Source organism: Siphateles boraxobius, unplaced genomic scaffold, assembly GCF_051911475.1.
Source record: "Siphateles boraxobius isolate OS27281-9 unplaced genomic scaffold, OSU_SipBor_1 66, whole genome shotgun sequence".
Classification (NCBI taxonomy): Eukaryota; Metazoa; Chordata; class Actinopteri; order Cypriniformes; family Leuciscidae; genus Siphateles; species Siphateles boraxobius.
Window position 1 is genome coordinate 11694901 of NW_027509193.1, and position 64964 is coordinate 11759864.

Here is a 64964-nt window from a genome sequence, read left to right on the forward strand (position 1 = left end):
GAAAATGAACACAAAAGAAAACATGAACAATCCTGTCTAAAATTATAAAATGAAGGTTTCTGTTTGTGACTGCAGTTCAAGGTACGTGCTGCAATAATCATGCCTTGAATGGTTGATGGTATGTCATATTTGTTTTTCTCAAAATGTCCAATTCTATCCACAAAACTTTCCAGAAGTCATGGTTTAAGGGGTTATTTAAAAAAAAAAAATCTTCCAGTGTGCATGCCCCCGGACCCCACCACGCGCGGCGTTGTGCCAGTGCGCAATCTTCTGAGCTCCGCCCTCACGTCCTCCATGCCACAATAACCACTCTTGGGTACTTCAGCCAGGCATGAGGCAGCAGCGATGATGGAAAAGCCGACTGAGTGGAGCAGGGCAGAAGGCAGCAGCAGAGGTGGAACAGCCGCTGAGCGGAGCAGGGTAGTAGGGAGCAGCAGAGGTGGAACACCCACTGGGTGTACCAGAGCAAGAGGCAGCAGCCGAGATTGAACAGCAGCTGGGTGGAGCAGGGCAGGAGGCAGCAGCAGAGGTGGAACAGCCACTGGGTGGAGCATGGCAGGAAGCAGCAGCAGAGGTGGAACAGCCACTGGGTGGAGCAGTGTAGGAGGTAGTTGCAGAAGTGGAACAGCCACTGGGTGTGGCAGGGCAGAAGGCAGCAACAGAGGTGGAACAGCCGCTAGGTGGAGCTAGGCAGGAGGCAGCCGCAGATGTGGAACAGCCGCTGGGTGGAGCAGGGCAGGAGGCAGCAGCAGAGGTGGAACAGCCACTGGGTGGAGCAGGGCAGGAGGCAGCAGACGAGGTGGAACAGCCACTGGGAGGATCAGGGCAGGGAGTAGCGGCAGAGGTGGAACAGCCACTGGGAGGATCAGGGCAGGGAGTAGCGGCAAAGGTGGAACAGCCACTGGGAGGATCAGGGCAGGGAGTAGCAGCAAAGGTGGAACAGTCGCTGGGTGGAACAGGGCAGGAGGCAGCAGCAGAGGTGGAATAGCCACTGGGTGGGGCAGCATAGGTGGAACAGTCGCTAGGTGGAGCAGGGCACGAGGCTGCAGCAAAGGTAAAACAGCCGCTGGGTGAACGTGGTGGAGGGGCAAAGACAGGAGCAAACCTACTGTAAAAGTGGTTAAACTCGTTAGCCAAAGAGATATCTCCTTGAGTCACCCTTCCGTTCTCCTTATAGCCAGTAATCACTCTCATTCCCTTCCACACTTCCCTTGTGCTGCAGTTTTTTCTCCAGCTTTTCCTTGTAGCCTTTTTTAGCTTAACTTATAGCTTTCTTCAAGTCATGTTGGGCATCTCTGATCCTTTCCCTGTCCCCAGCTTTGAAAGCCTCCCTCTTCTGATTCAGAAGGTGCTTTATGCTGCTCGTAATCCAGGGCATATTATTTGGGAAACATCGAACTTCTCTGACCGAGGCCACCACATCCATGCAAAAGTTGATGTAATCAGGCACACATTCAACCGCCCCATCAATATTGTTGTCTGACCTGTGAGTGTCCATAAGTGTGTTCCAGTCGGTAGACTGGAAGCAGTCCCTCAGAGCTTGGCTGGTCCCCTGGGACCACCTCATGTAGGATCTGGTGGTTGCAGGCAGTCTCATTACACAAGGTCTGTAGGGCGACCTGAGATGGATCAAGTTGTGGTCTGACTTGCTGAGCGGGGGCAGAGCGCATACACTATAAGCATTTTCCACATTGATGTAGCAGAGATCCAGAATGCTGCTGTTCCTCGTGTGACAGTTGACATACTGTGTAAAGCCGCCCACAAATGAGCTAATGTCAACATGATTGTAATCTCCCGAAATGGCAATCAGCGTATCTGAGTGTTGTGACTGTATTCTTGCAACTGTGCCCTGAATGACGTCACACGCTACTGAGGGGTCTGCGCGCGGTGGAATGTAAACAGTGATGGCGACGATGTGAGAAAACTCCCACGGCACATAGTAGGTTTGGGGGGGGCGTGCACCTGAGACCCGCAGTGACGGATTAATTGACAGCTGCTGTCAGAGTCTGAGGGGGCTTTCACACTGGCAGTTTAGTTCGGAACGGGGCACGGTTTGCATGAAAAATCGCTAATGTGAACGCTGTCATGTGGACCCAGGTGCGCACTGGGGAACCGAACCCAAGACTACCTGGAGGAGGTTCGCGTGTATGTGAAAGCAACACGGACCCGGGTGCGCACTTGTTCAGGAATAAAAGTATCCTGCGCATGCGTTTTAGCCGATTATGATGTATTTAGTTAAATATAACACATGTAAGGGATGATAGTGTTGATGATTTACCTTGGATATGAGCAAGAGTGATCCTGCAGTGTATTCGCGCATAGTGCATGCAATCAGGGCAACAAATTAATGGAAATCCACTATCTCCTTTTGCAAGCAGCGGAAAGACACCTTAAGCGACACACACGCACACACACAAACGCACACGCACACACACACAAAGTAAACCTGTGTTGTTTACTCAGCTATGCATAATAGCACCAAATTAAGAAAAAACACAACATATTGACCCGCGTAGTGTTTCCTGTCATGCGCCGTGCACGTTTGCGATGACGCAAGATGCACACAAACGTTGTTGAAGGGAAATACCCAAGGTATAGCTAAGAAATATGACAGGATTAGAGTGTTAAGTCCAGTTAATTTATTAATTCATTCTGATCGTTTTCAGTACTCGCAATTCCAATTCTCGACTCGCTCGTTACGGTGGTTTTGACGAAACAAGATGGTTTTTGTACTGCCAAGGGTGTGGTAGCTCGTACCAAGGGCGTGGAGAGCTGCCACCACTTACGTCACCTGCCAACCCAAACATCCAATAGGAATGTAGCCACCGTTCCACCTGAAGAGGGCAGCACTCAGACGTTTTTACACCATATATTGTAGAATTAAAATACTTTATACCCAAATGTCAAAAAAGTTACTCGAATCAATGAACAGCACTAATAAAGCCCCATTCTTACAGATCATTAACTAAAAAAAGTTGGTTTAGAGTTAAGTTACCCTTTTGAACCGACGAAAGGCCGTTGAAATGGTCTATTATTTCCAGTAAGTAATACTCCAAAGAGGCTTAATGGGCTTGTATTTTAGGCGACTACTGTTAAAACGGAATCTATATTTGTGTTGGATTTTAAATCACCCTGTAGTCCAGCAGGCGTTCCTCTTCTCATGTCGAAGGAGGGATTGGTACAGGAGCATCTGTGAAGGTCTGAGAAGTGCAGTAAATTGCGCCCCCTGGTGGTCATTTTATAATCTAGCAGTCTAGTGTAATAAAAGCAGCTGATTGATTTTAGTAGCTGAATCATCTAATGCTCATGTAAAATGTATACAACAATGCTTATCTCATCAGTAATTATTAATTCAATATTTAGCTACTTTATAGATTATTCATAGGTTGTTTCCTTTCTTGGAGACCATGCAGGCTTGGTTGCCAGATTTATAAAAAAAAATCTATATCTTGTGGAAGTTGGAACTAACTGGTTGGTATAAATGTTTATAAGCTTTAGTTTTAAGAAATGAGCAACAAAGAGAAAATTATGTTTTTTTATAACACCCAATTATCACACATTTATACCTGATATAGGCGACTACAATCCCATTTCCAGATAAGTTGGTACATTTTGTAAAATAAAAGTGATACGTTTACAGAACATCCCAGTTGAATGGGTTTGAAACAGTCTACAATAAGCAGGTGGACTGGTAATAGGTGAGGGTATCATGTTTGAGTATAAAACTGAATTTTCCTCAAAAAAGTATCATTTAAGGTCATATAAGGTTTCTGACCGACAGCAGGAAGGGTTTGGGGGGCCCAAATTTTTTTTTTTCCCATGTCACACAATATAAGGTAAATTCGGCCCTGCTCTCAACAACAAAATAAACACAACAAAAATGACAGCGGTGAAAAAAAAAGTGTTAGGCCTATAGCATCTGATCCTAGTGATGTTGATATGTTTGCTCAAGCTCTGCAATTCTGCAGCATCATGTCGACAGACAAGGTAATTAAAATTACACTTATGATAGTTTGATTATAAAGTATATTTGAGTCTATAGATCTGGCTATGAGACTGTATTTTAAATTAATCCCTTTGCATCATGAGACATTGACAATACAGTAAAAAACAGCTCTTTCAGAATTATCCTGAATATTGTATTACAGTTTTTTTCGATTGCTAAACGACAGTGAGCACAACTGGAGCTACATGTGCAAAACTCTAACTACAGTCTGCACTACCAACAGTCACCTGAGCTAAACAGTTCACATCACCTGAAAAACTCATTCCAAGCAATACAACTCTTAACACATGCTCAAAACAGGCTCAGTGCAGCCAAACACTATACACAACCCTCACTGAGATAACACACACTGTCACTCAGAACACACTGAGAGTAAAAACACTAGCATCAAACACCAATACAGAAAATACAAACTTTTCATCTTTACAGTTTGAACAATTTCAGTGACTTCAAAGTAATATTTTCTTCAAAGAAAAGAGTGACATTCTTTCACATGATTTATTTACAATTTTAGAACATAATTGTAACGAGTTCCAGGTTCAGTATTGTGGGGATGGAAGAAGACAGGGGTCGGTGTGACTGGGTCTTGTACACTTTTATTCAAACAATTAAACAGGAAGAGAAAGTTGCGCGGAAGCGCCTTCACCATAGGAAATACTATAGCACTCAAGAAATGAAAAAGTCCTTCAGCAAGGTTTCAGTAAGGATGGCTGGCGCGAAACAGACGTTCCGAAGCTTTGCGAGATCCCGAAGCAAAGATGATTCGAAACACTGATCCGAAGCGTGATTCAAAACACCCACGTCACGTGACAACGGCTAAATGAAGCGTCTAAGGCCGTTTCTCAATATGCGTTCTTGTCTGTACTTGTGTTCTTGTGGACTTGTGAAACGTCATCAGTCGCTGCCCAAGTACTGTCTCAATACACAAGTTTGCATTTTGGCAAGAACGGTTAAAAATCCCGGAAGTGTTCTTGACACGCCCATTTTACCGAGGATGCATCGGTTGGTAACTTGTGTGAACTTGACGGCAGAAATATCCCAGCATTCATTTCGGCATTCGAGGAAGGAGCGGGGAGCAGAAAGGCAGAACAACAGTAAGTCGTTTTTCTACAATTTCGTATGCTATTTCATCACTAAATTCACTTCCGAGAGCATTTGATGCGAGAAATCTACTGTGTTGATTTCAAATATTGCCATTTTTACGAAAATTTATGGCGAATCGAAAATATGCTCAAACATTTTCGGTAGTGAAGAATCTCCTTACGCGCACGCGGGTGTAGCTAGCGAGCCAACCGGCCAGTCATGCTAAAAACCTGGCTGTTATCATCAATGATTCTTGTTATGTTTGGGTACTGATGACGGCGCTGTGTGGGGGTATTGCGCAATACCAGCAAGAACACATCGCCTCAAACTGTCAGCAGCGTTCTGTGTGCTCGTCACCTTGTAAGTTCATACTTCCAAGAACAACTAGCAAGAGCGTTCTCCCCAAGAACACAAGTCCGTTCTTTGCATTCTTGGTTTTGAGAAACGGCCTAAGTGTTTCATCAGGTGGAGTGCTCCTCCGAATCAGGGTTTCATTGATTGGTCGGTTCGGGAACAAATCACACAATCACACAGTATAAAAGTTTTGTCAACGCATTTTCATATCGTGGGTTTTTGTGAGAGGAGTTTGGTTTTGAGATAGCGGATTTTTGGTGATATAGTGACATTAATAGTGCGATTTGTTTAGTTATATTTAGGATTTAATTTACATTTACACATTGACACAAAGAGTACATATAGTGACACATTAATAGATGCATTGATAGAAATATATATATATATATATATATATATATAGATTAATAGATAGATACATATATTACAGATACATATAGATTATTAGATAGATAGGCTACATATAAAATAGATAGATAGATAGATAGATAGATAGATAGATAGATAGATAGATAGATAGATAGATAGATAGATAGATAGATAGATAGATAGATAGATAGATAGATAGAAATGGAGGCTCCACAGAAGAGATGCCGTACATCTGTGGTGTGGGAGCATTTCCATTTGGAAACCCCAAATAAAGTGAGATGTGTGTATTGTGATCGGCAGCTAGCCTACTGCAACAATACATCATCCATGATGCGCCATTTGAGGAGCATTCATCCTGCCATTCTGCAGGGTGCAGAGGATGGTAGTGTTCCCCCTGTACCAAGGCCTGCTACTGACACTGCTGGGCCATCTAAGCAAGGTATGCATTGTTTGAAATATAGGCTAATTATAAGTGAAATATAATAACTAAGTGTTGGGCCATTGTTTAGGAAGGCCATGGACTAAGACATGCCTAACATCCCAATCACAACTGCCAATCACTTTAAAAACAAATGTTGTCAATATAATATTATACTTTGTGAATATACATTGTATATGTCTACATATGAGTACCCAATCTACAGCCAAGACATCATTTTGTTTTTTTGTAATTGTTGTATTTCTATAATGCACTTTATCTTTCTCTGCACACTGAGCATAAATATTCATAACATAACTTTGTTTAGGAAGGTTTCCAAATGAACCAGTAGACTACTTTCACGGTAGGCTACTATTTTTCCAATATATTTGTCTGAAAGTATGTTTTATCTTCTCTTTTAAAAGGCAGACAGAGGGAATTGGATGAGGCTCTTCTGAACATGGTGGTGAAGGATCTGCAGCCCTTCACCATCGTGGAGGATGAGGGTTTCAGGGCCTTTGTGAACAAGCTTGATCCAAGCTATGTCCTCCCATCCCGGAAGGTGCTTAAAACAATGGTCAGCGAAAGGTACAACACAACCAAGGAGAAGACAATGGAGGACCTACAAAAGGCGGAATTTGTTAGCCTTACGGCTGACATGTGGTCTTCCATTAATATGGATGGATATCTTGGTGTAACATGCCATTACATAACACCAGAGGCAACAATGGCAACTGTTTTACTGGGTGTAAGGAGGTTTTACCAAACCCACACAGCCCAGCATCTCATGGAGGCTAAAGCCTTGCTAATGGCTGAGTGGGGAATAACCTCCAAAGTTCACTGCATGGTGACTGACAATGCATCCAACATGATCCTAAGTGCCCAGCTACTCAACCATCGCCATGTCCCATGTTTTGCTCATAATTTGAATTTGATAGTGAAAAAGGCCCTGGATCAAACCCCAGTCATCAATGAAATTCGCCAGAAAGCCAGAAAGATAGTGGGGTTGTTCAGATCCAGCTGCAAAGCAAAGGACAAGCTTGTGGAGATGCAGAGCTTGATGGGCAGACCAAGTCTGAAAATGATACAGGAGGTTGAAACGAGATGGAACAGCACATTCGACATGCTACAATGCTTGTATGAGCAACGTGAGCCAGTGGGTGCTGCACTTGCCAATTTAAACAGTGATACTGCTCCCCTGACAAGTCTTGAGTATGACATTATTCAACAGTCATTGACACTTCTTCAACCATTTAAACTAGCAACAACAGAGATGTCAGAGGAACAGAGAGTGTCTGCTTCAAAGCTCATACCATTGTATAGGATGTTGCAGCACAAGCTTGCACAGAAAAAAGGAAATGCAACGCAGGAATCAACTGTACAATTAGGTAGGACACTATGACCATACGTGTAATTGGCCATAACTCTCATATTGTTGTCATTATTTTAATTAATATGGTTCTCTTACGAGAGGTTCTCTCGTATTGCGTAAGTTTAGCTTACGCAACGGGAAAGATTCATCTTCTCGAGATACTGAAGCCAAAAAATTATCCTTAATTTTGTATTCCTTGTCAACGCAGTGCAGCAGCTAGCAGACCTAGAGCAGGCCATCTCGCGTGCTCATTGGCTGCCCTGCGGGCAACTGCTGCAGCCTACCAGTGAGCCCGGCGTGACGTCACGCCCAATGAAGGGCGCCCGCGCCTTCATAGCGTCACAGCCCGCCAGAATGGGCGTGGCTTAGCGTATAACACTAGGGGCTGTAGGCTGAATTCCCTGATATTCGTCTCTTCAGCGAGCTCTTCGCATCGCTGGACCTGAGAGAAGCCACCGCCGCCGTCGAACAGCGGACAGCCAGCTTAGGAGAGCGCTGAGGAAGCCGGCCGTCTTCGCCATCTTCAGCCATCCGTGCGAGCTACGCTATCCGGCGACGTATCCTTTACCTTGCTAAAACCTATTCTAAAACCTATTCTAAAAGAGCAGCGAGTGTCTTTTTTAAGACGCCTCGCACTTTCCGGCTGTGAACGCTTCCGCTGTCGACCCTGCGGGCTCGACTCGAAGCCTTCAACACCCCCCGCCTCTCCTCACCGACGCGCGGCTGCCGCTCACGAGCCTCACTGCCGTCGCATCTGAGAATGAGGCCGAGGGACACGTACGAGCACGCGGCTAGCTCTCTTTACGTTACAAGAGAGCTACCCCGCCCTCGTGTCCCCGTTCGCGCGTCATGCAGAGCCCTCTCGAGCTCTCTGCATGACCCGGACGGGCATCATCTGTGTTACATGTAGGTCCCGTGCCCACTACTCGTGCGCCCGCCCTCGTACAAACACTGTTCCAGTTCTGCTCCCGAGCACGCGGCTAACTCTCTTTACGTTACAAGAGAGCTACCCCGCCCTCGCGTCCCCGTTCGCGCGTCATGCAGAGCCCTCTCGAGCTCTCTGCATGACCCGGACGGGCTTGCGCGCCGCCGTCGAAATTTCTCGCCATGTCAGTCCCCTTAGATAAGGCTACTGCAGTGGTGTATTTGGCAGCCAACGAGCCGGTAATGCAACCCGCTCGCCTGCACACATCCGCCGTTCTCGCGGCGACCCAGAGAAATCTCAAGTGAGTATAATGTCAGATTAAGAATGTAAGCTACGTGCCCGCTCACGAGCGCTCACGCTTACTAACAGACACATCGCCTCCGAAAAGACGTGCTTGTTTAAGTTTATTCCCTGTCAGTCCCCTTCAAACAGGCTACTGCAGTGGTTCAATTAGCAGCCAACGAGCCGGTCTGTTGACCCTCTCGCCTGCACACAAACGCCGTTTTCACGGCGACCCAGAAAAATCTCAAAATGAGTAAAATGTCTGGTCCGGCTCATGCCGTCGGTGTTGTAAGTGTAATGAAAGTGCCCACGCCCCAGTGTTCACCACTACACATAAGCACTCCGAACCTCGCAGAGCACACTCTCATGAAGCGCAGAAAAGCTGCTCGAGTGTTGAATGTAAGAAATGTGTCCACAAGTCTGTGCCCACTATCTGCCCGCTCTGTTACACGATCAAGAAAGCAGGTTATGAATGTAAGTCTCGTGCCCGCCAGAGTGCGTTCACGCTTGCTAACACAAACCTCCCCCCGGGCTCCGCCTGCGCGTTTAAGCGTTATCACAAAACGCAAGGCATTAATAAAACGTTCCCCATCCATTATGATCGGGGCGTCAAATACACTTGTAAGTCTAGTGCCCGCGCTCACGCTTACAGGAAGCTTTTCCACCCGGAGCGCTGCTCGCGCGTCAAAGAGTGAAAAAAGAATGTTCCCCATCCCTTATGATTGGGACATCTCACATAAATCAGCCGGTCTCGGCTTTCAGCGAGCAGCCATTGCCCAGGACCGAGAGCGCGCGCGCCGCGCTTTCGGCTCCGGGTCAGTTTCACAAAAGAAAGCAGGTTATGGATGTAAGTCTCGTGCCCGCCAGAGTGCGTTCACGCTTGCTAACACAAACCTCCCCCCGGGCTCAGCCCGCGCGTTTTAAGTGTTATCACAAAACGCAGGGCATTAATAAAACGCTCCCCATCCATTATGATCGGGGCGTCAAATACACTTGTAAGTCTCGTGCCCGCGCACACGCGCTCACGCTTACAGGAAGCTTTTCAGCCCGGAGCGCTGCTCGCGCCGTCAAAAAGTGAAAAAAAAAAAAAGAATGTTCCCCATCCCTTATGATTGGGACATCTCATATAAATCAGACGGTCTCGGCTTTCAGCGAGCAGCCATTGCCCAGAACCGAGAGCACGCGCGCCGCGCTTTCGGCTCCGGGTCAGTTTCACAAAAGAAAGCAGGTTATGAATGTAAGTCTCGTGCCCGCCTGAGTGCGTTCACGCTTGCTAACACTAACCTCCCCCCGGGCTGCGCCTGCGCGTTTAAGTGTTATCACAAAACGCAGGGCATTAATAAAACGCTCCCCATCCATTATGATCGGGGCATCAAATACACTTGTAAGTCTCGTGCCCGCGCACACGCGCTCACGCTTACAGGAAGCTTTCCCGCCCGGAGCGCTGCTCGCGCGTCAAAAAATGACAAAAGACTGTTCCCCATCCCTTATGATTGGGACATCTCACATAAATCAGCCGGTTTCGGCTTTTCAGCGAGCAGCCATTGCCCAGAACCGAGAGCGCGCGCACCGCGCTTTCGGCTCCGGTTCAGTTTCACAAGCCCGCAAATGGCGATTTCCCCCCTAGCGGCTCACATAGCTGCGTGGGAAACTATCCCAGGGATTTCAGAATGGGTGTTGAGCACAATAAAGCAGGCCTATACACTTCAATTCATTCGCCGTCCCCCGCGCTTTCAAGCCCGGACCGCGACGATTGTGAATGCGTAAGTAGCACACCTACTTCACGCAGAAATAGCAAAGCTGCTGTGCAAAGGGGCTATAGAAAAGGTACCGCCTTCTCTGAGCGAGTCAGGCTTTTACAGCCGATATTTTCTCGTACCCAAGAAGGACGGAGCCTTCAGACCTATCCTAGATCTGAGATATTTGAACTAAGTGCTTGCGAAAAGACCGTTCAAAATGCTTACGACCAGGAAAATCCTCACGCACGTTCGCCCGAGGGACTGGTTTATTTCTCTAGATCTGAAGGATGCCTATTTTCAGATTCAGATAGTACCCCGTCACAGGCAATTTTTGAGATTCGCCTTCGACGGTCAGGTATATCATTACACCGTCCTGCCGTTCGGCCTGTCCCTGGCACCCTGTACATTTACGAAGTGCATGGACGCGGCGCTCGCCCCCCTGAGAAGTCAGGGGCTGCGAATAATGAACTATCTGGACGATTGGCTGATATTGGCACAGTCAGAGACAGAACTGCTATCTCACAGAACAGTGCTTCTCAGTCATCTGGAAAGCTTGGGTCTCACGATCAACTGGACCAAGAGCTCATTACTGCCCAGCCAGTCAATTTCCTTTTAGGAATAGCACTGGACTCGGGTGACCATGATGGCTCGTTTATCGACACAGCGCGCGCGCCGTGTTCGCCACCTAGCCGCATCTTTCCAGAAGGGCAGCTTTCTCCCTTTGAAAACATTTCAAAGGATGTTGGGCTGTATGGCATCAGCTGCAGCGGTGCTCCAGCTGGGCCTACTGCGCATGCGCCCGCTCCAACGCTGGTTGAATGCTCGCGTGTCCCGCCGGGTGTCTGGCGGCCAGAAAATCAGAGTGACTCAGGCCTGCATAGCAGCTCTGCAGCCCTGGTTAGTGGCCGACTGGTACCAGCAGGGAGTAATGATGGGAACCATCTCTTATCGTAAAGTCATCTCGTCAGACGCGTCCAACTCGGGTTGGGGCGCACTGTTCGAGGGCAGACCGGCCTTTGGCCAGTGGTCAGACCAGGAGAAGGGTTTTCACATAAACTGTCTGGAAATGATAGCGGTCGAGAACGCGCTGAAGTGCTTCCTCCCGTTCATACAGGACCAGCATGTTCTTGTCCGCTCGGACAACATGTCTGTGGTATCCTATGTAAACCGTCAGGGCAGTGTCAGATCCAGAAATCTCTGCAATCTGACGGAACGCCTCCTTATTTGGTCTCCGATGCACCTGCGCTCGCTGAGGGCGGCGCATGTGCCTGGCCATTTGAACGACGGCCCAGACAAACTGTCCAGGGACAACGTTCCCCCAGGGGAATGATCCCTGCACCCCAAACGGTCCAGAAACTGTGGCGCCTATTCGGCAGAGCGGAAGTCGACCTATTTGTGTCAAAAGACAACGCTCCATGCCCGACGGTCTGTTCGAAGGATGAGGATGCGCTGGCCCAGGTTTGGCCCAGCCTCCCGCTATATGCTTTCCCTCCGGTCTATCTGTTGCCACAGGTGATCAAGAGAATCAGGGAAACGAGCCACTCGGTGCTCCTCATAGCCCCGCGTTGGGAGAATCAGATTTGGTTCCCGGAACTAGCAGGGCTGTCACATACAGCTCCTTGGCCGAATCCGGTGAGGGCAGATCTCCTCTCTCAGGCTCGCGGCACGATCTGGCATCCCAATCCAGAGCGCTGGTCTCTGCATTTATGGTTGATCAACGGGTACTCGTTGCCCTGCCAGAAGGAGTGATGAACACGATCACGCAGTCTAGAGCCCCTTCCACGAGAAGGCTCTACGCGTCTAAATGGTCGGTGTTCTCTGGATGGTGCACCGACAGAGATCTGGAACCGTGGACATGCGGGGTGGCGCATCTGCTCACCTTCCTACAAGAGCTGTTGGATAAGGGAAGTTCCCCATCCACGCTCAATGTATACGTGGCGGCCGTGGCAGCGTTCGCAGAATCGACGCACGGCCAGTCATTGGTAAGACACGAGTTGGCCATCCGCTTCCTTAGAGGAGCTAGAAGGATGAATCCGCCGCGCCCCCCGTCGGTTCCCATGTGGGATCTTTCATTGGTCCTCGAGGCCCTGAAAGCTTTTCCATTTGAACCACTAGACACCGTGGGGTTGAAATATCTATCACTGAGAACCGTGTTTCTGACTGCACTGTCGTCAGTAAAACGTGTAGGGGACCTGCATGTGCTGTCTGTCAGCGCGTCGTGTCTTGAGTTCGGACCGAATGACTCTAAAGTCATCCTCAGACCTAGACATGGCTATGTCCCTAAAGTGATGGGCACTCCATTCAGAGCGCAAGTTATTTCGTTGTCAGCTCTCCCAGCATCTGACAGCGAAGGTGATGTGAATCTCCTCTGCCCTGTCAGAGCGCTGAGGTTTTACATTACGCGCTCCGCCTCCTTCAGGCGTTCGGAACAGCTTTTTGTTTCGTTGGTGGGCGCACCAAGGGTCTCGCCTCCTCGAAACAGAGCCTGTCCAGATGGATAGTAGACGCTATAGCGGCCGCTTACGCGTCAAAAGGTCTGCAATGCCCTCTGGGCATCAGGGCTCATTCCACGAGAGGCGTGGCCTCTTCGTGGGCATGGTCCAGTGGAATTTCTATCCATGACATATGTGTAGCGGCGGGCTGGAGCTCCCCGTCTACCTTTGTCAGGTTTTATAACCTAGAAGTTCCTGCCTTGCAGGCTAAACTGTTGTCAGTCTGAAGGAGAGGTGTATTCTGCCCAGATCTCCTGCTCAGATCACTCTCACATGACTCAGCTCTCCTGGTTGAGCTGCACTAAGTAGGGTATGTGTCATGTGCCTATACAGACCGGCGCGCTGCTCTGTATTCCCTATGTGTGCTTATGTACAAGTGATGGCCCGCGTGGCTGGCCACCTTATTTTTTCCACTTATGGGGTTCCCCTGAAAGCTCGGGGTCTCATGTGGATGCTTGGCGCGCACGGCGTTGACAAAGTGTTCCCGTAGCGTAAGCTAAACTTACGCAATACGAGAGAACCTCTCGTAAGAGAACGATACTCTGTTACTAACGTAACCTCGGTTCTCTCTAGAGAGGGAACGAGTATTGCGTAACCGGCCGTGCTCGCGCCACGAGCGACTTCGCTTCAGTCGACGAAAACCAGGGAATTCAGCATACAGCCCCTAGTGTTATACGCTAAGCCACGCCCATTCTGGCGGGCTGTGACGCTATGAAGGCGCGGGCGCCCTTCATTGGGTGTGACGTCACGCCGGGCTCACTGGTAGGCTGCAGCAGTTGCCCGCAGGGCAGCCAATGAGCACGTGAGATGGCCTGCTCTAGGTCTGCTAGCTGCTGCACTGCGTTGACAAGGAATACAAAATTAAGGATAATTTTTTGGCTTCAGTATCTCGAGAAGATGAATCTTTCCCGTAGCGTAAGCTAAACTTACGCAATACTCGTTCCCTCTCTAGAGAGAACCGAGGTTACGTTAGTAACCGAGTATCGTTTTCTCTTGTGTTGGCTCATAGGCTCACATCTACAAGAAGGTCTGCACTCCAGATGTGGAGGGTACGAGACTTTTAGAGCCTTGGCACTGGCTACACTGCTGGACCCAAGGTTTAAAAATGTGGCTTTTGGAAATCCTGCCAAAGCCCTGGATGCTGAAAAGCACATCACACTGGAGTGTGCTTCACTGATGCGTTCAAACACAACTCCTGGTGAGTTTCAGTCTATGTTATCTTATGTAATGTGATTCATGAAATTTATACTTCATATGTGTTGTCAGTTTATGATTTGTTACTAATTGCCGTTTTCTTTTAATTCAGAACCACAAATGTCAACATCAGGCCCATCATCATCAACACCAGTTGAAACACAAGACAGTTTATGGGAACATTTTGACAATCGTATCCGTGAGACCCAGATGATACACAATCCTACAGCTGATGCCACAGTGGAAGTGAAAAAATACCTCAGCGATGCGTTTTTGCCCAGAACTCATGATCCTCTAACTTACTGGAAAGAGAAAGCAGTAATCTTTCCTCATTTGTATGTCCTAGCTAAAAAATCTCTTTGTATGCCAGCAACAAGTGTCCCTTGTGAGAGAATTTTTTCAAAGGCTGGAGAAATTATCTGTAAAAAAAGAAGTAGGCTGAGTCCTTCAACAGCAGAGAAATTAATATTTTTGAATAAAAATCTATAAGAAAGGGAGACATTGTGGCTTGATTTATTAATATTAATTTTTCATGACCAAAATCACATTATGCAATGTGAAGAGACTACAGGTTACAAGCTTCATATATTACAAAAATACAATAATAATAAAAAAAAAACCAACACATTTTTTTATTAGCTCTTTGTAAAGGTTGTTTCAGATCAACACCCGTGGAGACGGGTTTCGGATTGATTCGAAGCCTCGAAACAAAATGGCACATTTGCTTCGACTGTTTCATTGCTTCACGAAGCCTCGATCTGCCCATCACTAGGTTTCAGTAAGTCCACGTTTTTAGCAAGTCCGTTTGTGCACAAGATCCCAGTCCTTCTCTCTCTCGAACTCTCGCACCTGACTGGCTTTTATCCGGTCTCCCCACGCCAATCACTGCAATCAGAAACAGGTGTTCGTCATTTTGCACTTGACCCACTTACTTACCGCTCGGCTCCGCCCCCCTGCTCTCCTGCTGCAGACCTCGCTGAACCACGCCCCCACTACAATGCTGCCGTGCAAAGGCAAAAGACCGTAACTTCGTTTTAGGTCGAAAATGAGTTATTGATATTTTTGGCAAATTCAAGACCCCCTTTATCATGTGGATAAGTATCTTGCGTCAATTCTGTTGTTTTTTCTAAAAATGATGGGTTGTCTTAACAGTAAATTCCAAAAAGCAAAGGAGAAACCAAGGCAGAAGACCGTAACACCGCTGTTTGGCTTTGTTTTGGAATGCTCAAATTGAGTTACGGCACTCTGCCTTTGTATCGCCGCGCGTCAATATGAAGTTACTGTGCCGGCCAGGAGTTACGGTATTCTGCCTTTGTTTTACTGTCCATTAAAGTTTGCCGCGTTTAAGTTACGGTGTAGCCTGTGTTACTGTCATACTGTCATTGAAGCACTTCTGACACACACAATACCTGAATAAAACAGTAGGTAAAACAATATTGTTGAGTGGTTGTTTTATTATAGCGTAAGGATGGCCCATTACTCTCGAGGGAAAATGATGGTTGAGATGGCTTTGAAACGCAGACATCATTGTGAAGGTAAGAAATTGTGAAACACAAAATGTGCATTAGACAAACTTAAGATCGCGATTTACTTAATTTAACTAGCTAACAGCAGCCTAGCATAAGGCTAAAGTTAGTCAGTTATGAATAGGCTACCAAACTGCTCCATATAAGCACTGTAAACAAGCAGAGACTAAATAACTTACCAGCAATAAGTAATTTAACCGTATATAATCTCAAATAAATGTTTTTTTTTCATAATGGTAATTCACTCAGAGCCAGCTAGCCTGTCGTGACACGTACTGTCAAGTTAGACAACAGAGTTGCACGACACGAGTGCGAGTCGAATGCAGTTAACGTTAGTGTATGATCACACATAAAAACAGTATAGAAACAGCTCGCAAATCCATATCCTACCTTTTCTTGTAACATGATAAAATCCATGGCAATGAACATCATCAGAGATGTTTAATCCACAAGCATTCTGAGCATTATTCCATAGCTGGCGTTCACATCAATCCACAAGTCAGGCGATTAACATTCAATTAGATGTAAATAAGGCAATTCCTTTTACGTTGCAATAAATAATAATTGGTTGCAAAACTGTATCCACCCGCATGTACGGGCTATAGCTTTTTTGTCTGGTAGTCAGTTACGTCAGAAAAACAATATTCAAATCACTCCACGCATTTGAGATTAATCCACCAGTCAGCGAGCCAAACTTAACCCTTGATTAACCATTTGCACTAACTTGTAGGCCTATGCCTGATACTTTGTTAAAGTAGACATTGATTAATCAAAAATCCTATTGGTAAAAACAAATGTTTGCTGGACCTACGTGTATTGAATATAAAATATAATTTCCTATTCAAATTTCCCTCCATGCCTTATTATTATTTTATTATTATCCTTATTGTTATTATTATTTTTAGTATTATTAAATTTGCTCTATTCCTTTCAGTTCCTTGTGGTGATATTCCTTGTGGTCCGGATGCACCACAAACAAAAAAAATGATCGTTCTGGACAGTGGTAGGCATTTTCATAACATTGACATTAATTAATCAAATATTCTTCAAATATTTCATGTTCATGTTCCATATTTTTCCATGCATGTCTCCATTGTAAATTTGTTCTGTTCATTTCAGTTACTTATGGCGATATTGATTGTGATCCAGCACCCAAATCAAAAACATGGACAGTTCTTGATAGTTGTTTGGATATTAGTTTCCCAGAGTTTGGTTCTGATGAGCTGTTCTGCAGCACACCTGACACCAAGCTTGATGCTCTTATGGAGTTTCCCCTAGTCATGTCTAATTAATTAATAATGCCATCAGGATGCAACCAAATCAGATGATAGCAATAATGGCTAAGAGTAATTGTAAATCATCCAAAATTATCAATCAATCAATCGTTTTATTTCTAAAGCACATTTTAAAACAAAAAAAGTTGATCAAAGTGCTTTACAGAACCAACCTTACATAACATATACACAAACAAACCATAAAACACAATACTGGTGTTACTATAAAGATTTTGTTAATGGTGATCAGCAACCAAAAATTGATAATGTGTAAGTTACTGCCCTTTGCCTTGGCATGACTTCTCACGTTTTGCAGACAATACAAAGGCAGAGTACAGTAACTTCAAAATTGGGGTCAAAGGTCAAGTTTGAGATCAATATTTTTTTATGTAGATAATTTTCATTACTAAAACATTAAATTGCCAGATTTTCAGATTCCTACCTATAATTCATTTGGCTGGACAACTAAAAAACTTTAAAGTCATTTTTCTCAGTTCCACTCTCTAGCGACTTAAGGTCTTTTGCCTTTGTAGGGCAGAATAATTATTTAAGGTAAATGAAAATTAGCAGTTTGCTTCAATAGTCTGTAGTAATTTACGGAACTACAGTAATGAGAAAAAAAAAGGTAGAAACTAAAAGTACATACTTTAATTCGAACAAATAACAAACAAGACACTGCTTAGCCTTTCAGCTGAAATTGCAATCAGCAGTGTTTGAAAGACACAAGACTGAAATCTATTCTGTTTTGAATGTGTGGTAAACAGTTTTGACAGCAGTGAGTTAGCATTTGAACAAAGTGCTGTAAATCCACAGTGTTGTGCAGGTTGTGGTTAAAGTCATGGGATAAGTGTGTAGAGTTTTGAAACTTGTGTTCAAGCAATGAAAAACGAACTAGAGTTTGGTCCACATGAACTGCTGCTGTGCAGACTTTAGTTAGAGTTTTGCACATGTAGCTCCAGTTGTGCTCACTGTCGTTTAGCAATCGAAAAAAACTGTAATTTGACACTTAATGGAATATAATTTTATAGGCATCACTTTGGATTCTTGCGAACCCGGCCCGAGTCCTTCACATAAAAGTCAGTCTAGGCTTTCATAGACAATATAGGAAGTCGGGGAAGTTTTTATTTTATTTTATTTTTTTAAGTTTTGTTACAAGCTGTTCACACAATAAAAAAACAATTAATACATGACAATTCTTACATTTAGCCCCTTATAAATATCAGTTCTGACCCAAAGTGAAGAAAATAATTAAATCTGCATTATAATTGCAGGCATTATGTACGTCTCATATTAAGGCAAATGCCATAAACCGCACCCTCATTATTCAAGCACTGAGGGCACATGTTTGCCGAACTTCATTAGTGCACAATCTTTTTATGTAACAACACAATAAGTGTAGCTTTCCAACAATAATACATTTTTTAAAGGTAAAGAATAAATGACAATATCTCTTTATGAGAGTTTCTGAGAACTTGTACAGCACAATTGTCCTCTTAACTAAAGAACCCTGAGAATCATTCAAACAATTTCTCTGAAGAGAGAGCATATGAAAGGAATAATGGAGAATGTGAGAGAAATGGAAAATAAAAGCAGGTTAGGTGAGCTTCTGAATCCAATGGAATTGAATCCAGGCTGGTTGCTGCCCATGTACTTGTTGATCCAATCCTGGTACCGAGACACTCGGGCGTACACACCGGGATATTTTGGATCAGCACATCCTACACCAAAACTCACAATGCCAGACTGAATCCACCGGGAGCCGTTCCTACTGACCAATGGACCTCCAGAATCTCCCTGCATTGATAAACACTTAAAATTTATACATCTGAAAATATACAGTTATATAGTCACTATGAAATCAAAATTGACACTTTTTTTATTATTATATAATAGGCTTTTGCAGTATTTATTATAAATTATTTATTGGTGCACTTCATTATTTTTTTTATTCATGTGCCCTCATCCTCTTCTGGGGTCGAATAAAAAAAAAATGAAGTGTTCATCAGAGCGATCACAAGACCTTAAGCTTTGTCACACTTGAAATTAGAATGTAATTTTTTTTTATATAAGGTAAGTTTATATATAAGGTATGCATACGTATGTGTGTGTGTGTGTATATATATATATATTTAAAATAAAAATCAAATAGTTATATTGCTGACCACATACAGATATGAAGTGGTTAGATTTGCAGTGCATTTAAAGTGTAGAACTTCTGCCAAATCTGACACTTCAACATAAATATAAAATGTCTAGGTAACGTATGTGACTCGGTTCCCTGAGATGGGAACGAGACGCTGCGTCGATGATGCTATGGGGACGTGTCTCAGCTGAACCCGTTGTCTGAGGCACGTGTGAAACTAAGCTATTGACAGACACAGTGCGATGATGTCACAAGGTGTGCACGTGAACAGATTCATATTGTCTAAAGAAAGACACGCAGGCGTCCCAGAAGTATGGCGGCCTGACACAGCATCTCGTTCCCTTCTCAGGGAATACAGGCTTACATACATAACGTAGATTTCCTTTCGAAGGAAACTGTCACAGAGCTACCCTCAGTTCTTTGTGACCCCTTGTTAGCCCTTCCACAAAACACATGAACTCATACTTGGTTTTTAAAGGACTTTTTATTTACCTTAGTGTACCAGCGACATGGGAGATGGATTAACCACACAAATATATCTACAACTATACTGTTGTGTCTCAGACTGGCCATCTGAGCACTAACCCAGGAGACATTTAAAGTTTGCTACTGACTGTGATTGTCACCTGGCTCAGCATACATGGTGGTGGTCATCTTGATTTGGGTAAAAGACTGGAATGGATTTTCCTCATGCTTTTTATCCCTGTGCTGTGTTGCATCATGGGAAGTGGGAGATACCAAGTATGGTGGGAAAGGAAGGGGAATTGGTTGATGTTAATGTGTATTTTCTCTAATTATTGCTGAAGTTTACTTATTGAAGTTTGTACTGTTATTGAAATTTGTGTGGTGAAGGAAATGGAGTTACTTGATCACATAATATTTTTACTTGATATTTATTACATGTTCATGGTCTTTATTACGTCCCCATATGATTATTGCTGAGAAATGGTTGTACCCAGGTGTATAAATTCTCACATAATGAAGTGATCAGGAGAGCTAAGACTGGTGGTAGTGAATTCTGTATCAACTGAGTACTCTGATTGAAGTATTAGACCTGATGCAAGGTTATTGTTTTTGGTATATTGAAGTTGTTGTTTTTTCTTTCCTTTTGTTAATTTTTAATGCTGTGGCACCTGTGAGCACCTTGCACTTTACTGGCTTGGGAGAACGTAAATAAATATAAAAATGTGTTATTTTGAAGAACTCTGGATGTTTCGGTGACAGGAACTCAATGCTGATCGAAGTTGCTTACAGATGGTTGTATATTAGGCCGGGGCAATGACAAGGAGCATAACCTTACTTAACCTCCAGTTCCTGGAGAAGGCAATAGAAGATAGTATAATGAGCACTTATTTATTTCACTCCAATTGTTTGCCCAGCTCAACTTCTATATATTTTTTTCGTTCTCCCAGCCACCAGTGTTAGAGCAGTAGGAAAGGCCCTGAGGTTATGGGTTACTCTTTCGCCATAATTTTATGCGTTCGGCCGTCTGTCGGAAGCTAGTTATTTATTTAGCTAGTTTATAAAGTTTTAAATATCTATATTTTTCTTACACAAACACATCGCTTCGCAGATAAAATATCAACACCCATTCACTGCCATTATAAAGCTTAGAAGAGCCAGGATATTTTTAATAGCCTATAACTCTTATTGTATTCGTCTGAAAGAAGAAAGTCATTTACACCTAGGGGGGATGGCTTGAGGGGGAGTAGATCATGGGGTAATTTTCATTTTTTGTTAAACTATCCCTTTAAGGCTATCTAGTGGAAATAGTCATGAAATGTCATGTTATATTATTATTTTTTTCCACAAGAGGTCAGCAGAGACACCCAATGGATTATATAATGATGTTATAACTGGTCTTTGCATCCACTGCAGTTTTTTTAATGTAAGCAGAGAATGTGAAGAATGCGCTTATTTGTGTTATTGTTTAAATTCAGTAATATAGAGGTGGATAAAATAATATATACCAAAATTATGCAAAAATTACATTAAAAAGAATATCAGAATGAAATGATAAAAGTTTCCTGCACAAAATGGGTCATTTTGACCCATGAACGAAGGATTTGTAACTCACACACAAGATCAAAATAACTTCCCCTTTCTCTTTTCAACTACAACTCTTCTCTGATGGGCGGGACAAACCGTCACTCATATGAAATCACAGCAATAGACATAGCGAGCCAGTCAATTACCGGTGGACAAAATCAAGTCCTGCTCTACATTTTTTACTATTTGAGAAGCCATTTTTACTCGGATATGTGTCACAATAGGGAAGAAAAGATGATCACTACTTCTGTTTCATTCCAACTTTAAGCTGACAAAGGGTATGCAAAGTATGCAAAGGGTGTGAGCTCCTTTATGAAAACAAAGGATACAAGCATATTCAGTGGTTAAATTGTGTGTGTCAGTGACTGAGAGATAAGAGACAGATGTGAGACTGGCATATTTTGAGTTTTGATGTTTGGACTGAATCATTGGGCTAATTTTGTTACTCAGATCTGGCAACCCTGATAGGTTGGTAATACAGTTCAGAGCAGGGGACCCCAAAAAATGTTAGATGTTCATATTTTAGTAAATTAAATAAGATTCAAATGAATGACTGATGTCTTACCTGACATGAATCTTTCCCTCCCTGATTTAGCAATCCAGCACAAATCATATTGCTTGTGATGCCACCTCCATAAGCATTGTCACAGTCACTGTTGCTCACAATTGGTATCATCACCTCCTGCAGTATGTCAGGAATCTGGGTGCCTGTGACAGATCAGAGGGACCATTTTAATGGCCAGTTGTTGAGCTTTACAGTATTTGCAAATAAATATTTACTCACCTCCATCTTGTAACATGCCCCATCCAGTGACCCAGCTCTCTGTACCTGCAGCAAATACACTACCAGTAGCAGCCAGACAGACTGGTCTGATATAATCAGAGATCGTCACAGAAGAGGAGAGCTGCAGCAGTGCTATATCGTTGTCATCGCTAGGATTGTTATAGTTAGGATGGTTAATGAATTGACTCGCTGTCCTGTGTTCCACTTCCTCATAAGTGTTTGAGCCCGATTGGCTCTGAAGTCCTAGGTAGATCTCAATGGTACCCATAGGGGAGCTGTGAATGGCGATAATTCAGTTTTAAGTCCACTTTTATCAATTCATAATTTTGTTTTGAGTTGTATTGTATTTAAGCTTCACATTCATACCTTTGGAAGCAGTGAGCTGCAGACAAAACCCAGTCTTTATTGATTAGACTCCCGCCACAAAAATGGCCTCCAAAGTTAACACTTTGAATGCTGACTTGCCACGGCCAAGACCCTGCCGATGCATCCTGTCCTCCAACAATCTTGTTGTTGAGGGGAGCTTGACCACATACTGATTGTAGGAAAGAAAGTGTGGAAATTCCCAAATAAAATTCCCAAAAGCATACAAAATATGTGGAACAAGAGTGTTGTGGTCATTAAGACTATGACAACTTACCATCTAACTGGCAGAGAGAACCTATGTGGGAGACAGATACCAGATATTTAGATAAACACTTAGAATGCTGATGTTACCTGCATGAAGCCTCACTCTTTCACCTTTTACATAGGCCTAAATGTGCTGACACATACCATTGGCATAAATCAAGATAATACTTTCACATGAATTATAGCAATGTTGTTGAAATCAGTGTTGGGTGTAACGCATTACAGGTAACCAGATTACTTTTTTTCAAGTAACTAGTAAAGTAACACATTATTTTTAAATTTACAACAAAATAATTACTTTTTCAAATAAGTAACAGGTCACTTTGTTTTCCCATTTGTGGACTGACATATCTCCTGTCCCCATGTTGGGAGAAATTGTGAGTAAGGGGCAGAGGTGTTGTGTGTGGTGTGTGAACATGATGGTTATTGTAGTTCTAGGTTATTGTAGATGGTTATTGTAGCTCTTCCTGCAATAGTTAAACATGTTAAATTACACAAATATATGTATTTAATCTTACATTATTAACCAATGCCATTGCTGATGACCTTCGATGATTGAATTCAACCATACTAATAATCAAAAACGACTTTAGATAAACATCACATTTGTGTATTTTTATTTTAAGAGCTTTAAGTTTCCTGTACTGAACAGGCATGAATTTGCTTTTCCTTCAGCCTGTGGGTTATTCATTTCACTTTTGGTGTGAAAGGGCCTTTACATTTACCAAAAATAAAACTTTTTTTTGTTATTAAAAAAGAAACAAGCCTGCCCAGCACAGGTTAGAAAATGTAACACAAAAGTATGAAGTATGAATAGTGTGAATACTGTATCCTGTTAAAGGGATAGTTCAACCAAAAAATAAACCAACCAAACAGTTGATGGGCTCCATTTACTTTATGGAGAAAATAAATATTATGGAGGTCAATGGAGCCCATCAACTGTTTGCTTACCGCCATTCTTCAAAATATCTTTGTGGTGGGCAGTGAGGGGCAGAGAGCCATGGGAACGCAGCGAGGCCGTCACCTGGACGCCACACTCACAAGTCTCACGGAGGAGCTCCGGAAGGATAAAAATGGCTACAGTGCAAGATGAGAGAGGACCAGGCCTGGACTATTTATGTTGTGTTTTATAATGTTTATATTCAGCAGTCGTCTGTGAGGGGCTGGCGCTTTACTTTTGTGTGTCGTTTGAAATTTCTTGACTAAAGTTTCTTGAACGTTCACTGGTTCCCACTTCCGTCTTCTCTGAGCCTTAACTTTGTGACAATCTTCTTTTGTGCTCAGCAGAAGAAAGAAATTCATAAAGGTTTGGAACAACTTGAGGGTGAGTAAATTATAACAGAATTCTCATTTTTGGGTGACCTATCCTTGTAACAGCTAGTAGGGCTAGAAACAGGTCTTTTTTATTTATTTACCCTAACATACTGTACTTGCACACATCTATTTTAGTTATTAACACACTGATTTTTGTAATGATGCTTGTATTTGTAATTGTGTTATGGTTTAGGTATGTCAAGTACACTCCAAAAAATGATGTGTTGGCTTTACTGAACTTTTTTATGTAAACAGGTTCCACTGGTTCCACATAACTGGGTTTCGTTAAACAAACATAATTTGTTCATGTAACTTCAACATCATGGAAGTCATTTTAAGCGATCCAATTAAACTCTGAGCTGAGTGTTAAATGAACACTGAAGCAGTGTTAAAGTTAATGAGATAATTAAGTGAATAATTGAGTGATGATTGAGCATTATTGAAGACACCTGATGTTAACAAGCAGAATCACTGAAGGAGAAAACCGGAATTTCAGGTCACCATTATTGAGATGAGTGTTTGTTTTAGTTGGACTCTTGATCCCCACATTATTAACTTCAGATTATGTTTGGATGCTGTACACGAGTTATAACAGCTATATGATCAAATAGAAAAGGTGATCTGATGATCTTGGTTGTGTTTTAACATAATCATTGTATCACAATCATTTGACCTGAATGACTGAACTCATATAGAACCAAAATTCTGAGTTAAGTTTACCTTATGGATTATAGCAACGGCAGTGCTGCAATAATCCATTAGGTAAACTTAACTCATTAACTTTAACACTGCTTCAGTGTTCATTTAACACTCAGCTCAGAGTTTAATTGGATCGCTTAAAATTACTTCCATGATGTTGAAGTTACATGAACAAATTATGTTTGGTTAACGAAACCCAGTTATGTGGAACCAGTGGAACCCACATTTAACCATGTGAAAAGTTAAGTAAAGCCAACACATCATTTTTTTGAGTGTATGTGTTAGACTGTTGAATGTAAAGTCATTGGATATGACATTGTGTGGTTGAAGGGATTGAAATGATTGGTCAGTGCATATGCATGTGGGCACCAAATTTCCCCTTATGGGACAATTAAGCGTACAGAACTGAACTAAAGTTTCAATATGTAAATGAGTAAAGTGTTTTTGTAACTTTGCTTTTTAACCTTGGACTAATTACGCTTTATCAATTCAACAATCAAGCTACACCCTTAAAAATAAGAAAGGTGGCATTTATATCCATGGAAACTTTACATTACACAAGAGATTCTTTATTGTGGAAAAAATTTCTTTAGGTTATTAAAATGTTCTACACATTCAGATTCTTTAAAAATTTAAAAAAAAAATCTTTTAAGAACTGTTCGCTGAACGTTTTTTGGGGAACCAAAAACATTTCTTATAGGGCATTGCTTCAAAAACCTCATTTGAAACCTTTATTTATTAGAGTGAATGAAAAATACTCTTGATGTAATATGTTTCATTCATTCTCGAATCCGAAGGGCACCCTTGTGTAGAAAGAAACTCATAGATGTAATAACTTATGACGTTCCAGGGAAATCCCTTATATGGACAAAAGCATCCAGCTATAGCTGAATAAAAAGCAGAAATGTTTTGACTGATGACACGTGAAAACAATAAACACACCATTGCGACAATATAAGTTTCAACTTTCAAGCCATCTCGGGGTATTTTCATAACAATAAAGTATATAATGCAGTGCTAATTAACACAGCCTTTATTACCGTAGACAAGAAACTATAAAATATATTTTTTTCTGATTCTGTGATAAAAAAAAATGTTATTAAGACAATAATGGAAAAAAAATATTATAGAGTGAAAATAATTTGTTATTGTTCAGCAGTGTGTTTGATTTCTTAGCCAGATAAGAAAAAATAAAACCTGTCAGGTCAGAAAAAAACTGATAAGCCTATTACATTGACATTTTTGTTTCCCTCACTTCTGAAATGATGGCTATGCCCCTGAAAAACCCAATGTTTTAGATTAATATTTTTAACGTTTTTAAAAGAAGTCTCTTCTGCTCACCAAGGCTGCATTTATTTGATCCAAAATACAGTAAAAACAATATCATGTGAAATATTTTTACAATTTAAAATAACTGTTTTCTATTTGACTTTATTCCAGTGATGTTTAAGCTGAATTTTCAGCATCATTACTCCAGTCTTCAGTTTCACATGACCCTTCAGATATCAGTCTAATATGCTGACTCGCTGCGCAAATAAATATCGTTATTATCAATGTTGAAAACAGTTGTGGCCATTTTTCAGGATTCTTTAACAAATAGAAAGTTCAAAAGAAACGCATTTATCTGAAATAGAAAGCTTTTGTACATAAATGTATTTACTGTCACTTCAATTTAATGCATACTTGCTGAATATAAGTGTTAATTTCTTTCCAAAAACAAAACGTCTTACTGACCACAAACCTTTGAAGAGTAGCGTATAATGATACAAAAGTGTGTTTGTAGTACAGCCATTTCAGGTATCGGGGTGGGAGAGTTACAAAGGACCTTAGCAAGACGAATTCAATTGGCTTGACATTATCAAACCATTTAAACATTATTAAGCTTACACTTATGGACTTTAGTATCTTACCTGCTATGTTGAGAAGTATGGTTCCAACAACAGCGGTGTTAAACATCATACTCTGTTGTGTGTTCTGACTGCTCAACTCTGATGAGATGTAAATCAGGTGCTGTTGTGCAAGTGCTCAGCCCCCACCATGACTCATCTTTTTTCATATGCCTTCATTCTCAGTATTTACAGTACACACTCCAGTCACCTGTCATTGCAGGTGTCTCTATTTTGATTTCCATGATGTCACTTCCAATTTAGGACCAAATAACAGCATACCGGATGAAGTATGTCATAAATTCACAAAGGTCTTCCATTTTCTTTGCTAGTTGATCATTTTTCTCTATTAAACCCAGAGACTCACAAACCAGAGTTTGTGCTGGTATCAATCATAAAGACATACTTATTTATTCACACTACCGTTGAAAAGGTTTCTTCACCCAGGCAGAATTTATTTGATCAAAAATAATATTGTGAAATATTATTACTATTTAAAATAACTGTTTAATATATTTTAAAATTGATTTTTCAGCATTATGAATGTATTTACTGTCACTTTTGATCAATTTAGTATTTACATTTTTTGTATCTGTATGAATATCCTTCTTCTTTGAACACAAAGGAAGATATTTTGAAGAATGTAGGTAACCATACAGTCGATGGGCCCCATTTTTTTCCTACTATGGAGTTCAATGGGCTACATCAACTGTCTGGTTACCTACATTCTTCAAAATATCTTCCTTTGTGTTCAACAGAAGAAAAAAATTCATACTGGTGTTGGAAACTTTTTTCTTCTTTTGGCAACGCTGTAGTCACCAAGTCTAACTAAGGGAAACGTTCTCTTGCAATTTATATACATTTAGGGGCAGGGCATAACATTGTGATGATTCCGGTTTAGGACCCTGCCCTATAACCTGAGAGTGTTACCAATTCCAATCCAATCAGCATTACTATTCAAACAGTGAGACCTCTCCCGCTGACACAGAAGCTACCAAAGTTTCGGTAATCGGCTTATTATATTTATGTAATATTTATGTTACACTTGGTGCTCGTCCTTGATTTATTTCTGAAAAATAAATAATAAACACAGGTTATTTTGGGAACACTCTCTGTTGCGTGTACACCAGACCTCACTCATTCCGGAAAGAGCGCTCTATTACTCAACTAGAATCAATTTTCTTAACAATGTATCAGAAATAATTATAATGTCCCATAGTGCAACCATTTAAGCATGACACTGGACACATTATTATTGACACTGCATGGTTACCTTCTCCAAATCCATCAACATAACACAATACACCTACTCACTCTTACATGACATAGGTGTATAACAAATAACAATAAAGTATCACATTCACATCACACACCTTTTACACAAAAACAGGTGAGTAATGCACAAACTCTATACTCATAACCATGAAAATGACAATTTAGTTTATATATTCACATAAGCATTTATAACTGTATGCACTTTGTCTTATTGCTCTTTTTATCATAATTTTATAAATAAGTTTGATCACAATTTTAACCCAATATCTGTTGCTGTATATTTACATTACATTCTCACTAAATTCTAATTGATAATAGCCATACCATGAAATGATCTTTTTACAGCTAATGGCTGACTAATGATGTCTTGGATGACATTAAGACAAGCGCGCGGGGTGATCATGGTCGGTTCACGTGTGTTTTTAGCTTTGATGTTTTTAACACCACACACAGCTAATTCAGGTTCTTAAATATCGATGGTGCCCTCTATTGGTGAAACCAAGTTTAACAAACATAACACTTTTAAAAATATATAGCAACAGTATTATGACACAGTAGTCTTATTGTTGTCAGAACTTTATCATTAGTGTGGGGGGGGGGGGGGGGGGGGGGGATAAGATAAACAATAAACACTGAGAGCTACATTTAACACGTTACAAAGTAAAATTCTAGCTTCCAGCCAAACGAACATACGCAGTCTATTTGCGCTCCAAGCGCAACTTACGCAACTTGTGACGTCGGAAGCGTAGTGCGTCATGGCGTAGCGTAAATATCAGCAATACACCACATTACTCCCATAAGTTGCGCTTTAGACTTAAGTCGAATCCGTATGTTCGTTTGGCTGGACAATTACATTTGAACTTACACAAACGCATCGCTTCGCTTCAGAAGACCTTTATTAACCCCCCAGAGCTGTGTGGAGCCCTTATATGATGGATAGATGCACTTTTATGGACTTCAAAAAAAAAACGGCCATTCACTGCCATTATTGTCACAGTTTCTGGTGTGTGTTTCCCTGGGTGTCCACTAGAGGTCTCTTCCCCATATCGTCACCCACTCATCATGAACTGCAATTCCCATAATCCTTTGTCTGCACTCATCATCTGATCATTGCACACAGCTGTTTCCCATCACCCTGTTAGTTCTGTGTGTATAAATAACCTGTCTGTTTCTGTGTTCTTTGTGGATTCCTTGTTTCCTGTCGTGTTGCTCTTCCCTGTTCCACTTTTATTTCTGTTTCTATCAAGTTACATTTTCATATAATTTACTAAAATAAATAGATGGTGACTGCTTGCTCATTTGTCGGTTATCTAGTTTTACCGGTTTTAGGACGAACATGAACGTTTCTTGGAAAACATTCCCTTAAGCCATGGGAGATGATGATGATGATGATACTGTCCTGCTAGGGCACTTAGATCTTCAAATCACTTGCTTTTAAATGTGTCACGATGTCGCTACAAATTAAAAGGTGATCGGGCTTTTTCTGTCGCTGGGCCTAAGATTTGGAATGCTCTTCCTTATCATGTGAGGTCTGCTCCTTCATTGGATATTTTTAAATCTACTCTGAAAACACATTTTTATTCTTTAGCTTTTGTAAACTTGTAATTGTTTTTATAGCGTAGTTCTGCTATGCACTATGTACAGCACTTTGGATCAATTTGTATTGTGTTAAATGTGCTTTATAAATAAAGGTTGTTGTTGTTGTTGTTGTTGTTGATGGTGCAAGTGATTTTTTCCCCAAAGTATGTCACCTCCAGGTTACATTAATCAGCCTCAGTAATCGTGTTCATGACACATGTAGTCGGGACATAAGTCGGGACGCGGGTGCCAGATCGTCCCCTTCGCCTGTGTGAGGAGATCTCTCCTCAGTGGGACAGGCCATGGGACTTTGTCCACCATCCGAATCAGGTCTGGAAACCATGTTCTGGACTTCCAGAGGGGGGCCACTAGGAGGACTGGGCATCCCAGTTCCCTGACCCATTTGATGACCTGGGGGATCATGGAAACGGGGGGCAACTCATACAGGGGCGACTGGGCCAGTGATTGGCCAGTGCGTCCCTGCTCTTCGAAAAGAGCACTGCGCAGTGAGTGTTGTCTCTCGAGGCAAAAAGGTCGACCTTGGCCTCGCTGAAAACACTCCATATCAGACGAACTGTCTGAGGGTTTAGAGACCACTTGCCTAGGGGAATGTTGTCTCGAGAAAGCATATCCGCACCCAGATTCTGAATGCCCTGGGTATGCGCTGCTCTCAGAGAGCTCAAGTTGGCTTGCGTCCAAAGAAGGAGGTCTATCGCCATGGAGTACAGGCTGCCTGACCTGAGACCGCCTTGGCAGATGATATATGCCACCACCGACATGTTGTCCGTGCGGACTAAGACGTGGTGTCCTTTGTGGCTCGACAGAAATGCTTTCAGAGCCAAACAAACTGCTTTCATTTCCCGACAGTTGATATGTAAGCTCTGCTCCGTGCTTGACCAGGGGCCGGAGACAGGCTTGCCCTGATGCAGCGCTCCCAAACCCTGGTTGGAAGCGTCTGTGAAAACCACTTTCCTCCTGGAGGCCACACCCATGGTCACGCCCTCGTGGTACCAATTCTGAGCCCGCCAGGGAATCAGAGTTCGTAAACAGCCGTGATTCACCATAATGCGAATGCTCCCCGAGCGCCATGCGCGGGCTGGCACCCGACGTTTGAGCCAGTGCTGAAGTGGCCGCATATGCAGTAAACCCAAACGGAGTACTGACGATGCGGCCGCCATGAAACCAAGAAGTTTCTGTAACTTTTTGAGTGGTGTGCGCGCACGGTTTGAAGGAGGCTGTCAGCTGTTGTATAGAGAGCGTGCGTTCTGGCGTGAGCCGCGCTTTCATAATCGTAGCGTATAACTGTGCCCAGGAAGATCACACTCTCACTGGGGGTTAGTTTGCTCTTTTGATAAGTTGATTTTGAGTCCCAGACATTCCAAATGGCCGAGGATCAAATCTTTGTGTTTCAAAAGTTCGGCTCTCGACTGTGCCAGAACCAACCAGTCATCGAGATAATTCAGCACACGCACACCCTGACATCTCAGGGGAGAAAGCACCGCATCCATGCATTTCGTAAACGCAAAGGGGGCTAGGAACTGCAGAACTGTGTATTGATAAGCCTTCCCCTCGAAGGCGACTCTCAAGAATGGCCTGTGATGGGGGGCTATCTGGATGTGAAAGTACGCGTCTTTCAGATCCACAGTGAAAAACCAATCCTTTTGGCAAATTTGTGCGAGGATTTGTCTGACAGTTAACATTCTGAATGTGAGGCACCTAGTGAGGCAGGACACAACCCGTGTGTTGTGTGCTCGAAACATGATCTTTATGTGCTTTATCTGGGTCACCGTAAAAATGCCGTTTGTGTGTAGGGCTGAGCTTGTGTGTGCCGCCTGAGCTGAATAGGGAGCTGTGAGATATGCACGTTTCTTTGAGGGTGGTCCAGCAAGTGCGAGACTCGCGCCCTCTCTTTTCACCCCTGTTGCTAGGAGGTCTTCGGAGGCCTTGGGTCCAACACAATGCTGGGACGGAGTCCCTGCCACAGAGGAAACGGGTAGCACTTAGCTGGCCGTGAGTCTGGCTGTGAGGATCTGGGCCTATTCGACGCAGAGCTCGAGCAATTAGGCAGGAAGTGTCTCATGGCCTGAGACGACTTCTGAGCTTCGGTGAACCTCTCCGAAAACCCCTTCACCACCGGGCCGAAGAGACCGGAACTGGAGATGGATGGGTGCGTCGAGGAAAACAGTCCTGTTCGCGTCCTTAATGTCGGTGAGGTTGAGCCACAGGTGGTGCTCGAGCACGATGAGGCTAGCCATGATCTTCCCGATAGCCTGTGCTGTAGCCTTGGTAGCATGCAAGGCTAGGTCCGTGGAGTTCCTGAGGTCACAGAAGGCCTCAGTCTCCGAGCCAGCCTTGTCCATCGACTGGAGGAGTTTGGCCTGGTACACCTGCTTGCACAGTCATTGTGTGCAGGGCCGAAGCAGCCTGACCGGAAGCCACAAACGAGCGTCCGGGTGAGTGGCCTTAGCTTTCCCGCTAGCAGCGGTGCTCGGGCAGAGGTGACCGGCCACAGCGTCTTTGAGGGGCGACAAAGACTCATAACCCTTCTCCGCTACGCCGTCCACAGAGGAGAGCATTGCGGACATTAATGAGCTTGTGCGTGTAGAATATGGCGCATGCCACACCTTGGTCAGCTCCTGGTGAACTTCAGGAAAGAATGGAGCAGGCCTGTGACGAGGGGCATTGGTCTGCCTGTGAAAACAAGACCGGTGATGGTGTCCGAGCCGGAGAAAGTGTGGCACGTGGGGTTGTGGCCGATGTGGGATCGCTTACTTTCATGCTCTCAGGCTGCCGCTGGCTGCGACGCTTCTTCGTCCCGGGCCAAAGCAGCGCGGGAAACGGGAGAGCGGGAGGCATGGCGTTGCCATCTTTGGTGAGAGCTAGCCGTGCCCGCAGCACCGAAAGAGGCATGCCCTCGCAGAAAGAGCAGCCGCCAGCAGAGTGCAGATTCCGCATGGGAAGGGCCCAGGCACGACACGCACTCCGAATGCCCATCACCCTCGTGCAGATGGGATCCGCACGTGGCGCATGTCGAACAAGGCATTTGGAACAACGCTCGTTCGGATCCTTCACTGTAAGAAATAACAGATTGACTGATTGACGCACACGTCAGAGGCGCCTGGGAAAAGTGTTTCCCCACTGCGTATAGCTACGCAATACGAAGTGACCGTTCTCGAAAGGGATGCAGTAAATGAGCATGGAATCATGGAACTTGTCGTCATGCCGATGGATCTAACATTAATAATGTTTAAGAGGAAATAATGTTTATGGATGAGTGAATACATTCTTGTTTTTAAACATGATTGAGGTATGAAGCAGGGCGCGATTGCTAATGAGAGACAGATATCAGTGCCACATCCGAGTCCCGCAGATATAAAGGAATTAGGACATTTAATTCTACCGAACTACCCGCAAGTGCAGAATTGCTACTCAAACAGTTCCGTTTATTTGAAGAATTAAAAGTGTGAGGTAACGCAGCGCTGTTTCACTTGGTATACCGTTACACTAGCATACTAAACTGCATTTGAGTGAGTTGAAAGTTATAATGTTATTAGGGCTGCAACTAACGATTATTTTGATAATCGATTAATCGGACGATTATTTTTTCGATTAATCGATTAATCGGATAGAAATTAAATTAGATTTTTTTTTTTATTATAACTAAATAAAACCGTAAATCAGGGTATTTATGTGTAAAAGTGTACTTTAAAAAGTGCAAAAGCCACACATTGAGTTTTACTAATATCAATATTTGCATTGTTTTTAATGATAATTGCTGATGGCAAGTTGACAAACATGATTATTGTTAAAAAAAATGATATCCAACATATTATGTTTCAACACAATTTTTGTTAAAACAAATTTACACAGACATGTTGTTCAGATGTGAATATCTGAACTAAAAAACAAACTAAAAACATCTAAAATATATAATTCATTTAATTTTTATTTAAAATTAATTATATATAAGGAATATAAGGATAAAGAATATAATATATATTATATATATAATATATAAAAGAATATAATATAAGGATAAATTGATTAAATAAATATAGAAAGACTGAAAACAATTGTGTGAATGTACAGCCGCAGTAGATCGCGTTTGAAAAACAATTAAAACTTAGTAGACAAATGCTATAAAAAGAGAACGGAATGGAGGTAACGTTACCCAGCAAGCTAACAGGCTTGAGTAAAGGACAGGAGAAATTATGCATTAGTGCACAAGCATTCGCTGAAAACCACTGAGTACAGTGACTAAAAAACAATATTTTACTGCTGCTGTTATTAACTGCCTTTATATTTAGTGCTTCGCTTTGTAAAGACCGTTTTAATTTAACCTATCTCTGCGGTAGCGCTATTTTAATCCATCACTTACGTTGCGAGCGAACTGATTGCACAACCTGATGCTCGAGACAAAATACAGACATCCCGGAAGTCCCGGGAGTCTCCCGCATATTGATTGCGGCTCCCTGATGCCCGCGAATTAGTTCAAACTCCCGAAATCTAGAGCGCGCAAGCAAGAGTGCGCATGCGAGACAGAAGAGACTGCTCCAAACCGTGTAGCGCGCGCGCTCGGCAGAGCGCCTGAGGGAGAGAGACCTTGCGTGTGTGTGCGTACCAGTAAACGCTCCCCGTGACGTAAGCAGACCAACTAATCGATAATGACATTCGTTGACAACGATTTTCATAATCGATTATAATCGATTTTATCGATTAGTTGTTGCAGCTCTAAATGTTATTCAAGGTGTTATGTTGTTGACTGTATGAGACTAGCAAGATGAACATTAGAATAACATACTGATCATATTCTAACATTTCATCATATTTTATGTACATTTGCTCACCGGTCTAATAAAGTACATGCAAGAGCGACTGTCAAGTCGTGAAGCTCTGTCAAGTCGAAGTTCCCTTTCGAGGGAACTCAACACTGCATCGAGAATCGACTCTTTGGGGACGCTCCCTTAGCGTGCGTCTCTGAAGTATGAATGAAACTATTCCAATCCTGATTGGTGTTGCGTCATGACGTAACATGTGACGGCATAACCGGATGCATAAAAGCGACGCCGGCACACACACACACTAGCTTTTCGCTCTTCAGCAAGCGCTCTATGTTACGACTGTCTGTCTTATTTGGTGTTGTTTGTGTATCCCTCAATATATATATATTACGGCCAGCCAGCAGTTCAGAATGTGTGTGCACCCCTGTCCTCGTTTTATTTCGGATGGGGACACGCATGTTTTATGTGTGAACTGTTTGGGAGCGCAGCACGCCCAGGCAGCTCTCGAGGGAGCTGCCTGCGTACACTGTGAAGCACTACCCATGAGGGTGCTGTGCTCCTGGCTGGCGTGCTTTGATGAGCTCGGTCAGGCTCGCGTTCCTCGCGGTTCTGGTCCCGCGTCTGTTGAGGCGGCGCTGCGACTCAGATCGTGGGGTTCGCAGCGGGATCTTGCAGATGAGAATTAGACTGCTGCGGCACTTTCTCATTCTTCATCTGAAGATCCCGAAGCCCCTGTGAGTGGTGCAGAAGCCCGCGCTGCGGCTTCTTCTGCCCACGACCAGGTCCCGGTGCTTGAGCTCTCTGCTTCCAAGGAGGCCTACATTCGCTACATTACCTACATTCTTCAAAATATCTTCCTTTGTGTTCAACAGAAGAAAAAAATTCATACTGGTGTTCAACGCTGTAGTCAGCAAGTCTAACTAAGGGAAACGTTCTCTTGCAATTTATATACATTTAGGGGCAGGGCATAACATTGTGATGATTCCGGTTTAGGACCCTGCCCTATAACCTGAGAGTGTTACCAATTCCAATCCAATCAGCATTACTATTCAAACAGTGAGACCTCTCCCGCTGACACAGAAGCTACCAAAGTTTCGGTAATCGGCTTATTATATTTATGTAATATTTATGTTACACTTGGTGCTCGTCCTTGATGCAACACATTTATTTCTGAAAAATAAATAATAAACACAGGTTATTTTGGGAACACTCTCTGTTGCGTGTACACCAGACCTCACTCATTCCGGACTGAGCGCTCTATTACTCAACTAGCATCAATTTTCTTAACAATGTATCAGAAATAATTATAATGTCCCATAGTGCAACCATTTAAGCATAACACTGGACACATTATTATTGACACTGCATGGTTACCTTCTCTAAATCCATCAACATAACACAATACACCTACTCACTCTTACATGACATAGGTGTATAACAAATAACAATAAAGTATCACATTCACATCACACACCTTTTACACAAAAACAGGTGAGTAATGCACAAACTCTATACTCATAACCATGAAAATGACAATTTAGTTTATATATTCACATAAGCATTTATAACTGTATGCACTTTGTCTTATTGCTCTTTTTATCATAATTTTATAAATAAGTTTGATCACAATTTTAACCCAATATCTGTTGCTGTATATTTACATTACATTCTCACTAAATTCTAATTGATAATAGCCATACCATGAAATGATCTTTTTACAGCTAATGACAGACTAATGATGTCTTGGATGACATTAAGACAAGCGCGCGGGGTGATCATGGTCGGTTCACGTGTGTTTTTAGCTTTGATGTTTTTAACACCACACACAGCTAATTCAGGTTCTTAAATATCGATGGTGCCCTCTATTGGTGAAACCAAGTTTAACAAACATAACACTTTTAAAAATATATAGCAACAGTATTATGACACAGTAGTCTTATTGTTGTCAGAACTTTATCATTAGTGGGGGGGGGGGGGGGGGATAAGATAAACAATAAACACTGAGAGCTACATTTAACACGTTACAAAGTAAAATTCTAGCTTCCAGCCAAACGAACATACGCAGTCTATTTGCGCTCCAAGCGCAACTTACGCAACTTGTGACGTCGGAAGCGTAGTGCGTCATGGCGTAGCGTAAATATCAGCAATACACCACATTACTCCCATAAGTTGCGCTTTAGACTTAAGTCGAATCCGTATGTTCGTTTGGCTGGACAATTACATTTGAACTTACACAAACGCATCGCTTCGCTTCAGAAGACCTTTATTAACCCCCCAGAGCTGTGTGGAGCCCTTATATGATGGATAGATGCACTTTTATGGACTTCAAAAAAAAAACGGCCATTCACTGCCATTATTGTCACAGTTTCTGGTGTGTGTTTCCCTGGGTGTCCACTAGAGGTCTCTTCCCCATATCGTCACCCACTCATCATGAACTGCAATTCCCATAATCCTTTGTCTGCACTCATCATCTGATCATTGCACACAGCTGTTTCCCATCACCCTGTTAGTTCTGTGTGTATAAATAACCTGTCTGTTTCTGTGTTCTTTGTGGATTCCTTGTTTCCTGTCGTGTTGCTCTTCCCTGTTCCACTTTTATTTCTGTTTCTATCAAGTTACATTTTCATATAATTTACTAAAATAAATAGATGGTGACTGCTTGCTCATTTGTCGGTTATCTAGTTTTACCGGTTTTAGGACGAACATGAACGTTTCTTGGAAAACATTCCCTTAAGCCATGGGAGATGATGATGATGATGATACTGTCCTGCTAGGGCACTTAGATCTTCAAATCACTTGCTTTTAAATGTGTCACGATGTCGCTACAAATTAAAAGGTGATCGGGCTTTTTCTGTCGCTGGGCCTAAGATTTGGAATGCTCTTCCTTATCATGTGAGGTCTGCTCCTTCATTGGATATTTTTAAATCTACTCTGAAAACACATTTTTATTCTTTAGCTTTTGTAAACTTGTAATTGTTTTTATAGCGTAGTTCTGCTATGCACTATGTACAGCACTTTGGATCAATTTGTATTGTGTTAAATGTGCTTTATAAATAAAGGTTGTTGTTGTTGTTGTTGTTGATGGTGCAAGTGATTTTTTCCCCAAAGTATGTCACCTCCAGGTTACATTAATCAGCCTCAGTAATCGTGTTCATGACACATGTAGTCGGGACATAAGTCGGGACGCGGGTGCCAGATCGTCCCCTTCGCCTGTGTGAGGAGATCTCTCCTCAGTGGGACAGGCCATGGGACTTTGTCCACCATCCGAATCAGGTCTGGAAACCATGTTCTGGACTTCCAGAGGGGGGCCACTAGGAGGACTGGGCATCCCAGTTCCCTGACCCATTTGATGACCTGGGGGATCATGGAAACGGGGGGCAACTCATACAGGGGCGACTGGGCCAGTGATTGGCCAGTGCGTCCCTGCTCTTCGAAAAGAGCACTGCGCAGTGAGTGTTGTCTCTCGAGGCAAAAAGGTCGACCTTGGCCTCGCTGAAAACACTCCATATCAGACGAACTGTCTGAGGGTTTAGAGACCACTTGCCTAGGGGAATGTTGTCTCGAGAAAGCATATCCGCACCCAGATTCTGAATGCCCTGGGTATGCGCTGCTCTCAGAGAGCTCAAGTTGGCTTGCGTCCAAAGAAGGAGGTCTATCGCCATGGAGTACAGGCTGCCTGACCTGAGACCGCCTTGGCAGATGATATATGCCACCACCGACATGTTGTCCGTGCGGACTAAGACGTGGTGTCCTTTGTGGCTCGACAGAAATGCTTTCAGAGCCAAACAAACTGCTTTCATTTCCCGACAGTTGATATGTAAGCTCTGCTCCGTGCTTGACCAGGGGCCGGAGACAGGCTTGCCCTGATGCAGCGCTCCCAAACCCTGGTTGGAAGCGTCTGTGAAAACCACTTTCCTCCTGGAGGCCACACCCATGGTCACGCCCTCGTGGTACCAATTCTGAGCCCGCCAGGGAATCAGAGTTCGTAAACAGCCGTGATTCACCATAATGCGAATGCTCCCCGAGCGCCATGCGCGGGCTGGCACCCGACGTTTGAGCCAGTGCTGAAGTGGCCGCATATGCAGTAAACCCAAACGGAGTACTGACGATGCGGCCGCCATGAAACCAAGAAGTTTCTGTAACTTTTTGAGTGGTGTGCGCGCACGGTTTGAAGGAGGCTGTCAGCTGTTGTATAGAGAGCGTGCGTTCTGGCGTGAGCCGCGCTTTCATAATCGTAGCGTATAACTGTGCCCAGGAAGATCACACTCTCACTGGGGGTTAGTTTGCTCTTTTGATAAGTTGATTTTGAGTCCCAGACATTCCAAATGGCCGAGGATCAAATCTTTGTGTTTCAAAAGTTCGGCTCTCGACTGTGCCAGAACCAACCAGTCATCGAGATAATTCAGCACACGCACACCCTGACATCTCAGGGGAGAAAGCACCGCATCCATGCATTTCGTAAACGCAAAGGGGGCTAGGAACTGCAGAACTGTGTATTGATAAGCCTTCCCTTCGAAGGCGACTCTCAAGAATGGCCTGTGATGGGGGGCTATCTGGATGTGAAAGTACGCGTCTTTCAGATCCACAGTGAAAAACCAATCCTTTTGGCAAATTTGTGCGAGGATTTGTCTGACAGTTAACATTCTGAATGTGAGGCACCTAGTGAGGCAGGACACAACCCGTGTGTTGTGTGCTCGAAACATGATCTTTATGTGCTTTATCTGGGTCACCGTAAAAATGCCGTTTGTGTGTAGGGCTGAGCTTGTGTGTGCCGCCTGAGCTGAATAGGGAGCTGTGAGATATGCACGTTTCTTTGAGGGTGGTCCAGCAAGTGCGAGACTCGCGCCCTCTCTTTTCACCCCTGTTGCTAGGAGGTCTTCGGAGGCCTTGGGTCCAACACAATGCTGGGACGGAGTCCCTGGCACAGAGGAAACGGGTAGCAATTAGCTGGCCGTGAGTCTGGCTGTGAGGATCTGGGCCTATTCGACGCAGAGCTCGAGCAATTAGGCAGGAAGTGTCTCATGGCCTGAGACGACTTCTGAGCTTCGGTGAACCTCTCCGAAAACCCCTTCACCACCGGGCCGAAGAGACCGGAACTGGAGATGGGTGCGTCGAGGAAAACAGTCCTGTTCGCGTCCTTAATGTCGGTGAGGTTGAGCCACAGGTGGTGCTCGAGCACGATGAGGCTAGCCATGATCTTCCCGATAGCCTGTGCTGTAGCCTTGGTAGCATGCAAGGCTAGGTCCGTGGAGTTCCTGAGGTCACAGAAGGCCTCAGTCTACGAGCCAGCCTTGTCCATCGACTGGAGGAGTTTGGCCTGGTGCACCTGCTTGCACGGTCATTGTGTGCAGGGCCGAAGCAGCCTGACCGGAAGCCACAAACGAGCGTCCGGATGAGTGGCCTTAGCTTTCCCGCTAGCAGCGGTGCTCGGGCAGAGGTGACCGGCCACAGCGTCTTTGAGGGGCGACAAAGACTCATAACCCTTCTCCGCCACGCCGTCCACAGAGGAGAGCATTGCGGACATTAATGAGCTTGTGCGTGTAGAATATGGCGCATGCCACACCTTGGTCAGCTCCTGGTGAACTTCAGGAAAGAATGGAGCAGGCCTGTGACGAGGGGCATTGGTCTGCCTGTGAAAACAAGACCGGTGATGGTGTCCGAGACGGAGAAAGTGTGGCACGTGGGGTTGTGGCCGATGTGGGATCGCTTACTTCCATGCTCTCAGGCTGCCGCTGGCTGCGACGCTTCTTCGTCCCGGGCCAAAGCAGCACGGGAAACGGGAGAGCGGGAGGCATGGCGTTGCCATCTTTGGTGAGAGCTAGCCGTGCCCGCAGCACCGAAAGAGGCATGCCCTCGCAGAAAGAGCAGCCGCCAGCAGAGTGCAGATTCCGCATGGGAAGGGCCCAGGCACGACACGCACTCCGAATGCCCATCACCCTCGTGCAGATGGGATCCGCACGTGGCGCATGTCGAACAAGGCATTTGGAACAACGCTCGTTCGGATCCTTCACTGTAAGAAATAACAGATTGACTGATTGACGCACACGTCAGAGGCGCCTGGGAAAAGTGTTTCCCCACTGCGTATAGCTACGCAATACGAAGTGACCGTTCTCGAAAGGGATGCAGTAAATGAGCATGGAATCATGGAACTTGTCGTCATGCCGATGGATCTAACATTAATAATGTTTAAGAGGAAATAATGTTTATGGATGAGTGAATACATTCTTGTTTTTAAACATGATTGAGGTATGAAGCAGGGCGCGATTGCTAATGAGAGACAGATATCAGTGCCACATCCGAGTCCCGCAGATATAAAGGAATTAGGACATTTAATTCTACCGAACTACCCGCAAGTGCAGAATTGCTACTCAAACAGTTCCGTTTATTTGAAGAATTAAAAGTGTGAGGTAACGCAGCGCTGTTTCACTTGGTATACCGTTACACTAGCATACTAAACTGCATTTGAGTGAGTTGAAAGTTATAATGTTATTAGGGCTGCAACTAACGATTATTTTGATAATCGATTAATCGGACGATTATTTTTTCGATTAATCGATTAATCGGATAGAAATTAAATTAGATTTTTTTTTTTATTATAACTAAATAAAACCGTAAATCAGGGTATTTATGTGTAAAAGTGTACTTTAAAAAGTGCAAAAGCCACACATTGAGTTTTACTAATATCAATATTTGCATTGTTTTTAATGATAATTGCTGATGGCAAGTTGACAAACATGATTATTGTTAAAAAAAATGATATCCAACATATTATGTTTCAACACAATTTTTGTTAAAACAAATTTACACAGACATGTTGTTCAGATGTGAATATCTGAACTAAAAAACAAACTAAAAACATCTAAAATATATAATTCATTTAATTTTTATTTAAAATTAATTATATATAAGGAATATAAGGATAAAGAATATAATATATATTATATATATAATATATAAAAGAATATAATATAAGGATAAATTGATTAAATAAATATAGAAAGACTGAAAACAATTGTGTGAATGTACAGCCGCAGTAGATCGCGTTTGAAAAACAATTAAAACTTAGTAGACAAATGCTATAAAAAGAGAACGGAATGGAGGTAACGTTACCCAGCAAGCTAACAGGCTTGAGTAAAGGACAGGAGAAATTATGCATTAGTGCACAAGCATTCGCTGAAAACCACTGAGTACAGTGACTAAAAAACAATATTTTACTGCTGCTGTTATTAACTGCCTTTATATTTAGTGCTTCGCTTTGTAAAGACCGTTTTAATTTAACCTATCTCTGCGGTAGCGCTATTTTAATCCATCACTTACGTTGCGAGCGAACTGATTGCACAACCTGATGCTCGAGACAAAATACAGACATCCCGGAAGTCCCGGGAGTCTCCCGCATATTGATTGCGGCTCCCTGATGCCCGCGAATTAGTTCAAACTCCCGAAATCAAGAGCGCGCAAGCAAGAGTGCGCATGCGAGACAGAAGAGACTGCTCCAAACCGTGTAGCGCGCGCGCTCGGCAGAGCGCCTGAGGGAGAGAGACCTTGCGTGTGTGTGCGTACCAGTAAACGCTCCCCGTGACGTAAGCAGACCAACTAATCGATAATGACATTCGTTGACAACGATTTTCATAATCGATTATAATCGATTTTATCGATTAGTTGTTGCAGCTCTAAATGTTATTCAAGGTGTTATGTTGTTGGCTGTATGAGACTAGCAAGATGAACATTAGAATAACATACTGATCATATTCTAACATTTCATCATATTTTATGTACATTTGCTCACCGGTCTAATAAAGTACATGCAAGAGCGACTGTCAAGTCGTGAAGCTCTGTCAAGTCGAAGTTCCCTTTCGAGGGAACTCAACACTGCATCGAGAATCGACTCTTTGGGGACGCTCCCTTAGCGTGCGTCTCTGAAGTATGAATGAAACTATTCCAATCCTGATTGGTGTTGCGTCATGACGTAACATGTGACGGCATAACCGGATGCATAAAAGCGACGCCGGCACACACACACACTAGCTTTTCGCTCTTCAGCAAGCGCTCTATGTTACGACTGTCTGTCTTATTTGGTGTTGTTTGTGTATCCCTCAATATATATATATTATGGCCAGCCAGCAGTTCAGAATGTGTGTGCACCCCTGTCCTCGTTTTATTTCGGATGGGGACACGCATGTTTTATGTGTGAACTGTTTGGGAGCGCAGCACGCCCAGGCAGCTCTCGAGGGAGCTGCCTGCGTACACTGTGAAGCACTACCCATGAGGGTGCTGTGCTCCTGGCTGGCGTGCTTTGATGAGCTCGGTCAGGCTCGCGTTCCTCGCGGTTCTGGTCCCGCGTCTGTTGAGGCGGCGCTGCGACTCAGATCGTGGGGTTCGCAGCGGGATCTTGCAGATGAGAATTAGACTGCTGCGGCACTTTCTCATTCTTCATCTGAAGATCCCGAAGCCCCTGTGAGTGGTGCAGAAGCCCGCGCTGCGGCTTCTTCTGCCCACGACCAGGTCCCGGTGCTTGAGCTCTCTGCTTCCAAGGAGGCCTACATTCGCTACATTACCTACATTCTTCAAAATATCTTCCTTTGTGTTCAACAGAAGAAAAAAATTCATACTGGTGTTGGAAACTTTTTTCTTCTTTTGGCAACGCTGTAGTCACCAAGTCTAACTAAGGGAAACGTTCTCTTGCAATTTATATACATTTAGGGGCAGGGCATAACATTGTGATGATTCCGGTTTAGGACCCTGCCCTATAACCTGAGAGTGTTACCAATTCCAATCCAATCAGCATTACTATTCAAACAGTGAGACCTCTCCCGCTGACACAGAAGCTACCAAAGTTTCGGTAATCGGCTTATTATATTTATGTAATATTTATGTTACACTTGGTGCTCGTCCTTGATGCAACACATTTATTTCTGAAAAATAAATAATAAACACAGGTTATTTTGGGAACACTCTCTGTTGCGTGTACACCAGACCACACTCATTCCGGACTGAGCGCTCTATTACTCAACTAGCATCAATTTTCTTAACAATGTATCAGAAATAATTATAATGTCCCATAGTGCAACCATTTAAGCATGACACTGGACACATTATTATTGACACTGCATGGTTACCTTCTCTAAATCCATCAACATAACACAATACACCTACTCACTCTTACATGACATAGGTGTATAACAAATAACAATAAAGTATCACATTCACATCACACACCTTTTACACAAAAACAGGTGAGTAATGCACAAACTCTATACTCATAACCATGAAAATGACAATTTAGTTTATATATTCACATAAGCATTTATAACTGTATGCACTTTGTCTTATTGCTCTTTTTATCATAATTTTATAAATAAGTTTGATCACAATTTTAACCCAATATCTGTTGCTGTATATTTACATTACATTCTCACTAAATTCTAATTGATAATAGCCATACCATGAAATGATCTTTTTACAGCTAATGGCTGACTAATGATGCCTTGGATGACATTAAGACAAGCGCGCGGGGTGATCATGGTCGGTTCACGTGTGTTTTTAGCTTTGATGTTTTTAACACCACACACAGCTAATTCAGGTTCTTAAATATCGATGGTGCCCTCTATTGGTGAAACCAAGTTTAACAAACATAACACTTTTAAAAATATATAGCAACAGTATTATGACACAGTAGTCTTATTGTTGTCAGAACTTTATCATTAGTGTGGGGGGGGGGTTAAGATAAACAATAAACACTGAGAGCTACATTTAACACGTTACAAAGTAAAATTCTAGCTTCCAGCCAAACGAACATACGCAGTCTATTTGCGCTCCAAGCGCAACTTACGCAACTTGTGACGTCGGAAGCGTAGTGCGTCATGGCGTAGCGTAAATATCAGCAATACACCACATTACTCCCATAAGTTGCGCTTTAGACTTAAGTCGAATCCGTATGTTCGTTTGGCTGGACAATTACATTTGAACTTACACAAACGCATCGCTTCGCTTCAGAAGACCTTTATTAACCCCCCAGAGCTGTGTGGAGCCCTTATTTGATGGATAGATGCACTTTTATGGACTTCAAAAAAAAAACGGCCATTCACTGCCATTATTGTCACAGTTTCTGGTGTGTGTTTCCCTGGGTGTCCACTAGAGGTCTCTTCCCCATATCGTCACCCACTCATCATGAACTGCAATTCCCATAATCCTTTGTCTGCACTCATCATCTGATCATTGCACACAGCTGTTTCCCATCACCCTGTTAGTTCTGTGTGTATAAATAACCTGTCTGTTTCTGTGTTCTTTGTGGATTCCTTGTTTCCTGTCGTGTTGCTCTTCCCTGTTCCACTTTTATTTCTGTTTCTATCAAGTTACATTTTCATATAATTTACTAAAATAAATAGATGGTGACTTCTTGCTCATTTGTCGGTTATCTAGTTTTACCGGTTTTAGGATGAACATGAACGTTTCTAGGAAAACATTCCCTTAAGCCATGGGAGATGATGATGATGATGTCATTAGAGGTAATGGAATGTACAACCATCAAGTGATAAAACAGAGGTTTTAATTCTGGGCTGTCCGGCAGATTCCATTCTTGCTCTGAAAGCCCAGTTAGGTCCTCTTTCAACAAAAGTATGCAAACAAATCAAAAACCTTGGAGTGATCTTTGACTCTTCACTATTTTTCGACAAACAAATTAGTGCTGTTATTAGAGGAAGCTTTTTCCATTTAAGATCACTTGCAAAGTTGAAGAATGTTCTTTCAAGCAAAGATTTGGAAGTTGCAATTCATGCATTTGTAACATCACGATTAGACTATTGCAACTCTCTTTATTGTGGTCTTCCTCAATCTACATTATCGCGATTACAAATTGTTCAAAATGCGGCTGCACGACTTTTGACTGGGTCTAGAAAGAGGGATCATATTTCTCCTGTTTTGGCCTCCCTTCACTGGCTTCCCATTAAGTTTAGAGTTGATTTTAAGATCCTTATGTTTGTATATAAGGCGTTGTCTGGCTGTGCACCAAGGTACATTTGTGATCTTATTGTGCCATACTGTCCTGCTAGGGCACTTAGATCTTCAAATCACTTGCTTTTAAATGTGTCACGATGTCGCTACAAATTAAAAGGTGATCGGGCTTTTTCTGTCGCTGGGCCTAAGCTTTGGAATGCTCTTCCTTATCATGTGAGGTCTGCTCCTTCATTGGATATTTTTAAATCTACTCTGAAAACACATTTTTATTCTTTAGCTTTTGTAAACTTGTAATTGTTTTTATAGCGTAGTTCTGCTATGCACTATGTACAGTACTTTGGATCAATTTGTATTGTGTTAAATGTGCTTTATAAATAAAGGTTGTTGTTGTTGTTGTTGTTGATGTTGATGGTGCAAGTGATTTTTTCCCCAAAGTATGTCACCTCCAGGTTACATTAATCAGCCTCAGTAATCGTGTTCATGACACATGTAGTCGGGACATAAGTCGGGACGCGGGTGCCAGATCGTCCCCTTCGCCTGTGTGAGGAGATCTCTCCTCAGTGGGACAGGCCATGGGACTTTGTCCACCATCCGAATCAGGTCTGGAAACCATGTTCTGGACTTCCAGAGGGGGGCCACTAGGAGGACTGGGCATCCCAGTTCCCTGACCCATTTGATGACCTGGGGGATCATGGAAACGGGGGGCAACTCATACAGGGGCGACTGGGCCAGTGCGTCCCTGCTCTTCGAACAGAGCACTGCGCAGTGAGTGTTGTCTCTCGAGGCAAAAAGGTCGACCTTGGCCTCGCTGAAAACACTCCATATCAGACGAACTGTCTGAGGGTTTAGAGACCACTTGCCTAGGGGAATGTTGTCTCGAGAAAGCATATCCGCACCCAGATTCTGAATGCCCTGGGTATGCGCTGCTCTCAGAGAGCTCAAGTTGGCTTGCGTCCAAAGAAGGAGGTCTATCGCCATGGAGTACAGGCTGCCTGACCTGAGACCGCCTTGGCAGATGATATATGCCACCACCGACATGTTGTCCGTGCGGACTAAGACGTGGTGTCCTTTGTGGCTCGACAGAAATGCTTTCAGAGCCAAACAAACTGCTTTCATTTCCCGACAGTTGATATGTAAGCTCTGCTCCGTGCTTGACCAGAGGCCGGAGACAGGCTTGCCCTGATGCAGCGCTCCCAAACCCTGGTTGGAAGCGTCTGTGAAAACCACTTTCCTCCTGGAGGCCACACCCATGGTCACGCCCTCGTGGTACCAATTCTGAGCCCGCCAGGGAATCAGAGTTCGTAAACAGCCGTGATTCACCATAATGCGAATGCTCCCCGAGCGCCATGCGCGGGCTGGCACCCGACGTTTGAGCCAGTGCTGAAGTGGCCGCATATGCAGTAAACCCAAACGGAGTACTGACGATGCGGCCGCCATGAAACCAAGAAGTTTCTGTAACTTTTTGAGTGGTGTGCGCGCACGGTTTGAAGGAGGCTGTCAGCTGTTGTATAGAGAGCGTGCGCTCTGGCGTGAGCCGCGCTTTCATAATCGTAGCGTATAACTGTGCCCAGGAAGATCACACTCTCACTGGGGGTTAGTTTGCTCTTTTGATAAGTTGATTTTGAGTCCCAGACATTCCAAATGGCCGAGGATCAAATCTTTGTGTTTCAAAAGTTCGGCTCTCGACTGTGCCAGAACCAACCAGTCATCGAGATAATTCAGCACACGCACACCCTGACATCTCAGGGGAGAAAGCACCGCATCCATGCATTTCGTAAACGCAAAGGGGGCTAGGAACTGCAGAACTGTGTATTGATAAGCCTTCCCCTCGAAGGCGACTCTCAAGAATGGCCTGTGATGGGGGGCTATCTGGATGTGAAAGTACGCGTCTTTCAGATCCACAGTGAAAAACCAATCCTTTTGGCAAATTTGTGCGAGGATTTGTCTGACAGTTAACATTCTGAATGTGAGGCACCTAGTGAGGCAGGACACAACCCGTGTGTTGTGTGCTCGAAACATGATCTTTATGTGCTTTATCTGGGTCACCGTAAAAATGCCGTTTGTGTGTAGGGCTGAGCTTGTGTGTGCCGCCTGAGCTGAATAGGGAGCTGTGAGATATGCACGTTTCTTTGAGGGTGGTCCAGCAAGTGCGAGACTCGCGCCCTCTCTTTTCACCCCTGTTGCTAGGAGGTCTTCGGAGGCCTTGGGTCCAACACAATGCTGGGACGGAGTCCCTGCCACAGAGGAAACGGGTAGCACTTAGCTGGCCGTGAGTCTGGCTGTGAGGATCTGGGCCTATTCGACGCAGAGCTCGAGCAATTAGGCAGGAAGTGTCTCATGGCCTGAGACGACTTCTGAGCTTCGGTGAACCTCTCCGAAAACCCCTTCACCACCGGGCCGAAGAGACCGGAACTGGAGATGGGTGCGTCGAGGAAAACAGTCCTGTTCGCGTCCTTAATGTCGGTGAGGTTGAGCCACAGGTGGTGCTCGAGCACGATGAGGCTAGCCATGATCTTCCCGATAGCCTGTGCTGTAGCCTTGGTAGCATGCAAGGCTAGGTCCGTGGAGTTCCTGAGGTCACAGAAGGCCTCAGTCTACGAGCCAGCCTTGTCCATCGACTGGAGGAGTTTGGCCTGGTACACCTGCTTGCACGGTCATTGTGTGCAGGGCCGAAGCAGCCTGACCGGAAGCCACAAACGAGCGTCCGGGTGAGTGGCCTTAGCTTTCCTGCTAGCAGCGGTGCTCGGGCAGAGGTGACCGGCCACAGCGTCTTTGAGGGGCGACAAAGACTCATAACCCTTCTCCGCCACGCCGTCCACAGAGGAGAGCATTGCGGACATTAATGAGCTTGTGCGTGTAGAATATGGCGCATGCCACACCTTGGTCAGCTCCTGGTGAACTTCAGGAAAGAATGGAGCAGGCCTGTGACGAGGGGCATTGGTCTGCCTGTGAAAACAAGACCAGTGATGGTGTCCGAGCCGGAGAAAGTGTGGCACGTGGGGTTGTGGCCGATGTGGGATCGCTTACTTCCATGCTCTCAGGCTGCCGCTGGCTGCGACGCTTCTTCGTCCCGGGCCAAAGCAGCGCGGGAAACGGGAGAGCGGGAGGCATGGCGTTGCCATCTTTGGTGAGAGCTAGCCGTGCCCGCAGCACCGAAAGAGGCATGCCCTCGCAGAAAGAGCAGCCGCCAGCAGAGTGCAGATTCCGCATGGGAAGGGCCCAGGCACGACACGCACTCCGAATGCCCATCACCCTCGTGCAGATGGGATCCGCACGTGGCGCATGTCGAACAAGGCATTTGGAACAACGCTCGTTCGGATCCTTCACTGTAATAAATAACAGATTGACTGATTGACGCACACGTCAGAGGCGCCTGGGAAAAGTGTTTCCCCACTGCGTATAGCTACGCAATACGAAGTGACCGTTCTCGAAAGGGATGCAGTAAATGAGCATGGAATCATGGAACTTGTCGTCATGCCGATGGATCTAACATTAATAATGTTTAAGAGGAAATAATGTTTATGGATGAGTGAATACATTCTTGTTTTTAAACATGATTGAGGTATGAAGCAGGGCGCGATTGCTAATGAGAGACAGATATCAGTGCCACATCCGAGTCCCGCAGATATAAAGGAATTAGGACATTTAATTCTACCGAACTACCCGCAAGTGCAGAATTGCTACTCAAACAGTTCCGTTTATTTGAAGAATTAAAAGTGTGAGGTAACGCAGCGCTGTTTCACTTGGTATACCGTTACACTAGCATACTAAACTGCATTTGAGTGAGTTGAAAGTTATAATGTTATTCAAGGTGTTATGTTGTTGGCTGTATGAGACTAGCTAGATGAACATTAGAATAACATACTGATCATATTCTAACATTTCATCATATTTTATGTACATTTGCTCACCGGTCTGATAAAGTACATGCAAGAGCGACTGTCAAGTCGTGAAGCTCTGTCAAGTCGAAGTTCCCTTTCGAGGGAACTCAACACTGCATCGAGAATCGACTCTTTGTGGACGCTCCCTTAGCATGCGTCTCTGAAGTATGAATGAAACTATTCCAATCCTGATTGGTGTTGCGTCATGATGTAACATGTGACGGCATAACCGTCACATATATAATATATATATATTATGGCCAGCCAGCAGTTCAGAATGTGTGTGCACCCCTGTCCTCGTTTTATTTCGGATGGGGACACGCATGTTTTATGTGTGAACTGTTTGGGAGCGCAGCACGCCCAGGCAGCTCTCGAGGGAGCTGCCTGCGTACACTGTGAAGCACTACCCATGAGGGTGCTGTGCTCCCGGCTGGCGTGCTTTGATGAGCTCGGTCAGGCTCGCGTTCCTCGCGGTTCTGGTCCCGCGTCTGTTGAGGCGGCGCTGCGACTCAGATCGTGGGGTTCGCAGCGGGATCTTGCAGATGAGAATTAGACTGCTGCGGCACTTTCTCATTCTTCATCTGAAGATCCCGAAGCCCCTGTGAGTGGTGCAGAAGCCCGCGCTGCGGCTTCTTCTGCCCACGACCAGGTCCCGGTGCTTGAGCTCTCTGCTTCCAAGGAGGCAGAGGTGATCAGCATCGAGGATGACCGTGAGTCGAGCGTGCCAGTTCACGGCCAGGCTTATGAGGAGCTGGTGGAGGTTGTGACTCGTGCCGTGGCCAGACTTAACATCAGCTGGCCACAAGATGAGCAGGGAACGCAAGTCGTAAGCAAGTTAGACGAGCCTTTCCTGCGGCACAGGTCACAGCCTCAGCGCCCGGGTTTGCCGTTTTTCCCCAATCTCCTCAAAGAGATCTCGAGATCGTGGGATAAACCTCATTCGTCCCGTGTCTCCCATCCATCTGTTGTCGATTATAGCAATGTTGTGGGGGCACGGGATATGGGTAATGGGAAGATGCCTAAAGTCGAAGAAGCTCTAGTCGGTTATCTATCTCCTGAGTCGGCATCTTCCCTTAAAACGTTGGCGCTGCCTAGTAAGTCCTGCAGAGATACATCTGCTTTAATAGGCAGGGCTTACATGGCGGCAGGTCGGGCTGGTTCATGTCTGCACTCTATGGCTTTCTTGCAGGCATACCAGGCCGACCTCCTGAAAGATTTGGACGAGGGGGAGGGGCCAACTCCTGAAGATATTGCGGAGTTGCGCAAAGCCACAGATTTGTCTCTCCGGGCCACTAAAGAGACGGCCAGCGCTATTGGCCGCTCTATGGCAGCTATGGTGGCCACGGAGAGGCATCTGTGGCTCAATTTATCAGGTTTAAAGGAAAAAGATAAATCTGTTTTGCTGGGTGCGCCGCTTTCGCCTACTGGCCTGTTCGGCGACGCCGTTACATCGGTCGTCGAGAGGTTTCAGGAGGCGAAGAAGCAATCTGCGGCGTTCCAGCAGTTCCTCCCCCGAAAATCGAAGTCCAAATCGAGTAGGGTGGGGCAAGAACATCAGCCCCAGCCATCAACCAGCTCCTCACACCGGGCAGAGCAAAGGGAGAGCTTTTCCTCTAGAGCCCCTCCTCCGGGAGCTTGGCAACGGAGGAAATGCTCCCAGCAGAAGCCCCCCAGCCAGAAGGGCGATTTAAGGGATGTCCTTCAGGCTAGGAGGGCTTCAGGAAAGAGGTCATAGCCAGAGTGGTGGGACCTCTGAGTGCTGTCCCCTCCGTTGTAGAACAACCGAGGTTGTTCTCACTGCAGAGCCCTCAAGGAAACGATGTGAGTTGCCCGCCGTCGGTGACGCTTCGGGCCGCATCATATTCCAGCGAACGCACAGTGAGTCGTTTTTCTCGAAAAAAAAAACGAGCATCAGTTATGGTCACGAAAATCGTATCGACTACAGCCTGCCGGTCTTCCGCTTCAGGGGGTCGAGAAGGGTGCTCGAAAAACACCAGAGGCCAGTCTCGAGAGGCTGGTTCCCTTAGTAGATTTTGTAGAGGCATGGTATCATCTTCCCAACATATCTGCATGGGTCCTGCATATAATAAAGTGAGGGTACAGACTGCAGTTCGGGCACCGCCCCCCCCCCCCCCCCCCCCAAATTTTCTGGGGTGGTGCAGACTACAGTGGTTCCACAGCAGGCTCAGGTGATGGAACAAGAAGTGCAATATCTGCTGCTAAAGGAGGCCATAGAACGTGTTCCTCATTCAGACAGGGAGTCCGGATTTTACAGCCGATACTTTATAGTTCCAAAGAAGGATGGGGGGTTGAGGCCAATTCTAGATCTCAGGGTTTTGAACCTGTCTCTGAGGAAGCTCAGGTTCAAAATGCTCACTATTCCTGTCATCGTGAGTCAAATCAGATCCAAGGACCGGTTTGTCACGATAGATCTAGACGCCTATTTTCACGTATCCATCCTTCCATGTCACAGGAGGTTCCTGAGGTTCGCTTTCGGGGGCGAAGCTTATCAATATCGGGTTCTTCCGTTCGGCCTAGCACTCTCTCCCCGCACATTCACCAAATATATGGATGCAGCACTTGCTCCACTAAGACTTCAGGGCATCCGCATACTGAATTATATCGACGACTGGCTCATTCTGGCCCAGTCTCGAGATATGGCAGTTCGGCATCGAGATGTCGTCCTTGGCCACATTCAAAAATTGGGGTTGAGACTCAACACAAAGAAGAGTGTGTTAGAACCGTCCCAGTCCACAACGTTTCTAGGCGTTGTGTGGAACTCGACTACGATGCAGGCACGAATGTGTCCATTCTGGCGATGGTGTCCAAGTTAAAGCTAGGCCAGGCCACTACTGTAAAGCAATTCCAAAGACTGCAGGGCCTCATGGCAGCGGCATCCAACATTATACCTCTGGGCCTTCTACACATGAGGCCCCTTCAGTGGTGGCTGAAAGCCAAGGGGTTTTCCCCCAAGGGGAATCCATTTTGTATGATCAGAGTAACGCGCAGATGCCTTCGTTCTCTAATAATATGGAAGAAACCTTGGTTCCTGTCCCAAGGGCCAGTGTTAGGAGCGTCATGTCGCCAGAAAATCGTTTCGACAGACGCCTCCCTCACTGGCTGGGGCGCGGTCATGGACGGCCGCTTTGCCAGGGGTCTGTGGCAGGACCATCATCATTTTTGGCACATAAATTGTCTAGAGATGTTGGCTGTGTTCAGGGCTCTGAGGAGCTTCCTTCCAGACATCAAGGGTTACCATGTCCTAGTACGATCGGACAATACATCAGTGGTAGCTTATCTGAACCGACAAGGGGGACTCAGATCGCGCCCTCTGTGCAGACTGGCGCATCAGGTTATTCTCTGGTCCCAAGGGACAATACTGTCTGTCAGAGCTATGTATATTCCGGGGGTTCAGAATCAGGGAGCAGACACCCTGTCGAGGCAGGGGCCTGAGGCCCGGGGAATGGAGACTTCATCCAGATGTGGTGAAGTTGATATGGGAGAGGTTTGGGCCCATGGAAGTGGATCTATTCGCGTCTCGAGAGACGTCCCACTGTCCACTTTGGTTCTCCCTCTCACATCCAGCCCCACTGGGGTTGGATGCCATGGTACAGGCCTGGCCGAGGCTTCGCCTGTACGCATTTCTCCCGATCGCTCTGCTTCCGGCAGTCCTGGAGAGGGTCCGTCAGGAGGGCATCAGTCTACTTCTGGTTGCCCCAATGTGGCCGACCCGAGTATGGTTTTCAGACATAATTTCGCTCCAGATAGCTCAGCAATGGCAGATTCCTCTGAGGAGGGATCTATTGTCTCAGGTGGAGGGCACAATCTTCCGCCCTCACCCAGAGCTGTGGAAACTGTGGGCCTGGCCTCTGAGGGGGTTCAGTACCTAAACACTGGTCTAACAGCTGGGGTGGTTGAAACCATACTTAGCTCTAGGGCTCCGTCTACTAGGAGATTATATGGCCTCAAGTGGAATGTTTTCGTCACTTGGTGTAGAGAACATAATTTAGACCCAGTTAACTGCCCGGTGGCTTCAGTTCTGGAATTTCTTCAAGATCGTTTCTCTGCGGGTCTCTCCCCTTCCACGCTTAAGGTGTACGTGGCTGCCATTGCGGCTTTCCACGCGCCATTAAGTGATGGGCCTCTGGGGAGGCACCAGCTGGTCATTCGTTTTCTCCGTGGTACTTGGAGGATGAGACCGACAACCAGGTCCAGGGTTCCTGCCTGGGACCTGGCAGTGGTTCTGGAAGGGTTATCCCTGGCCCCCTTCGAACCTCTTCAGTCGGCTTCGCCTAAAGATCTTACCTACAAATTGGTCTTTCTCTTAGCCATAACCTCTCTTAAGAGGGTGGGAGATCTCCAAGCCATGGCAGTTACACCAGCTTGCTTGGAGTTTGCCCCTGGCAAGGTTAAGGCCTTTTTGCACCCGAGACCGGGCTATGTGCCTAAAGTGCCTGCTAATACGGCTAGGTCTACGACCCTTCAGGCTTTCCATCCTCCACCTCATGTGTCGGCAGAAGAAGAGAAGCTTCATTTGCTTTGCCCCTTCAGAGCTTTGAGTATTTATCTCGAGGGGTCCTCTTCTTGGAGGAGGTCGGACCAACTGTTAGTGTGTTTCGGGTCACCTAGGAGAGGGCTCCCGGCATCCAAGCAAACCATTAGTAATTGGATTGTGCAGGCTATTGCCTTGGCTTATGAGGTGCGCAATTTGCCTTCACCTTCAGGCATGGCGTCCTCTAGGGCCCTCCTCTCGGGAGTTCCCCTCTAGGAGATCTGTGAGGCAGCCGGTTGGGCTACCCCACACACTTTTATTAGGTTCTATAGTCTGCACCTCCCCAGTACGCCTGGCGCACGTGTGCTCTCATCCTGCTGAGTGCCTGGATCAGTTTCACTCCTGGGCAGGCCTGTTTTCGGTGCGTGGCCTAGTGGGCATTCGTTCCCCAAAGAGTCGATTCTCGACGCAGTGTTGAGTTCCCTCGAAAGGGAACGTCTCGGGTTATGACTATAACCCTTGTTCACTGAGAAGGGAACGAGACAATGCGTCGTCCTGCCACGCCCCTCTGGGCCTGAGAGCGTCTTGCTTCATCGCTAGGCTAGTGTTTGTGTGTGTGCCGGCGACGCTTTTATGCATCCGGTTATGCCGTCACTTGTTACGTCATGACGCAACACCAATCAGGATTGGAATAGTTTCATTCATACTTCAGAGACGCACGCTAAGGGAGCGTCCCCAAAGAGTCGATTCTCGACGCAGTGTCTCGTTCCCTTCTCAGGGAACAAGGGTTATAGTCATAACCCGAGACGTTTTTCACGGTTGCGAAGCTCTCGGCATCTCTAAAACGCCACGCTGATATTGATCCTCATTTTTTTTCTCCTTTTGTCCCAAAGTCTGGTCCATAATGTTTGAACTAAACAACAACAGCGTGCGCTAAACATTACGCAAGTGTCCACGTCTGTCGCCATAGTTGCAGTACAAGTGGAAACCAGAGATAACGCGGATATTGCGTCATTGACAGGCGACAAGTGACAAGGCACGGGCGCTATTTAAAATTGTGAATTTCTCTGAATTTATAAATTCTTGGAAACATTTAGGATAATTTAAGTACACAATTAAAAGAAATATGTGGGTCAATTATGTGACGCCTACATTTTCTGTCCGATTGCATTTTTCAGGTAAAAACGGGTTTAAATGCATAAAAATCTACTGTAGATTTGTAGTACCTCTCCCATGTATGTACTCACTTTAACTTTTCAAAAATCTTTAGTTATTTGTAATTGTTTTGTTATTAAAAGTGTCAAAATATCATGTGTTGCGACTGTCCGGCCATAACTTCTGTTTTGGAAACGTCTTTGAAATAGCTCTAATTTTATTCAAATTTATTTTCTGCGCTATTTGGCATGATTTCCAAAGTGTTTTGTAATCCTGTAAAAAAATTCAAAGCATTTGTATTTATATTTCCATCATAATATACAAACAAACTTTGTCCGATGATGTCCATTTTATGAAATATCATGTGGCGCGACCATCAAGGAACTACCATTTTGGGACTTTTATGTTGAAAACTATTCAAACACATGAAGTTACATCATATACCAATTTACCAAGGACCCATGGAAGCAGCAAGCAGGTTTGTAATTCTCTCAAATTGGGGGGAAAAAACTTTGTAAAGGTTGGTATGTAGTTAGTACGTTCTCTTACAGGAGGTTCTCTCGTACTGCGTAATATCTTACACTAGGGGAACAAAATGTAAAACGCTGTGCATGCTGGGATCCACACCAAAGTCCCAAGGGCAGGTGCCCGGGATTCATATAGTGCATCATCACCAGGGACTCAAAGAAAGTCTGAGAAGAGAGGCTAGAAACGTCATTCCCTACAAGTAGCATAATTACAGCTAATTACATCAACAGTGTTCCACACAGTCAGGGTGAAAAATATACAGCCTGAACTGGGTAACAGTATGGGTCTTATTTAATGCCCATGGAGAAATTTTATCGATCAGCAAGCAATGCTCAAGCAGTTTCAGTATTCTGAGCCGAGGCAACGGGGCAGACGGTACTGATTTTTAGACCAACAGTAGTTAGCCTGTAAGGCTGGAACCTCTAGGTTATAAAACCTTATAAATGTAGACGTCGAGGCCCAGCCAGCCGCCATACATATATCCTGCAAGGTAATCCCGCTAGACCACGCCCACGACTAGGCCATGCCTCTTTTGGACTTCGTTCAGACACCCAAAGGACACTGTAAGTAAGTAAGTAAGTAAAGTTTATTTCTAAAGCGCTTTTCACAGATAAAATCCCAAAGTGCTGTACACGAGAAAGGTAAAATCAAAACCTTATATAAACAATGTAAATAAAATGTATATACAGTACATATGTAAAATCAAAGTGACACTAGTTAAAACCCATCAACCAAAAGCTTTCTTGAATAAACAAGTCTTCAGATCTTTTTTAAAAGAGTCAACAGAGTCAGCCAGACGCAGAGACAGTGGCAGGGCGTTCCACAGACTGGGGGCAACATACTGAAAAGACAGGTCCCCTCGAGTCTTATAACGAGTTTTGGGGACCATAAGCAGGTTCTGACCAGAAGACAGAAGAGTGCGGCTAGAGAAGTGAAAGTCAGCACTAAAATCTTAAAATCAATCATATATTTTACAGGGAGCCAGTGGAGAGTCAACAAAACGGGAGTTATATGAGACCTTCGGGGGGCACCAGTTAGAAGTCTAGCAGCAGAATTTTGGATCATTTGCAGTTTGTTCATTGCAGACTTATTCAAAAAGGTAAAGACAGAGTTGCAATAATCGAGTCTAGTTGATATGAAAGCATGAATAATAATTTCCAGGTCCTTCTTTGACAGCATTTTGCATATTTTAGAGATATTCCTGAGGTGATAAAAGCAGTTTCGGACAAGCTGTTTTGAGTGTATCTCCAATGACATGGCCTGGTCAAACACAACCCCCAGGTTTCTGAGGCTGGATTTGACAGAGGAGTCAAGAAAGCCAAGGTGCTGTGTGATCACCGGGATCTTGTGGTCTGGAGCAAAGATCAATGTTTCAGTCTTACTTGCATTTATCTGCAAAATATTAGAGGCCAGCCAGTCTTTGATAGAAGACACACACTCTAAGAACACTGACAATCGATGGAACTCAGTATCATTGAAAGAACAATACAACTGGACATCATCGGCATAGAGATGATACGATACATCCTTAAAACAACCCATAATATGACCAAAATGCACTGCAGGCCTTTAGAGTTGTACGCCAGCGCTATGGCATCAACTATCCACCTGGATAGGCTCTGTTTCGAAGCAGCTAGCCCATTAGCACGTCCGCTGAACGAAACAAAGAGCTGCTCAGTCTGTCTGAAAACAGATGAGCGGGACACATAAGCTCTTAATGCCCTGATAGGGCAAAGGAAGCCTGCATCCTCTTCCTCGTTGTACACCGGCAGGGCAGACAGGGAAATAACCTGAGCCCTGAATGGTGAGTTGAGGGATTTTGGCATGTACCCGTGCCTGGGTTTGAGTATGACTTTCGAGTCATTTGGCCCAAATTCCATACACGTTGCGCTTACTGAGAGCGCTTGTAAATCCCCTACGCGCTTCACTGAAGCAAGAGCCATTGGAAACACTGTCTTGAACGACAAATATTTCATGTCTGACGAATGGATTGGCTCCAACAGGGCACCTTTCATGGCTTTCAAAACCGTAGAACGGTCCCACATGGGGACGGAAGGGGGTCTGGGAGGGTTCGGCCTCTTAGCTCCTTTAAGGAAGCGGATAACCAGATTGTCCTTCCCCAGTGACTGGCCAGTGGCTGGTTTAGTAAACACTGCTATGGCTGCCACATAAACCTTGAGCGTGGATGAGGTTCTGCCCTTATGCTGTATCTCTTGAAGGAAGGAGAGAACTTCCTTCACCCCACAGTCTGGGGGTGAAAAGCCTTGGGGTTTGCACCAATAAGAAAACACAGATCATTTTGAGGAGTAGAGTCGTCTAGTGGACGGTGCTCTAGCCTGCGTGATCGTGTTTAACACTCCTTCCGGGAGGTTAACGGATACCCGTTAATGGCCCATGCATTTAGGGACCACAGCTCCGGGCGAGGATGCCAAATTGAGCCCTTGGCCTGAGAGAAGGAGGTCTTTCCTCATCGATATTGGCCACGGGGCAGTGCTGGTCAACTGCATCAGAAGTGGAAACCAAGCCTGGTTTTTCCAAAGCGGAGCCACAAGCAGCACTGAGCATCCGTTTTCCCTGATTCTGTCCAATACCTGAGGCAGGAGCGAGACGGGGGAAAAGCATAGAGCGGGCAGCGGGGCCAGACATGGGCCAGCGCATCTCTGCTCTTGGAGAAAAACTTTGGACAATGAGCGTTTTCTTGGGACGCAAACAGGTCTACCTGTGCTCTGCTGAATGTCTCCCACAGCAGCAGGACCGTCTGCGGATGCAGAGACCATTCTCCTGCTGGAATATTGTTTCTGGACAGTCTGTCTGGTCCCAAATTCAGGTGAACAGGCACATTTGCTGCTCTTAGTGAGAGCAGATTGTGCTGAGCCCAGGTCAGGAGGCGTTCCGTCAGCCTGTAAAGGTTTCGGGACCTGATGCCACCCTGGCGATTTATTTAGGTCACAACTGACATGTTGTCCGAATGGCCCAAGACGTGGTGACCCTTCAACTGGGGACAAAAACGCCTCAGCGCGTTGTCCACTGCCATCATTTCCAGACAGTTTATGTGTTGGAGCTTCTCTCTTTCTGACCACTGGCCAAAAAACGGTCTGACCTCGAGCAGTGCTCCCCATCCCGAGGTGGAGGCGTCCGTGGAAATCACCTTTACACTCGAGGGAGTTACCTGGTTCACACCCGACTGATACCAGTCGATTGTTCTCCACTTATGAGCTAAGATGCATTTCTGATCGAACTTGAGGCGACACAGGCCAGAGGCCCACGGTACTCGCGCTTTTAGCCACAACTGCAGCGGGCGCATGTGAAGCAGACCCAACTGGAGTACTGAAGATGCTGAGGCCATGAGATCCAGCATTTTCTGAAACCTTTTGAGCGGGACTATAGTGCCGCAGCGAAAGGATTTCGTGACGCGCTGAATGTTCAGTCTGCGCTCCGGCGACAGGCGCGCTGTCATAGACAGCGAGTCCAGCTCTGTGCCCAGAAAAGATATTCTCTGACTGGGAGACAGCGAACTTTTCGCCCAATTGACTGTGAAACCTAGATTCTCGAGGTGTTCGAGTAATATGGTCCTGTGTTCTATGAGCTCTGAGTGTGATCGAGCTAGAATCAGCCAGTCGTCCAAGTAGTTCAATATTCGCATGCCCCAAAGTTTCAGGGGTGGGAGAGCCGCGTCCATGCACATGGGACAGGCAGAACGGCAGGACTGTGTAATGATATGCCTGGCCCTCGAAGGCGAATTTCAAGAATCGCCTGTGACATGACGCTATTTGTATTTGGAAATACGCGTTCTTCAGATCTATTGACAGAAACCAGTCCCTTTGGCAAATCTCAGGAGGATTTTCTGGTCGTGAGCATTCTGAACTGGCGTTTCACAAGCACTCTGTTCAGCTGTCTCAGATCTAGAATGGGTCTGAGGCCCCCGTCTTTTTTCGGTACCAGAAAATATCTGCTGTATAGACCCCCTTCGCTCTGAGCTTGAGATAAAGGCTCTATGGCCCCTTTGCTCAATAGTTTCGCTATCTCGGCTCGAAGTAGATGAGTTACTTTCTTTTTTTTACCATTATTTTACAGATATTTTATCTTTTTTTGCAGCAGCATCTGAGGCGGGGGGCGTGCTGATCACACCGGGCAGCCTGGCCGCACTCGATTTCTCTATGGCAGTTTGTGAATAGAAAACGAGTGGGGAGAACCCCGTGGGGTTTAATATGTCTGTGAGTGAATGTGGGCGCGGGACAGCGGGCACATTTACTGCACTCAAAACACCGTCTGCCTGAGCTGACTGAATGTGTGTTGGTTTTATTTTTACAGAAACCACGGGACATGCATAGTGTAGTGTTTGTGGGCACTGGGTTGTGGGCACATTCACTACATGTAATGCACAATCGACATGAGTCGCTGGCGGCGCTCGATTTCTCTAAGGCAGTTTGCGAAGAGAGAGCGAGCGGGACAAAACCCCGAGGGGTTCAACATGTCTGTGAGAGAACGTGGGCGCGGGACAGCGGATACATTTACTGCACAGAAAACACCGTCGGCCTGAGCTGACTGAATGTGTGTTGGTTTCGATTTTACAGAAACCGTGGGACATGCATTGTGTAGTGTTTCTGGGCAAAAAAAAATTTCTATGCATTTTTTTATTACACTCATAACAACATGGGCCGTGGCCGGGATACCAGAAATTACATTCTTCATGTGATTTACCTGGATCACCGTAAAAACGGCTTTTGTGTGCAGGCAAGCGGGCCGTGGTACCGGCTTGTTTACTGCAGAATACACTGGAACAGTTGCATTTTCTAGAACTGAACGAGCGAACATTTTCGGTGTGAGTCTGGCCGCGGCGAGACTTAAACATTGATGCTTACCTAGGAGGGCTAGGAAGGGAACTATGAGGCCTTATCTCAATCTTTGGCCGGGGCCCACGCGGAGGGGGGCGGCGTCCGGCAGAGCAAGAGCTGGCTGTGCGGGCGCCTGCCGCTCAAGGCCTGTGAGAGCAGATGTATCAGCTCCGATTCGATGCTGGCCCGTTTCCCTGACGACTCGCGGGCAGAGGGGGGGAGGTCCACAGAGCTCGCCCAATCCTCACTGTCCAAGATAGAGCAGCTGTTTTCCTCCATAGATGCAGCCATCTCGTCGTCACCAATGATGGAAGCGGCGGCGGATGGAAGATAGAGAATATACACATAACAATGATGGAAGCGGCGGCGAGAGCTGCATGATCCTCACCCAGGCAGGAAACGTAGATGACATGGTGGTCCCCGTCGCTGAGTGCGGCTCGGCACGAGCCACAGGAATGAGGCATCTTTAAAAAGACGCTTGCTAAAAAAAAAAAAAAAAAAGATGCTTGCTCTATTAGATAAGAGAGAGAGAGTGTGAGTCGCGGCGGCGAACACATACTCGGCAGAGTACAAGGATATATACGCCGGAAAGCGTAGCAGGTACGGCGACTGAAGGCCAGCGGCTTCAGATGCAAAGGCTCGTCCCGCAGAAGGCTTATTCTCAGACGGCGCGGCTTCTCACTCTGGATCCAACGATGCGTGAGCTTCGCTGAAGAGATGAAAACCAGAGTATATCAGCCATCAAGCTATATTTATTGGCCCAGACCACGCCCGTTTCGGCGGGACGTGACATAGTGGCCGCGAAGCGCCCCCATTGGATCTGACGTCACATGGGGCCTCTCTTGATAGGCTGCTGCAGTTGCCGCAGGGCAGCCAATAGGCACGCGAGCCGTCTTGCTTATGTATGCATGCTGCTGCAATGCGTTTTACATTAATTCAAAAATTAAGGATAATTTTTTGGCTTCAATATCTCGTGGAAAAGAGTTTTTCCCCTAGCGTAAGATATTACGCAGTACGAGAGAACTGTGATACACTTTATATGTCAGGATTATTTGATGAATAGAAAGTTCAAAAGAACAGCATTTATTTGAAATAGAATATTTTGTAACATTATAGCCTAAATATCTTTACTGTCACTTCTTATCAATATAATGTGTCCTTGATTAATAAAAGTATTAATTACTTTAAAAAAAAAATTTGACCCCAAATTTTACCTGTATACAATACTTTTATTTATATCTATAACATTATTACTTGTTAGAAGGAAATTCTAAGTTAAGTTAAATTAAATGGTGCACTTATATTTGCGATTTTTATAAAAATAAAATTTATCAAATGTTTGTGTTCAGAAAAATTCTGTGAAATTTGTATAAAATCTGGTTTAAATATATATATTTTTATAAAATGTATTGTTCATTGATCTCTTTAAATATATTTTAACTATATAAGGTCTTCGTGTAATTTGGAGCGACCACTCATGTGGTGTGACCAATAAAAGCAATCACTGTATTAAATTTAAAATAAAATATTATAAAATAAAATTCTTATTTCTGTGGCTGAAATATATCACAAACGCAAAGAAATATGTAATTCATTTATTTTACAAATTCAATTCCTTAAGGCCTCTCCTCAGGAGGTTAGACCCTTTTTTTGTAAAATATTTTTTATATATGTATTGTATGTATAGAGCTCGGGCGTAGACGTCATGGAACGGTGCATAGTGGGTAACGGCGGCCATTTTAGAGTTCACGCAAATGCCGGTTGGAATAAGGTAATAGCGTAACCGGCCGGTCTCCGGTTAAATAAATGAGTTTATTGATTTAAAAACGATTGTTTTGCTCCAGAGTGAACAGAACGGTGTCCATGACAACACTCTGTTTTTCGTGGCAACTGTGTGTTATATGTAGCAGTGTTCTGTTATCAAGAAATGACAGACCGCATTCAACATTAGTATTCAACCAAGCCATGTAATAATAATAATTAAACTACAGAGCTCCAGCAATAGAATAATATGTAAGCTATTAGTAATAATAAAGCGTTTTAACATTTAAGATACAGAGCTACAGCTTCAGCAACAGAATACCATTTAAGGTCCAGTGCAGAGGAGACTATAGCTAGGAATTACCACTGCATTTGTGTGTCTATAGGCTGATCCTTTCTCGAAGTGTAAGGTACAAATTATGCCATAGCCTGTCAGTATTACACTAACCTAGTCTATTCACCAGAATCTAGATGAATAAGCGAGGTGACATTCCTAATCGAGAATGGATATGCTGATTTGGCTAACAGCTACATCAGCATTTTTTATTTAACTTAACAGCTTGCTCCCAAAACAAAGCAACATACTTACTGTTTTAATCTTAACAGCAGAACTTTAGTTAACTGCTAAATGAATACATTCAATGTAAATGTAGCTAGCTAGTTAACTCTGGCAGCTGAAAATCTATTGACCATGTCATAAAAAAATCAGTTAGCCGTTAGCGCTAACTGAGTTGACTACAAAGCAAAGCAGAAAGAGACCACCACTTATATGATTTATGAGGTGTTTGCCCTATCGATCGTGTGACCGATTACAGCAGTTCACAATACAGAACCATTTTCCTAAAAATAACCTAAATGAAAGATAATATTATCTAATGACCAACGTACTTACCTACTGCCTATTCGTTCGGTTCACATGACGTCACTGTAGCTTTGCGCCGCCATCTTGACGACCGGCTGTCTCAGTACTGCCTGCAATATGTTGTGCAGTTGGCTGCAACAACAGCCGAAAGAGGAACCCTGAACTGGTATTTTATTCTATACCAAAAGAAAAGGATAGAATAAATGTCTCATACTGTATGAATGTCTAATATTGTATCATGTCTCATCTTTCTGTGCGCACACACCTGAGCCGAAGCGTGCAGCCATAGACTCCTATACAGCCCGCGAGTAATGAATTGAGCTCTGTTTCGTGTCTGAATGGACAAATACACACAACATTGTGTTTAAATGTCCGTTTTGGAGAGTATTCACGTAAAATATGTCAGTTATGTCTTAAACAGGGTTATCATCCAGTCTCTTTGGTGGAGAGAGAGAGAGAGAGAGAGAGAGAGAGAGAGAGAGAGAGAGAGAGAGAGAGAGAGAGAGAGAGAGACGAGGAAAACAAAGGATGCAAATGGAAAATATCGTGGCCGGAAATATTATCGAGCTCATTTTTTTATCGTGCGATTAATTGATTTAATGACTATCAAGACAGGCCTATTCCAGATTAATGACAGCTAGCCGTGAGCCGTGGCTAACAGCTAGCAAGCTACCAGCTGAGCCACTTAGCTAACAACTCGCTACCTAGTCAGAGCAAACTACCACCAAAATCATACATTTGATTTATTTTTATAATACCAACATTTTCCATGATTAAATATAAATCCTTGGTGGCCAGGTGCCGCAATTTTACGTTTGTAACCCATCCAGCCACAGCATATTGATACGCTGATATATATCATGGAAGGCAAATTGGGGCAAGTCTGGGGCAGATGATAAAGGACAAAAGAAAACTGGGGGTAACAAATAAGGATCGGAGCCTAAAATTAAAATTGTATCTATCTATCTCTGTCTTTCTCTCTCATTCAAATGGGCAGTTTGGGCGGCGCCGGGCGAGATCGGTCGTCAATATGGCGGCGTTCTATTTCTAGCGACGTAGGTGGCATCTATGAATACAGTACATCTACTTCCGTACCGTGATTCCCACAATGCATCGCGATGTGACGAAACGATCCCGAGCTCTATATATTTTGTATGTATTTGTACAATAACAACAACACTTATGGTTGTATTTGAAGGTGGAATGCTTCGCAGCCAGTAGTTTCCCCTTCGAGCTGTCCTGGATGAACGTGAATTCTTTTTTCCATTCAGTTAGGAATTTGCAGGCATATTTTCTCTTTTTATTCGCCATGGTCTCTTCTTTCTTCCTTTTCCCCTTCTTCTTCTGCTTCTTTTTCTGTTCTGATTGCCGCGCTTGACTTCGAGGTGTAACTTTTATTATTGTTCGGTCTGAAACGGCGCCCAGTGACGGATGGTGAAGCAATTTTGTTGTCCGGGTGGAAATCGTGAGAAATTCGGGAGAAAGGTCGGTCCAGGAGATTAACGGGAGGGGCTTTGAAATTCGGGAGTCTCCCGAAAAAATCGGGAAGGTTGGCATGTGTGCTTGGCATTAACATGCGATTACCGTGATCCGATCAAGCAAATCGGATCATTAGCCAATCAGGACATTGTGCGTTTACATTAGTTCACATTAAGTAGCCTCTGTATCTGGATAGCCGATCGGATTTCTGTTTCCTGCATAAATTAGGTCTGTGGCACGACACCAGATTAAGAGTGTAATAACTTGCAGGAGACAAATCCGTTCAAGGAAGTTAATTTACTCAAGGAACATCCAAGCCAGCAGTACACTTGATCACAGTCCAGGTGGAATCCATGGCTGCATTCGGAATCGCATACTTCCCTACTATATAGTAGGGGAAAAAGAGTAGGCGAGCGAAAAGTATGTAAGATTCATAAAAGAGTAGTAGAGAATTACCTGGGAGACGTGCTAATTATCGCGAGATTCGGACGATAGTGCATTCGAATATGCCTACTTTCCTACTATATAGTAGGCGAAAACAGTACGTGAAAGAAGCAGTACGTTCGAAACAACAGTATTCATAAAAGAGTAGGCGAGAAGTTCCCGGATGCCTTAATGCTTTTGCCCAGATTTTTGAGTGCTCAACCCATAGACATCATATAGAGACTAGATGCCCTATTAGCCGCTGTGGCGCAAGAAATGCGGCCGCCATCTTAAACCGGTCATACTCCTATTTGCGTTGCATAGCAGCAGTAGATGCCAGAGCACTGTGCAGCATATTTCTGCTCAAATCGGCGGACCATCACTCGGGGATTACTTTACACAAGTAAGATTTAACATTTAAC

General features: G+C 44.6%; 2 protein-coding genes across 3 annotated transcripts; one reads left to right on the forward strand and one right to left on the reverse strand.

The window, feature by feature from the left end:
• Positions 1–6661: 6661 nt before the first annotated feature.
• LOC143721615 (E3 SUMO-protein ligase ZBED1-like) lies at positions 6662–15668 on the forward strand. The gene is made up of 3 exons (XM_077212208.1): positions 6662–7618; positions 14050–14238; positions 14347–15668. Exons 1-3 carry the CDS (start codon positions 6691–6693, stop codon positions 14721–14723), a joined length of 1494 nt encoding a protein of 497 aa, XP_077068323.1. The 5' UTR covers positions 6662–6690; the 3' UTR covers positions 14724–15668.
• A 2481-nt stretch (positions 15669–18149) lies between these two features.
• On the reverse strand, positions 18150–26692 carry LOC143721625 (trypsin-like). 2 transcript variants are annotated; one of them, XM_077212223.1, is made up of 6 exons: positions 26564–26692; positions 22651–22671; positions 22377–22545; positions 22011–22285; positions 21792–21934; positions 18150–18828 (listed from the first exon to the last, which is right to left on the reverse strand). In XM_077212223.1, exons 1-6 carry the CDS (start codon positions 26610–26612, stop codon positions 18553–18555), a joined length of 933 nt encoding a protein of 310 aa, XP_077068338.1. In that variant the 5' UTR covers positions 26613–26692; the 3' UTR covers positions 18150–18552. The 2 variants fall into 2 exon arrangements, with proteins under 2 accessions (XP_077068338.1, XP_077068339.1); XM_077212224.1 differs by lacking the exon at positions 22651–22671 and having other exon boundaries at positions 26543–26651.
• Positions 26693–64964: the final 38272 nt, after the last annotated feature.

Bases quoted from the DNA above. Each gene is read 5' to 3' on its own strand.
- LOC143721615 (XM_077212208.1), top strand. From the start codon at position 6,691: ATGGTGGTGAAGGATCTGCAGCCCTTCACCATCGTGGAGGATGAGGGT. The intron at 7,619-14,049 runs GTAGGACACTAT...GTTGGCTCATAG, and splicing joins GGAATCAACTGTACAATTAG to GCTCACATCTACAAGAAGGT. The intron at 14,239-14,346 runs GTGAGTTTCAGT...CTTTTAATTCAG, and splicing joins GCGTTCAAACACAACTCCTG to AACCACAAATGTCAACATCA.
- LOC143721625 (XM_077212223.1), bottom strand. From the start codon at position 26,612: ATGATGTTTAACACCGCTGTTGTTGGAACCATACTTCTCAACATAGCA. The intron at 22,286-22,376 runs GTATGAATGTGA...CGCCATTCACAG, and splicing joins GCAGCTCACTGCTTCCAAAG to CTCCCCTATGGGTACCATTG. The intron at 21,935-22,010 runs GTGAGTAAATAT...GATCTGTCACAG, and splicing joins GGGCATGTTACAAGATGGAG to GCACCCAGATTCCTGACATA.